This window comes from Mobula hypostoma, chromosome 2, assembly GCF_963921235.1.
Source record: "Mobula hypostoma chromosome 2, sMobHyp1.1, whole genome shotgun sequence".
Lineage (NCBI taxonomy): Eukaryota > Metazoa > Chordata > Chondrichthyes > Myliobatiformes > Myliobatidae > Mobula > Mobula hypostoma.
In genome coordinates, this window is record NC_086098.1 from 233,673,501 (window position 1) to 233,745,589 (window position 72,089).

Below are 72,089 nucleotides of genomic sequence, written 5' to 3' on the forward strand. Positions count from 1 at the left end.
GGAAGAAGCTGAAGAATAAATTTAGGAGAGCTAGAAGGAGGCATAAGAAGGCTTTGGAGAGTAGGATTAAGGATAACTTCAAAGCATTCTGCATGTATGTGAAGAACAGGAATATGACAAGAGTGAGGGTAGGACTGATCACGGATTTAAGAGGAAATGTGTGCCTGTGGCTGGAGGAGGTAGGGAGGTCCTTAATTTTACTTTGCTTTGGTATTCACTAGTGAGAGGGACCTTGATATTCGTGAAGACAGCATAAAATAGGCCGATGCTAGTACATGTCTATGTTAAGAAAGGGGATATGCTGAACGTTTGGAAAACATTGGGGTAGATAAGTCTTAAGGCTGGGTAGAATATACAACAGATTACTACAGGCAGTGAGGGAAGAGAATGCTGTGCCTTTTCAGTGATACTGGTATCATCACTGGCCATAGGTGTAGTATCGCAGGATTGTTGTTCCTCTGTTCATGAAAGTTCAAGTTCAGTTTTATTGTCATTCAACCGAGTAGATGTATATAGCAAATGAAACAACGTCCCTCTGGACCAAGATGCACAGCACAATACAGATAACAAACGCAAAACACACAAAATAATACTACCACAAATAAATTAAAAAGTAATAAAATATATTCCAGAAGTTTGACATTTAGCATAAGGTGCATTTACAACACCTTCTGATAAAGATGACGCTGGCAAGAAACATCGATGTTTTTCGGTCAGTAAACAAAACTTCTAATTATTCTAATAATTATACCTTTTCTGGACTATGATCACTGCAATCCTTAGGGCACTGTGGTTTTGAACCATCTGTACAACCTGCCATTTTTGCAGCATCCTGAAGCGTTCAGCGAACTGGACTCTAGGGAATGCAGGTACGGCCGTAGTGGTCATTGCTGGAGCAGACATGGGGCCGGATCAAAGTGGCAGGACCTGGGCTCAAGACCAAAAAGTGAACCAGTGTTTGGCCGTTTTAAGCGCTAGGTCAAATTAAAACGAGCAAAGCATCTAGGCAAAGGATGAAGCTCATGGCCCCTTCTAGCTCTATAAGGTCTACTTGCCTCAGTGCTGAAACGACTCGGTGGCTGTGGCCTACAGCCATCGGCACTCACTTCAGCACTGAAATGATTCCATGGTTGTGGCCTGCAACCATTGGTTTCTGGTTCGGCGGTGATGTTGAACGAGCTCTATGACTATAGACTCACTTGTTGGAACTCCGCAGTTCTTAAAAAGTAATCAGTAAAATGCTACTGGCACTTCATAAGTGATGAGAACTGGGTGGTGGCAGGCATTTCTGTAGTCTCATGGCCTGGGGAATAAAACTGTTTCCCATTCTAGCAGCCCTTGCCCTAATGGGATGGTACCTCCTGCTACCCCAGGCTGATGGTAGGGGGTCAAAGAGATGGTGGAATAGATGGGAGGGATCCATGACAATGCCAAGTACCCTGCATATGCTATGCTCCTGATAAATATCTCGGATGGGGGGAAGAGAGACTATAATGAGCCTCTCATTGTGGTCTTCACAATTCTTTGTTTGGACTTGCAGTCAGATGCCTTACAATTCCCATTCCTGATCAGGACAATCTCAATGGTGCTCCTATAAAAATTGGTGAGAATTCTGAGGGAGAACCTCCCTTACCTCAGTCTCCTCAGGAAGTGAAGATGCTGCAGTGCTTTCTTGACTAACGAGGTGGTCTTGAGGGCCCAGGTGAGATCGTATGTTACATGCACTCCCAGAAACATGGTGCCCCTAACTCTCTCTGCAGAGGAGTCATTTATGTGCAGTGAGGAGTGGTCATCCGGAACCTTCCTAAAATCAACAATCGTCACTTTAGTCTTGCCCACAGACTCAAGTTGTTGTGCTTGCACCATTCTGCAAGCCGCTCTACCCATCTCTGTACGCCGTCTTGTCATCGTTGTTGATGAGGCCAGCAATTGCTGCGTCATCAGCAAACTTGATGAGTCGGTTTGAGCTGGATCTAGCAGTACAGTCATGCGTCTGCAGCATGAACAGCAGTGAGCTGAGCATAAAGCCTTGGGGGGGGCACCGGAGCTCGATCTGTTGCTGGTAACACAATGTGACTGTGCTCTTTCTCTCAGGAAGTCTAAGGTCCAGTTACCGAGAGAGGAGTTGATACCCAACAAGGACACTTTACCCAGCAGCTTATGAGGGATGATCTTATTTAAGCCTGAGCAGAAATCGATAACAGCATGAGGCACCATTTTCCAGGCGGGACAGGATGGAGTGGAGTAGAGGTGATGGCGTAATCACTGGACCATTTGAGCAATAAAAGTTAAAGTTAAAGTCTGTCCCGATGGCCCATCAGGGTGGTGCTTATGCCGGTTTCTGTGGCGTGAAGCGACTGAGAGTACGAGACTCCGCCCCCCCCCGGATAGGACACCAGTCTATCGTGAGGTTAACCCCCAGCATTTGCCGGTACCGACTTTCAGCTGGGTGGACTGGAGCAGTGCGTGTTTAAGTGCCTTGCTCAAAGACACAACACGTTGCCCTGGCCGAGACTCGAACCACGACCTTCAGATCATGAGCCCCTCACCCTAACCACTTGGCCATGCGCCATACATTTGAGCAATAAGAGAACGAGAAAAGGCCCAATGCAGCAGGAAGATGGGATTCAATGTGATTCATAACCAGCCACTCAAAACACTTCATTATTGTTGAAGTCATTGGCTCTGGCTCGTAGTCATTAAGGCAGGTTATTTGGGCACTTGGGATGAAGGTGTCTGTTTTGAAGCCTGTGGGGGCAAATGTTTGTTGGAAACTCTGTTAAATGGGCTGCACAGGTTCTTAGCACCCAACCAGGTATGTTATCAGGCCCCACAGCTTTATACAGGTTGACTTCAGCTAGGCACTTCTTCACATCTGCTGTGGCCAGACAGAGTGCTTGCTTCTTGAGGGTAGTTGGGGGGCCTTCCTCACCAGCACATTTTTTGTGTATCAAAGGTGATCTAAGGGTTATGGGGAAAAGGCAGGTAGGTGGAGGTGAGTCAATGACCAGATCAGCCATGATCTTATTGAATGGCAGAGCAGGCTCGACGGGCCAGATGGCCGACTCCTGCTCCTATTTCATATGTTCTTAGCCATGTGTAAAACACATTCAGCTTATCAGTCACTGTCAATGGCACGCTGGGTAGATTTGTAGTCTGTTCAACCCAGCCACATGTGCCTCGTCTCATTAGTGTCACAGAAATAGCTGTAAATTCTCTGTGAGTAATCCCATTTTGCACTCCCGATGTGTCGAAAAGTGCAGCTCTTGCTGATCTAAGAGCCACCTTATTTCCTGAGCTGAAGGCAAGATCTCTCCTGTCAGCTGTGGCTTCTCATTTGCCCTCACAGAGTCGTGTTTAATAATGGTGAATTCTCAAAGCACCTCACTACGTAGCCAGTCACAGATCCCGCATATTCATCAATGTTAATGTGATGGTCATAGGCAGCTGCCTCCCTGAACATGTCTGTGGTTGTGTGGCATAGGTTTAGCTAATGAAGGAAAAGAGAGAATTTGGATAAACAGACTAATTTCAAGTTTGCAAGCTGTATCTGGTAGGTGCTGTAAGGGTCAGTGCTGTGAACTTGTTTATTTGTTGCCTATAAGTGTCTTAATGCAGGGACTAAATGCGCTGTAGACAAATTTGCTGGTGAAACAAAAACAAGACCAACAGTCACTTAAGAAAGAAAGTTCCCACATGTAAATGACAGGAACTTCTCAGCCTCAAAAGAAATTCTGCATGCTTAAAGGAGGCACAAGAGATGGCAGATGCTGGAATATGGAACAAAAAGGGTGGAAGAATTCAGTGAACCGAACAGCATCGATGGGGATAGAAGGTGCAGGTGGACACTTCCGGCTGAAAGTCAGTGTCAGGACTGAAGGAGACCTAGAACATTGTCATTTGATGCAGTACAAAGGAGGGTTGGTGTACAGGCAGGTGAGCAACAGCAGCAAACATATGAAGAGGGAATGATGGACGGATGGAATCAGATGAGGAGCATGTGTGGGAGAGAGAATGGTGGGAAACAGGAGGAAATGAGCTGTGAACTGAAAATAGACAGGTAAAAACAGAGTTGGAGGCAAGGATGAGCAGAAGTTTATTAGATGGGCACTTTAGGTTCTGCGAGAGGAGAGCATTGAGGGAGTGAGTTGCACAAAAGTGGACAATTCAACGTTCACACATCTTTGTTGTGAGCTACCTGAGCGAAGTGTTATGTGTTGTTCTCCAAATTTGCATTTCGCCTCCCTGTAGCAAGAGGTCAGTGTGGGAGTGGGTAAGGAAATAAAAATGCCATGAACCGGAAGCTTGAGATGACCGTGGACAGAGTACAGCTGCCCCTCAGCGTGGTCACCTTGTCAACAACGTAGAGGAGGTAAAAACACGTGCACTGAGTGCAATGGACCAGGCTGGATGGGGATTCAGCTGTACATTTGTCTGGGGTGGAAGGGCTGTTTGGATCACTGATTGTGCTGAGTGAGATTTGGCACACAAGTGTTGCACTCCCTACATTTGCGGGGGTAAGTTCCAGGGAATGGGGAGGGGTAGGTGGGGAAGGATGAGCAGACATGGAGGTCAGGATGAGAAGGAAGTGGGAGAGGGTGGAAAGTTAACTGATGGTAGGATCATGTTGGGGTTGGCAGAAATGGGAATGAAGGATATGTTGGATATGAGGGCTGATGGGGTGAAAGGTGAGGAGAAAGGGAACTCAATCCTTGTCTTGTCTGGGTTGTGGGGGAGAAATGAAGCAAATATCTGAGGAAAGGAGGAAATATGAGTAAGACCAGATGGGAAGATATGATTACTGAAGAAGCAGGACATTTCAAAATTTCAGAGCAGAAAGCCTCACCTTGAAAGCAGATATAGAGGAGAAAGAGAAATTGCAAGAAAGTAAGGATATCCTTCCAGAGAGCAGACGAGCAGGAGGAATAGTCCTGGTAGCTGTGTGACTGCATTGGTGCTGCTTTCTGCACTCATGCACAACTCGTCAAAGTTATCACCTTCCACTCTGCCCTCAAATTCACCTGGTAAATTGGTAATTGAATTATTATTCTCATATCTACCAAGACACAGTGGGAAATATTTTGTGTGCCTCCCATGCAGATCATGTCATCATATCAAACTAGCACAAGGGATCTGCAATAACAGAATGCAGAATGTAGTGTTACAGTTACCGAGAGCGTTCAGTGCAGGCAGGCAATAAGGTGCATGGCCAAGACAAGCTAGAAAGTGATTTTGAGAGTCGATCTGACTATACCAGATCTGTTCAATAGACACATTTCTAACAATTCTTATTCTGTTCTGGATCTCTCTGTTCCATCTCAGGAGACATCTTTTGTAATCCCACTGAATAACACAGAGTGTGTTGTTGGGCTAGTGTAAAGGGAAATAAATTGCAGAGATACAGGGAAATAAGGTGGGGTGGGGGGGGGGAATGGAGCAGATGAGATTATTCCCCTGGGAGCTAGCATGCACTAGATGTACTGAGTGGCTTCTTTTTCTGTTGTTACATGGCTTTTCAAAAAAGGAAGAGTACAAAAGAGAGAGTACAAAATTGAAGTGAGTCAACACTTGAAAGCCAAAAGAGCCACAAGGTTTAAAACAGCCTCTAGTTGAACAGTGAGGAATACAAAGCCCATGGCAGGATCAAAGGTAGCAAAAGTCAAAAGGAACCCAGGAAGTATTAAAAAGAACATCACCGCAAGTGAAGCAAAGTTTTCTTATTCAAGGCAATGCAAAACCCGTAAGAGTGAAGAGGAGAATCAAACCAGCATGATTAAAAGGAACTGGCTACCCTCTCGTGGATTCTGGGGAAGCTTGAGAAGGTGCATAAGGCCAAGAAGACGAGATTGATTTATTTAAAACCTCAGGGTCATTGGAGATGACAAACATTTAGCTCTTTGATTGCTGAAAGTTCCATTTCAGTGAATCACAAAGAGTTTCTCCTGTAATGCAAGAAATTCTGCAGATGCTGGAAATCCAGAGAAACATGCATTAAATGCTGAAGGAACGCAGCAGGTCAGACATCATCTATGTAGAGGAATAAACTCTTGATAGTTAGGGCTGTGACCCCATCCTGAAGTTTATTTCCCTCCACAGATGCAGCCTGACCTGCTGTTTCTAAAGATGTGCTTTATAGGATTTAATGTGTTCATTAAAAAATAGAGTCAGAGGGTCAAAGAAAACTACAGCAAAGAAGCAGGCCCTATAACCCACCTAGTCCATGTCAAGCTATTTAAACTGCCTAGAACTCCATTCTCCACCCATCCATGTAGATATGCAAACTTTTTTTAAATGTTGAAATTGAAATTGCACCCATCACTTGTGCTGGCAGCTCGTTCCACAACCTTACCACCTGCTGAGTGAAAAAGTTTCCCTTCATGTGCCCCTTAAACATTTCAGCTCTCACACACAAACCATAACCTCTTCTTGTAGTCTCACCCAACCTTAGTGGAAAAATCTTGCTTCAATCTACCCTGTATATATCTCTCATAATTTTGTATACTTCTATCAAATCCCCCTAGGGAATAAAGTTTTAACCTATTGAATCTTTCTTTATAACTCAGGTCCTCCAGTCCCGGTAACATCCTTGTAAATTTTCTCGGTACTCTTTCAAACTTTTACAAGATTCAAGGTTGTTTACTGTCCATAGACCAAAAGACTATCAGACATAGGACAGAATTAGGCTAGTTGGCCTATTGAAACTGCTCTGCCAATCCATCATGGCCGATTTACTATTCCTCTCAACCCCAATCTCCTTCCTTCTCCCCATAACCTTTAATGCTTTGACGAACCAAGAACTTATTAACATTTGCTTTCAATGACTTGTCCTCCACAGCTGGTTGTGGGAATGAATTTCACAGATTTACCGCCTTCTGGCTAAGGAAATTCCTTCTCATCTCTGTTCTAAATTAATGTCCATCTATTCTGAGGTTGTGTACTCTGGTGCTAGACTCATCTGCAATAGGATGTATTGTATGTATTCTCCGCATCCTCACTTTCTAGACCTTTCAATGAGATCTCCCCCCTCCAGATTCTTCTAAACTCCAGTGAGCCAACAGAGCCATCAAATGCTCCTTAAATACTAACACTTTCATTACCAGAATTATTCTTGTGAACCTCCTTTGTGCCAGCACATCCTTTCTTCGATAAGGGGCCCAAAACTAAACGCAATACTCCAGATGCAGTCTGATCAGTGCCTTATAAAGCCTCAGCTTCACATCAACACACACAAAATATGTGTTGAACTCAGCAGGCCAGGCAGCATCTATGGATAAGAATGCAGTCGACGTTTCGGGCCGAGACCCTTCACAGGACTCAGCATCTGCAGATGTTCTCATCTTTCTGTTCCAGCATCTGCAGATTTTTTCATTTCTCTGCATCATATCCTTGTTTTTATTTTCCAGTCCTTTTGAAATTAATGCAAACATTATATTTGCCTTCCTTCCCACTGACTCAACCTGCAAGTTAATCTGTAAGGAATCCTGCACAAAGAATCCCAAGTCCTTTTGCACCTAAGATTTTTGAATTTTCTTCCTGTTTAAAAATATAGACTGTACCTGTAAAGTGCATCACTGTGTACTTCCCAACATCATATTCCATCTGCCACTTTGCTTCTTCTTCAAATCTGTGCAAGTCCTCTTGCTGACTCCATGCTTCCTCAGTGCTACCTGCCCCTCCTGCTATTTTTGTATTGTCTGCAAACTTGGCCACAAAACCATCAATTCTGTCATCCAAATCATTTATGTGAAATGAAGCTGTCCCATTGCCACCCCATGGAATATCACTTGTCACCAGCAGCCAACCAAAATAGCCCCGTTTATTCCAACACTTTGCTTCTTGCCAATCACTCAATTTTCTATCCATGTTATTATCTTACCTGTAATACCGTTGGCTCATACCTTTTCAAGCAGCCTCATGTCTGACACTTTGTCAAAGGCCTTCTAGAAATCCAAGCAATCAACATCCACTGACTCTCCTTTGTCAACCCTGCCTGTTCTTTCCTCAAAGAATTCCAACTGATTTGTCTGGCAACATTTCCCCTGAAGAAAACCATCCTGACTTTGACCTACTTTATCGTGTATGTCTAAGAACCTGGAAATCTCATTCTTAATAACGGACTCTAGCATCTTCCCAACCACTGAAGTTAGGCTAAATGGCCTATCATTTATTTTCATCTACCTCTCCCTCTTCTTAAAGACTGGAGTGAAATTTGTAATTTTCCAGTCCTCCGGAACCATTTTAAAACCTCTTGATTGTTACTGATGCCTCTACAATCTTTTCTGCTACCTCTTTCAGACATCTAAGGTGTACTCTATCTGGTCTAGATGACTTAACCACCTTCAGACCTTTCAGCTTCCCAAGCATCTTCTACTTTGATATAGCAACTGCATGCACTTCTGACCCATGACACTCTTGAATTTCTGGCACACTACTAGTGTCTTCAACAGTGACACAAAATACTCATTAAGTTTGTCTGCTATTTCTTTGTCCCCCGTTACTGCCTATCCAGCATAATTTTTCCAGCAGTCCATATTCCACTCTCACCTCTCTTTTACTCTTTATATATCTGAAAATCGTTTGGTATCCTCTTTGATAATTTTTTCTTCTCCTTATGGTTTTTTAGTTGCCTTTTGTTGGACTTTTGAAGCTTTCCAATCCGCTAACTTCCCATTATTTTTTGCTGTATTATATGCCCTCTCTTTTGCTTTTATGCTTTGTATGGTTTCCCTTGTCAGCCATGTTTGTATCATACTCCCTTCAGTATACTTCTTCAAATTTGGGATGTGTCATGTATTTAATATTTTGAGTAATATTGTAAATATATTATTTGAATAAGTATTCTTTGTTTAGATAATTCATGATGTATCACATTGCATTCATTAAGTAAAATGTATGTGAATGGCATATGTCACTAGGTCACCAGTTCATATGTGAGTGCCTCATTAAAGAAAAGGAAAGGAAAGTTAAGTAGACTTGTACCCCACCTGCTGTGATTTCATTTCTAGAGTTGCAAAGCACAACCGTGGTGAAAAGGAAGTTTTAAAATAAACCCAAGATGACTACCTGCCTATTGAAGTGAAGCACATTTTGATTCAGAGGGGGAGAGAGAGCTGTTCAAGTTAAAACAAAGCTCAGAATGTTTTTCTTTAGAAGGGATGGGAGACATTCAAATTTTTAAAAAGGCAGAAAACGGACAAAATTAACAAGTAACAGGTTCATAAATAGGGATTACAGGACGACAATAAATCTTTAAAAAGCAGAAATGGCTAGCTACATTTTAAAGATAGATGTGTTCAATTGCTTGATAAATAACTGGATTGCATATACTGAATGAACTGACTAGTATTTTGAAGCAAATGAAATAGCTGATGAAAAGCAAGTACAAGTGAAAGTTTTGTTAGAAGTTTAACTCCTCCAACCAAACCAACTGAGATCATGAATGTTGTGCAGGAACATTTAGAACTAAAACCATTAGAAAAAGCTTTAGGTTTCATAATCAGAAACAAAAATGAAAGAAGTACATTTTAGCTTACATGGCTAAATTGGAGAAGTTGTCCGAGCATTGTCAGTTAGTGGTGGGCTTAACAATGCACACTGAAAGATCATTTAGTTTGTGGAATTTTACCAGAAAGCATTCAAAAATGGCTCTTAACTGAAACACAACTCACAGTTAAAAAAGCGGTTGAAATTGCTGTATCAGTAGAGCCAGCGGTGAGAGACACAATTGAGTTGCAGTCGGGAATGAAAGTAAGTGTGAACAAAATTGCAACATCTAAACAGAAACCTGCCTGGCCGAACAAATTGTGTTACCATTGTGGTGGGGGCTCACATACACCAGACCAATGCAGGTTTAAAGGTGAAACTTGCATAAAATGCAACAAAGTAGGACACATGCATACAGCATGTTGGGCAGTCCAAAATAAATGAACTGCAGAGGGAAGAGGAAAAGATAAAATGTCAAATTGCAATTTCAGTAAGAATACTAATTTACATGCTATTGATAAGCAATCTGTTAATGGTGAGAGTGACACAGGCCTTGAGATTTAAAATATGAACAGTAACAAGAGACAAGCAACATGTCATAAGCCAGAAGTGAATGGAAAATTAATTAAAATTGAATTGGACTCTGGCTCAGCTGTGACAGTCATTACACACAATGAGTTTTGATAGCATTTCAAAGACATTGAACTGATGCCTGCAGGTACCCAAATAAGAACTTACACTGGAGAAAAGATAACTCATTTGTAACAGTGTACAACATTGAGCTTGTATGTGGTAAAATCAGGAGAGCCAGCATTGTGGGACCATGAGTGGCTGAGACAACACAACTTGATTGGAGATCCATCCAGCATACGTATACCACATCCCTTGCAATAGAGTCAACTGAAAGCAATTTAAGAAAGTTACTGAATGATAGCACAGCAGTGTTCAAGGATGGCAATGGAAAACTCAGATATACCAGTGGTAAGTTGTAGTTGCACATTGTGTCTGGTGTTGACAGGAATCTTGTGTGAAAGAGCTTCTAAAGTAGAAAAGCTGTTATACTGGGGCAGTCCCACTTTATCAACCTCAGAACTCTGAGCCCAGTGGTAAAAACAAGCATCACAAACTGGGGTTCTCCTTGTTTGCAGTGGATGACCAGGACAACTTCCGTGCCTTGTCCTGCCCTTTGCTCTTCATAAAGTATTTCAGTACTGCCTTCCTAGCTGATGGACCTCTCTGCAGATTTCATCTGATACTCCGCTGGAACTGATTTTGCAAGCTCAGACAGGCATGTCCCTATCTCACCGGTGTATGAGGTAGCATATGCACCTGTACTCCGACAGAATGTAATGAACCAGGTAAAGTTCGACCAGTATCTCTATGGGAGAGAGATTACACACACATTACTGATCATCAACCACTGGTGTCCATTTTCACTCCTCAGAAGGGTGCTCCATTAACAGCAGTGTCATGAATGGAGAGAAAGGCTCGATTTCTTGTAGGAGAAAATTACAAGATCAAATTCAGAGGGACAACTAATCATGGAAAATCTGATGGATTGTCCTGTTTACCGCTGGAAAAGGAAATACCTGAAAAATTGACAAAAAAGGAAACTCCTCTTGATGAATTCTCCCTAATGCAAATTGATAATCTCCCTATTATGGCACAGATGATCCAAAGGGGAAACAGAAAATACCCCACACTGTCTCAGGTTCAGATGGCTGGAATGTGCAGCAGAAATTTCAGTTCCCACGCTTCACCAGTGCAGGGATGAACTTGCACTTTGATGGGGGTTGGTGGAGCTATGCACTGGTCATCTAGGCAGGGTCAAAATAGAAGCGCTGGCTCCAAGCTTTGTCCGGTGGCTTGGGATGGATCAGCAGATTGAGCGGCTCATTATGTTCGGGATGTCAACACGCCCAGAAGATGCCAATCCCTGAGAATGACCTGCATTGTCTGCCAGAGGATTGATGTGGATTTTTCCCGACCACTCATGGGCATAAATTTCTTGATAGTGGTGGATGCAGCTACAAGGTGGCCAGAAGTGTTCCCAGTTGCCTACACTACAGCCTCATACACTGCTGATGTATTGAGAAGCCTCTTTTCAAGGACTGCTGTTCCAAAACACTTAGGCAGTGACAATGCACCACAGTTTGTTGTGGAGCAGTTTCAGTCATTCTTGAAAATGAATTAATTAAGACACATTAAATCTCTACTGTGCCACCCAGTTACAAATGGCTTAATGGGAAGGTTTGTCCGTAGTCTAGAGAACATGCTGCTGCGAGCAATGTCAGCAGAACACACAAACAGAATCTCACTAATTTCCTCCTTGCAAATCGCAAATCATCACACTCCACAGCCAACAACTCACCAGTTATGCTGTTCCTGGGTCACCCTTTCCATTCACATTTGGATCTCCTCAAGCTAAATCTCAGAAGGAATATGCAGGATAAATAGCTGAGACAAATTGAAGGCCCCTCAAACAAGGAGGTTTGAGGATTCACTCCTGGGTGTAATGCAGAGGTTACTACCCAGGAGGTTCTTCTCTTCAGCATTTTTCCTCACTCTCTATAATCACTGTGCCAGATCTTTTCCCTCTCCCTACCTGTGTCATTGGTACCAATGTGCACCATGACCTCTGGCTGCTCACTCAGCCTCTTGAGAATCTTCTGCAGCCACTCTGAGACATCCTAGACACTAGAACCTGGGAGGCAACACACCATCCTAGCTTCTCTTTTGTGGCCAGAGTATCTCTTTAACTATCGAGTCTTCTATCACTACTGCTCTGCCTGACTTTACTCCCCCCCGCTGAGCCACAGTGCCACAGGCCTGTCTCCTGCTGCTGTGTCCCAATGGGTCATTCCTTCCCACCAGCAGTATTCAAAGGGGTATGCGTGTTGCTGAGGGGAACAGCCACAGAGGATCCTTTTTCTTCTCCTGTTGATCACTATCTGCTATTCGAAGCCTGCAATTTGGGTGTGACTATCTCAGTAAATGTTATTTTTATTTTATTTAACAATACAGTGCAGATTCAGCCTCTCTGGTCCTTTGTGCCACATTGCCATAGCAATCCCAGACCCTGATTAATCCTATCCCAATCATGGGCGAATTTACAGTGATGAATTAGCCTACCCTGTTTGTCTTTGGACTGTGGGAGGAAACCGGAGCATGCAGGGAAAACCCATGCATTCCACATGGAGGACGTGTAGAGACTCCTTACAAATGGCACTGGAATTGAACTCCAAACACCAGAATGCCCTGAGCTGTCGTAGCATTGCACTGACCACAATGTGGTACTCATCTATGAAGTTTTCAGCTCCCAGATGGTCCAGAGTGCATCCAGCTCCAGCTGTAGTTCCTTCACCTTGTCAGTCAGGTGGTGAAGTCACAGATGTAGTCATCAGGAAGACCTTTAGGTACCCTGAAATCCCACAGCTGACAGGAGTAGTATTCCACTGCCTGAACTACCATCCTGCCCACACCCATTATCCCTCTAACTTCTCAAACTTAAGTTCTAACCTGCACCTGTTCTCACTGTAGCCTGTTGAGCCAAAGCCTGACTACTCTAACACTGTCCAATCACACAATGACTGATCCATCAAAGGGAACTCCACTCAAGCCTGGCTTTTTTTTTATTGGATCGCTTTTTTAAACCTGGCATTTAAAGTCCACAAGGAACTGTCTCCAACTCACTCCACAACTTCCCACTCCACAGACATTTCCAGTACACAAGTGTAAAAGGAGAACAAAATAATTGTTACTCTGGATTCGATGAAAAAAAAACACAAGTCAAGAACATAATAATTAATAAAACATAATAAATATAAGTACATATGATAGATTATATACATACAGAACATAGACCAATACACACAGGAACAGGCCCATTGACCCATCATGTTGTTCCGGACTAATTAAACTTGTAATCAAATGCTTAACTAAACTAATTCTTCTTCCTACACAATATCCATTCTCCATTTATGTACCTATCTCAGAGCCTCTTAAACACCTCTACTGTATTTGATAATAAGTCCAGCTCCATCGCTATTGAGCAGCTCACTGATGGCATAGTCCTGCAGTACTTGACGTTCTTGGTATCCAGCAGTGACTTGTGATTATAAAAGAGACATATAGGATGAACAAATGCACTTTTGATTGGACCCAGAGTTTCTGCTGCGTCCAAGCACACTGCCATCTTACAAGGAGGACGCAGGGAGGAGGACCATTAAGAACCTTGAATCCATTCATCAGGAGCACACAGCTGGACAAACTTGAGCTGTTTTCTCGGGAATGGTGGGGGCTGAGAGGAGACCCAATAGAAGCTCATCAGATAGTCAGATGGACAGAGTAAACAGCTGGTATTTTTATCCCAGGGTGAAAAAATCTAAAACTTGAGGACATGCATTTAAAAGTGAAAGAAGATAAGTTAAAAAAAGATATGAGGGGTTGTTTTTTTTTAATACAGAAAGTGGTGGGTGCCTAGATTGCACTGCCCGTGGTGCATAGGTTGCTGTTCTGGTGGTGGCAGCTTCCCAAAGGCGACAGACATCTCGTGCAGCTGGTGGTCCCCCGGGGGCTCCGCACCACAGTGCTGCAGTCAGTGTGCCATCTGGTCATTTCGGAGTTCTAAAGACATTAGGCATGCTGCACAAATGCTTCTATTGGCCTGGGTGCAGGCAGGATGAGGAGCTGTTGATGCATTGCTGCCATGCTTCCATGACCTAGAAGGGGCTGGGCCGCCAGTCTAGGCTGCCAATGCAGTGGTAGCTGATGGGAGCCCCAGTGGAGTGCATAGGGTCGAACATCCTGTGCCCCTCCCCATGCACTGAAGCTGGGGACTGTTACGTCCTCATGGCTATGGATTACTTCATGAACTGGCCAGACGTGCACACAGTCCCGACCAGAGTGCCACCACCACCACTGAGAGATCCGTGGACGACTTCTTCTGCAGTTTCAGCTCCCCTGAGGAAATCCACAGTGGCAGGGGCACAACTTTGAGTGAAGGTGTTTGGTGAGGTCTGCAGGCAGCTGGGAATCACCAAAATGTGGACCACCCCCTTTCACCCACAAAGTGATGGGCTGGTGGAGCACGCTAACCACACCCTGGCTCCACAGCTTGTCATTCTTGTTAGTCAGCATCAGCTTGACTGGAATTCTTTGAAGTAATAACAAACAGGATAGACAAAGGAGAATTGGTGGACGTCGTGTACTTGGATTTTCAGACGTCCTTTGGCAAGGTGCCACACGTGAGGCTTCTCAACAAGGTAAGAGCCCAGGATATTACAGGAAAGATACTAGCATAGATTGGGCATTGGCTGATTGGCAGGAGGCCAAGAGAGGGAATAAAGGGAGACTTTTAGGATTGGCTAATGGTTACTAGTTGTGTTCCACAGGGGTCTGTGTTAAGACAGTTTTTTTATGTTGTTTCTCAATGACTTGTATGATGAAATTGATGGCTTTGTGGCCAAGTTTGTGGATGATATGAAGATAGATGAGGAGGAGTAGGTAGGCAGGTAGTATTGAGGAATCAGAGAGCCTGCAGAGAGACTTAGACAGATTAATAGAATGGGCAAAGAGGTCGCAGATGGAATACAGTGTCAGGAAGTGTATGGTCTTGCACTTTGGTAGAAGGAATTAAAGTATAGACTTTTCTTAAATAGAGAGAAAATTTAAAAATCTGAGGTGCAAAGAGAACTGGGAGTCATGAGGGATTCCCTGAAGCTTAATTTGTAGGTTGAATCAGTGGTATGGAAGACAAATGTTAGCATTCATGTCAAGAGGACCAGAATATAAAAGTAATATGTAATGCCAAGGCTGTATAGGGCACTAGTGAGGCCTCACTTGGAATGTTTTCAGCAGCTTTGGGTCACTTATTTAAGAAAGAATTAAGAATGGACATTAAAGAGGTTTCATAAGAGGTTCTTGAGCAGCAATCGAAGGCTCTGGGCCTTTCTCGCTGGAACTTAGAAGAATGAGGGGGATCTCATTGAACTTACCGAATGTTGAATGGCCTAGACAGAGTGGATGTGAAGAGGATGTTTCCTTTCACAGGGGAGTCTAAAACCAAAGGGCACAGTCTCAAAATAGAAAGAAATCCATTTAGAATTGAACAGAATTGAATTGAATTGACTTTATTCCTTACATCCTTCATATACATGAGAGGTAAAAATCTTTACTGACACCTCTGTCTAAATGTGCAATGTGCAATTTATAGTAATTTATAATAAATAGGATGTACAACAGGACAGACAATATAACACAGAAACACAGTTGTGTCATCAGGAGTTAAGCAGCCTGATGGCCTGGTGGAAGAAGCTGTCCCGGAACCTGTTGGTCCTGGCTTTTATGCTGTGGTATTATTTCCCAAATGGTAGCAGCTGTAGTAGTTTGTGGTTGGGGTGTCTCGGGTCCATAACGATCCTTTGGGCCCTTTTTACACACTTGTCTTTGTAAATGTTTTGAATAGTAGGAAGCTCACAGCTACAGATGCGCTGGGCTGTCCGCACCACTCTCTGCAGAGTCCTGCGATTGAGGGAAGTACAGTTCCCATACCAGGCAGTGATGCAGCCAGTCAGGATGCTCTCAATTGTGCCCCTGTAGAAAGTTCTTAGGATTTGGGGGCCCAGACCGTCTAAGGTGAAAGAGGCGTTGTTGTGCCTTTTTCACCACACAGCCAGGGTGTAGAGACCACGCGAGATCCTTGGTGATGTTTATGCTGAGGCCCTCTCAACCCCAGATCTATTGATGTCAATAGGGGCTAACCTGTCTCTATTCCTCCTATAGTTCACAGCCACCTCCTTTGTTTTTGCAGCATTGAGGGAGAGGTTGTTTTCTTGACACCACTGTCAGGGTGGTGACTTCTTCTCTGTAGGCTGCCTCATTATTATTTGAGATTAGGCCAATCAGTGTAGTTTTATCAACAAATTTAATTAGCAGATTGAAGCTGTGGGTGGTGACATAGTCATGGGTATACAGAGAGCAAAGGAGGGGGACTTAGTACACAGCCCTGAGGGGTACCTGTGTTGAGGGTCAGAGGGGCAGAGGTGAGAGAGCCCACTCTTATCACCTGCCGGAGATCTGACAGGAAGTCCAGGATCCAGCTGCACAAGGCAGGGTGAAGGCCAAAGTCTCTAAGCTATTTGTCGAGCCTGGAGGGAATTATGGTGTTGAATGCTGAACTGTAGTCCAAGAACAGCATTCTCACATATGCATCCCTCTTCTCCGGATGTGTATGTAGAGCAGTGGCTATTGTGTTGTCTGTCGATCGGTTGTGTCGGTAGGTGAACTATAGGAGGTCCAGTGTGGCTGGCAGCATGCTGCAAATGTAGGCCTTGACCAGTCTCTCAAAGCATTTGCTTATTATTGAGGTGGGTGCGACAGGACACCAGTCATTCAAACATGTTTCCTTGGTCTTTTTAGGTACAGGAAAAATGATACAGAACAAAGATAACGTGGAATATGTTTAGCCAGAAAGGTGATGAATCTGTGGAATTCATTGCCACAGGCAGCTGTCAAGGCCAAGTCACTGGGTTCATTCAAGATGGAGGTTGATATGTTCTTGATTATTCAAGGCATTGAAGTTTATGAAGAGAAGCCAGGAGAATGGGCTTGAGATGGAAATAGGTCAACTATGATGAAATGGCAGAGAGAGACTTGATTGGCCGAATGGCATGCTCCTATGTCTTATGGTTTTATGGTATGATGGACACAGTGCAGTTGTCTGTTGCTACAAAAGTTCTGCAGTGGCTGTAATCTCACTTCTCTCCACTTAGCCTTGGATCACTTGAACTATAGCGATGCCTATATCCGTCTGCTGTTTACTGATTACCCTCAGTTCTAACCAACAAGCTCAAAACCTGGGATTCTGTATCTCCCTTTGCAATTGGATCCCTGACTTCCTCATCAGGAAACCACAATCAGTGCAGATTGGAAATAATATCTCCTCCTCAGTGACAATCAACACTGGTGCACCTCAAGGATGTGTGCTTAATCCAGTACTGTACTCTGTCTACACACATGACTGTGTGGCTTAGCACTGCTCAAATGCCATCTTTAAGTTTCCTGATGATACAACTACTGTTGGCTGAATTTCATATGGTGATGAGGGAGCATACGAGAGTGAGAGAGTTCAGCTGGTTAAGTGGAGTTGAAACAATAACTTTGCACTTAATGTCTGTAACCAAGGAATTGATTATGGGGTTCAGAAATTAGCAGTCAAGGGAACATGCACCTGTCCTCATCGAGAGATCGGTGGAAAAGTGTGAGCAGTTTCAAGTCCCTGCATGTCAACATCTCTGAAAAAAATCTATGCCGGACCTAACAAACTGCTGCAGTTACAAAGATAGCACAGCAGTGCCTATATTTCATTTGGAGTTTGAAGAGACTTGGTATATCACTAAAGATACTTGCAAATTTCTAAAGATGTACTGTGGAGAGTATTCTAACTGGTTGCTTCACCATCTGGTATGGAGGATCTGAAAAAGCTGCATAAAGTTACAAACTTAGCCAGCTCCATCATGAGCAATAGTCTCCCCAGTATTGAGGAAGTGTACCACAGGTACAATGAAAGTCCATTTTAGTACAAAGTGATCAAAGTGGTCATTTAGTGATGCTATACTCTAGTAATTTGGGTTGTGTTGGTTGATTCAAGAAGCAACTGATTGTATAGAAGTAGCTGTTCTTGAACTTGGTGGTGTGGGTCATCAAGGTGAGTATTATAATGATGTTCTGTTCTGTTAGAATTAGCCTTCCTTATACTATCCTCATTAATCGTGGTTTGGCTGAAGGTTTTGTCCCTCCCCATGCTAATGCAGTCACTGAGAAGAAGGAACTTGTCTGCATTTGATTGGTGTAGGAGTCCTCTTTTGACTTCTGCAAGGCTGCCTGTGTTGAGTGTGTGGAGCACAGTGTATCAATTCTGTGTTAGAATGTGAAAAAGGATCATATGGTTTTCACTATTTCTGCAGGAAGAGACACTGGACCAGCTCGTACATGATGACCAAGCACACTCCGCCTTCTCCTTCCACGCTGCCATTCCAGAAGAAGGAACAACCAGTGCGTTGTTGGTATCATAGAATCATGGAATCATTCAGCACAGAAATGAGCCCTCTCATTCCACTCCTCCAGGCCTACTGGGGTGCTTATCTACGCTAGTCCCATTTGACTGCATTAGGCCGTAATCCTTCTAAGCATTTTCTCTAAACCAATCCAAATATCTTCTAAATTTTTAAGTTTTATCTGCCTCCATCACTTTCTCTGGCAACGTTCCAAAATTCCACCACCCTCTCTCCAAAAAAGTGTGAACCTCAGATATCCTTTAAATTTCTCCCCTCTCACCTTAATCCTGTGCCCTCCTGTTATAAACTCCCTTTCCCTGGAAAAAAAGGAATCTACTTACTCTTTATATTTTTGGGATGTTGAGAACATCATAGTGCGAGGGTCACCTAAAGTGCAGGATATAGGTAGCTGGGTGACACCAGTAAAGGTGAAGGAGGGTAGACAGACACTTCAGGGTTCCCCTGTGCTATTATGCTTGATAACTGATACCACTATGCTTGAACTACTGTTCAAAAGAAAACAACAGCAGCAACCAGGTCTAAGGCATCACTTGCAGATCTGAGGCTCAGCAAGAAAGGCTGATTGCAGATGGCAATATAGTGATGGGAGTTTCCATAGTTGGCAGAGAGGGGCGGAGACGTAGAATATTCTGTAGCCACAGAAGGGTCCCTAGAATTGTGTGTTGTTATGTTGGTGCCAGGGTCAAGACGTCTTTCAGTGATTGTAGAACGTTTCTCAGGTGGGGCATGGTGACGTCACTGTGCACGTTGGCATAAATGATGTAAATCGAGAAAGGGATGAGGTCCTGTAGAGTGAATGTAGAGAGTTTGGAAAGGGACGAAAAAGCAAGATCTCGAGTACCTCTATAGATCACTTCCTGAGCCATGATCTAGTGAGGATAGAATAAGGACAGAAGAATATGCAGTGGGTGCGTGGCAGATGAGTTGGAGTACTGGGCCAGTGATTCAGAGTCCTGAATTATAGGGATAGAGGGACAGAGCGACAGGTTGCACGTGAAAGGGAGAGGGACCAATTTTATAGGAGCTAATTTGCAAGTGCTACTTGGAAAGTTTTAAACTATATTGGTAGGGGTATGAGATCCTAAGTAGCAGTGAGGCAGATACAAAGCTTGGAGTTGATGCAGAAGTATCAATTAGCGAAGAAGGCATGCTGCATGTTTGCCTACTAAAGTCGAGGCATTGAGTTCAGGAGTCAGAAAGTTACCTGTTGCAGTTGTATTAAACTATGGTCAGGCTGCCCTCTGGATATTGCATTCAACTCTGGTCTCTGCATTGTGGGAAGAAGATAGGAGAGTGACAAAGAAGCTCATCAGAAACCCTGTCTCTGTCCTGCGTTCTCACCCCCTTCCTGCTCCCGACTACACTCTGGTCACCAGCCTCTGAGCCTGGTCCCATTCGCAGATTCTGGTCCGACCGGCAAACTGAATCATAATCCGGTAACTGGACAGCAAAATGGAGTGAGCTAATTCCACAATAAATCTATCTGAAGGTAAATCTTGCGAGAGGATGTTCCAAATGAATCATTTCATATGTGCATCTTCAATTCACAAGCATTTTTGCACCATTCTTATTTCATTTCTAAGAACTTTACAAACCTACTTGACAGAGACAGGCCACTTAGCCCACCTTGCCCAAGACGTACATCAGACACTCAATTATACTGATCCCACTTGCTATCATTTGACAGAAGGATGTTGCTGCAGGAAAGCTTCTTGAGAAGTAGCAGGTGATGATCAAAGGTCTGTCTGCAAGTAGTTTGGCAGTGTGAAATGCTTGGTGCAGCCACTGATTATTCAGCACTGTGATCCTCTACTGTCAGCACGCTCTACATAAAGGATGCGGACTTCATCTCCTTGCCTTGAAGAGAGAGAGAAACTTTCTTTCCTTTCTGGCATTTCCCCGATGAAGGGCAAGTGATGAGAAGTCTGCATAACTCGCATTATATTAGAGCAGAGAATAAGAACCTCAGTGAAAATCTAAGCTACGGTGACATTGCCAACTGCTGAATATAATGGTAATCCCACCTGCAATCTGGCAGGAATTGGAAAAGATCATACTTCAGGAAGGAGAAGTTGAGAGAACACACACCAGTCCTCATTGAGGGAACCACTGGTGGAAAGGGTGAGCAGTGTCAAGTTCCTCGGCATCGACGTCTCAGAGGATCTACCCTGGAACCAACATATTCATGCAATCATGGCAAAGGCATGTCTGCAGCTATACTTCATTAGGAGTTGGAGGGGAAAATGGTATGTCACCCAAGTTTGGAGCTGATTTCTATAGATGCACAGTGAAGAGCATTCTGACTGGTTTCGTCAACATCTGGTATGGAGCACCAATGCACAGAACCACAAGAGTCTGCTGAGGGTGTAGAGTTAGCTGGCTTCATCAAGGGCACAAGACTACCCACCATTGAGGACACCTCCCAAATGCGGTGCCGTAACAAGGTGGCATCCATCATTAATGACCCTCACCATCTGGAACATGCCCTCTTCTCATTACAACCATCAGGGAGGAGACAAAGGATCCGGAAGATACGCACTCAATACCTTAGGAACAGCTTATTCTTTTCAGTCACCCGATTTTGAATGGTTGATGAACCCATGAGCATTATTGTGCTATTCCTCTTTTGTACTATTATTTATCTGTTTGTTTGTTCATCTATTTGTGGAATGTAGTAATTTGTTATGCATGCACTGTACTGCTGTCACTAAACAAAACTATTCACAAGTAATGTCAGTGACAATAAATCTGATTTCGACTCTGATTCATGTTATCTTTCACTGATAACTGCCACTGACTTTTAGTACATCTTCATCACGCCATCACATCCAGTTCTGTTGTTGCACCAATTTTCCGAGCACGTTTCAGACTTGCTTCTGAACTCTCTTGCAGACTGTTGACTTCAGTTGAGATAGCTGGCAATATTTCAACTGCGTAACTGTCAGCTCCAATGAACACCATTCCTATATTGTGTTAACAGTGAAGCTTCACATCCTAAACTGTGTTTCCCCTCTCCCGAATCAGTGGCATGGTTCATTCAAAGTGGGAGTATATTCTACTGAAAGATCTTCAGGTCAACAGATTCCATTCAGTACATGTTTATGTTTGAACTACCACTACTCATTATGAGAGGTCATTATGGTTTCTGAATTATTATCATCATCAATACTTAAAATTACCTTGTGATATTTAAAGAAAACAGAGGGTTGGTCAACCTTATTCTGTCTGGAGACCATGACTTGTGGTATTCTGCATTGATCCATACTGAGATCTCTGCTGTTTGTGACATATATCATTGACCCTGCAGGAACTGTGACTGGGTAGTTAAGTTTGCAGACTGTGTAGTGTAGAAGATTGTGGAGAGTCTAGTAGATTGCAAAAGCATACAGTGGATACAGATCAGTTGCATTTTGGTGGCAAAGTGGCAGATGGAGTTTAAACTTGGCAAGTATGAGGTGTTGTACCCGAGGAGATCAAATGCACAGGGAAAATACAGAGTTAATGGCAGGGCAAGTAACAGCAGTGATGCATAAAGAGAGCTTGGGGTCCAAATCCATAATTCCCTGAAAGTGGCAGCACAAGTTGGTAGGGTGATAAAGAAGGATGTGCTTACCTTTAATACTCATGGCACGAGTCAGGATGTTATGTTGCCACTTCATAAAACTTGGCAGTATTGCATTCAAAATTAATACCAGAGGACATACATTTAGGATGAGAAAGGTAAAGTTTAAAGGCAAGTTTCTAATACAGAGAGTTTGGGTGCATGGAATGCACTGCCAGGGACGGTTGTAAAGGCAGATACAATAGAGACATTTAAGAAGCTCATAAATAGGCACAAGACTGTGCTGAGATTGGAGGGATATGGACCATACATACAGGTAAAATGGATTAGTATCATGGGCTTAATCAGGTCCGGACGATATTGTGGGCCAAAGGTCTGTCCTATGTTCTATCTTCCATGTTCTATTTTCTATATTCTATGCTCTACTTCAATGTGAATACTGTTAGTAAGGTTGTAAAGATTGTCAATCTGTTGAAACCCCTTTGACAGGAAGAGTGGTCAAATTAATCCAATTTCAAAATATTTCCTTTCATTAAGACACATTATAGCCAAAGTCAACAAACTAGCTAGAATGTTCTGGCCTCCTGAGAAAGTTTTATTTTAATTAAGTCTTATATCTTGTATATTAAGTTGCAATTGCAGCACACCCAGGAGTCTTGGTGCTAGGTAGGGTAAAAAAAATCACTGGCTAGAGAAAAGGCATTTAGTGTTGCTATAAATGTAAAAAAAAGGCTAGTTTAAAGCTTGAAACAAAATCAATAAAGTCTGCTCTACTTCTGAATGTTTCCTCAAAATACACCGGTAGAGCCTACCTTTCCTTTTCCTCAAAATGCACAGGTAGAGCCTGCCTTTCCATCCCACCTCAGCACTACCAGCTTAGCAACAATGAAAAGTTCCATGGACCGTGGTTGTTGTGATAACGCTTAGCGAAATACTGTTACAGCTCGAGTCGTCGATGCCCAGAGTTCAGTTCCAGTGTCTCTGTACAGAAGTCTCCATGTTCCTGTCCCTGTGCAGGTGGGATTCAGCCGGATGCTCCAGTTTCCTCCCACATACTGAAGACGTACCAGTTAGTAAGTTAATTGGTCATTGTAAATTGTCCTGTGATTAGGCGAGGGTTAAATCATTGGGCTGCTGAGCAGTGAGGCTCGAAGGGCCGGAGGGGTCCATTCCACACTGTATCTTTAAATTTTTACAAAGATACATTAAGAGCTTTTCATTTTATGATAAGAAAATCTAATTTACTAAAATCTCATTTACAGGAATTACAAGGCTCATCTCCCTTTGACCAAGTATCCCCTCTGTGACCACAAAATTAATTCCTTCATGAATCTGGAGAGCTAACCTGTTGCCTTCAATCTCAGACAACACTGGCTAAGTTAGTTAGTTCACGGAAGCTTGCAGACCAAATTAATAATATCTCTTAGCACATTAAGTGGCTGACCTATCAACGGTTGGGAGATTTGTTCACTCAGAGAGTCAGCCTTCACGGTTTTAATTGTGTGTGTTTGGAATCTTTGTTGCCAGAAGCTTTTAGAGCGATTGTGTGAAGTCACCCAGGTAGATAAAAACAATTTAAATGTCAGAGAGCCAGTCAGGCTTGTTAGGAATAGTCAAGGGACAGTAAGAAGAATAATGGAAAGATGGGGTGAACTAGAATCCATTTTCTGCCTTCACTTTCTCTGATGGACGACATATTCATCTGCAACTCGTTGGTAAGTCTTTTTAGCTTATCGGAATTGCACCTGTGCATTGGAATTCCTTTGTGTTTTAGAAATTGTTTATAATTTGGAAATCTTTTATAAGATAGAAAGCCCCTGTGAGCGTTAAATGTGTCTTAAGAATTTTATCTAAATTCAAATGTGTATCACTAAAAATAAATGAACTGTGTTTAAACTGGTTTGTTAGCTGGAATTATTTCCTCCTTGGTGGGTTGTGGGGGGAACCTACCACTCAAGTAGTGGATATTGTCAGCTGAACACAGCATGGAGGATAAACAGGGAAATGATCTAGCCTTTGAAGAGTGGGTGGCTATAGTATAGCCACCCTTTACTCAGGGTACCCATAGCTATCCATATCAGATAAGACTTATGATCTTCACTCGTGCTTGGTACTTTGTGGACAACAAACCCAATACCATCACATTAGTACATATCTCAGTCCCGTCTCTGATACTGGAGAAGCACTCTCAAGATGTTCAGCTAGATATCCCTTATTCTCCTGAGCACCTTCCACAAAAAAGCAATATCTCCCAAAGCCACCAGATAGATTTCAAATTATTGTTGTTATAAAATGATTTCCTGAATCAGGTGGCGATCACACCAGGTCCACTTAGGCTTAACAGAACGATCAGCACATCTCCACGCAGGCAGCACCGTAGAGGTCAGTTATGATCTGTAACTAACATTGTCTGAGCACAGAATAGTCAACTATGCAGCAGAATATGTGAGATCGCCTGGCACATTCCTCCTGTCACCATCCTTCCATCGCTCCATTACTTGGGCTGGAATAGGGATATGGAAGAGAGAGTTCTAAAGTCCAGATCTGCCAAGGAAAGCCAAGAGGTTGAAGGCCCAGTGCTTTCAAGTCTGAGAGTTCAGGGCCAAGAATTAGGGTTGCAGGCCCAGAGTCGTCCTATCCTGAGGCTGGAGGCCTATCTGGTGTATGAGTACCTGGGTGGGTGTGAGGGTGGGAACAGTACTTCTGTTCCTTTTGTTGTTTTGTTTTATTGTTGTTGTTGATGCTTGTGTTGTTCTGTTGAATGCTGTGGGCAAGCTATTTTGGCACTGGAATGTTTGGTAACACTTGCAGGCTGCTTCCAGCACATCTTTGGGTTGTGTTGGTCTGCAATGTTTTTCACTGAATATTTCAATCTATGTGTGATAAATTATTCAATCTGAATCCAACTCTGAGATCAGCTCCAAAAGGGAAAGGTCCTGCATGTTAAAATGCAGTCCTACCACAGCAAACATGGTCTGCCCCCATTTGGACACCTTCAACCAACCCACACTTAAACACCACACACACACACACACACACACATATCTGCAATGGAGTCTCTGCATCCATGTGGAAGATTACTTCCCATCACAAGGAAAATATTCTGGAACTATTTAAAAGCATTTAGTTATTTAGTTGGGGTATTGAACACCAAGCAAAATTCACCATTTCTAAGTAGCATTCCTGCCATTGAAAATGCCTCATTTCTCAGGAGCTGCCTCAAACTGGTGTTGATGCAAGTCCTCTAACAGTCGACACCAAGTTTTCTTCCCCAAAGACTAGAAGATTGTTTTCTGCGCTGTAGCATTCTATGGCTCTAAAAGTACAGTAAGCACTCATATAGAAGCTACTTTCTATTACTGCAGAAAACCACTTCCACCAATGAACAACAACAAACATAATTCCGCAAGTTATCTGACAATGCTCGCAACTTGGGATGGGACATTTCTATCAATGGAAGATGTCATTTTGAAACTGTGAAGGGTACAGATAAGCTTGAGAGGAAGGAACACATCTTTCTCCATAGCAGAGGTGTCTAAGCTTAGAGGGCAGAGGTTAGGATAAACAGTAAGGGGCTTCGATCGGACCTGAGGAGGTTTTTACCTCAACTGGAATGCGATTGGATCCCAGATTACACTGCCTGAGTGAATGATGGGAACAGACTCTCACAATGTAAGATGTATTTATTCATTTATTCAAGCACTGATTCCATAATCTATGGGCTCACTTTCAAGGATTCTGCAATATTCTCGGTATTACTTATTTTACTTCCACTGCTTGTCTTCTTTTGCACGTTGGTTATTTGCCAGTCTTTGAGTGTAGTTTTTCATTGAGTCTATTTTGTTTCTCTGTTCTACAGCGAATGCTTGCAAGAAAAATGAATCTCACGGTAATATATGGTGACATATATGGACGTCGATAATAAATTTACTTAGAACTTTGAAATTTGAATTTGAACTTGAAGGGAGGGAGGAGAAGATGGCGGCGCAACGCAGCTTGCAGAGGCCACTCTGGTGATGATGATATCGATTATCTGTCAAGTAGGGTGCTGTGCACAATCCTGATTCAATGGAGACAGATGTGAGAGCACGGAAGAACATCTGGTGAAGCTTCTGAAATGTCTGCTTTGCTGCCACTGCTACTGTGTGATCCAGTATCTCCAGAGGGGAAGGCCCAGAGTCCTCGGCTTTGCTTTTTGCTGGGGCAGGGTCAAAGTGCTCGGCACAGGATGGCGCTCGGTGCTCGGTGTCGGAGGGCTGGTCGGAGGCTCGAAAATTTCAGATGGACTCACAGTCAACTGCAGTCGTATGCTTCCAATGCATCGGCAAGTTTGCGGCGCTTGGAAGTTCATGGCAGGGAGAGTTTCTCCCTTCTACCGTCTGCATGAGATGATGGGGCTATCGGGACTTGAGACTTTTTTTTTACCGTGCCCATGGTCTGCTGTTTATTCAATTACAGCATTGATTTGCACTGTTGTAACTATATGTTATAATTATGTGGTTTTGTCAGTTTTAGTCTTGGTTTGTCTTGTGTTTCTTGTGATATTTCTCTGGAGGAACATTGTATCATTTTTTAATGGATGCATTTCTAAATGACCATAAACAAGGACTGAGTGTCCTCAAAATCAAAACTCCTAAGGTATAGAAGACCAAAGGGTGGTAAATGGAATTAGCATAGGTGTGTACGTGAAGGACATGGTGGCCTGAAAGGCCAGTGTTTCTGCTGAATGACTCCATGACACCCAGCACTACAGATTGTGAAACCGGAACCACAAAATCTTCAGGAAACCTACTTCATGATGCAAAATAGAACAAAATTCTTCAGCTTTGTGCCTCCCATTAGAGCCTGATTACACACTGCCTTTGGCCGTCCTTTACAGAGGAATATGTGTGGATGGTTGCTGCTGCTTTCATGGCACAGGGAGCAGAGAGCCATGAGCAACCCTGGCTCTAATTGCGTCACTTATGCCTGCATTGTCTCAGCAAGTGTGGCAGGCATGAGAGCGCAGTGCCAGTGGCGGGAACTTGAATGGTGCCAATCAGAGATTCCTGCAGAAAAGTGTAATGGACTTTCTGGCAGGCAAGGTGAAGGACAGGTCTCTCTGCTGACACGACCTCAAGGACAACATGGACATGGAATCTAGCATGGAGGTGTCTATGGTTTTCCACGTGGCAAGAACCAAATTCAAGCTCTGAACAAAGCTCTGAAGATAGGTGAAACAGAACTCTCTGGAGGGGAGGAGAAGATGGCGGCACGATGCAGCGCGCGCGGCCGCTCCGAAATTATATCGTATTTGTTAAATAGGGTCCGTGCGCAATCCTGATTTGATGCAGACAGACATGATGAGCACAGAGGAACATCTGGAGAAACTTCTGAAATGCCCGCTTCGCTGCCGCTGCTACTGTGCAATCGAGAATCCCAGAGGGGAAGGCCCCAAATCCTCGGCTTTGCCTATTGCCTGTTGCCAGCACCAGGGTCGAAGCACTCGGCAGAGATGGTGCTCGGTGTCGGAGGGCTGATCAGAGCTCGAAGTTTTCGGACGAACTCAGAGTCGGACTGTGGTCGGATGCTTCCAGATGCTTCATCGGCAAGTTTGCGGCGCTGGAGGTTCATGGCAGGGAGAGTTTCTCCCTTCAACCGTCTGTGTGAGATGATAGGACTTTCGATAGACTTTGAGACTTTTTTTTACTGTGCCCATGGTCTGTTCTTTATCAAATTACAGTATTGCTTTGCACTGTTGTAACTATATGTTATAATTATGTGGTTTTTTGTCAGTTCTTTTTCGTCTTGGTTTGTCTTGTGTTTCTGTGATATCATTCTGGAGGAACAAATTGTATTATTTCTTAATGCATGCATTACTAAATAACAATAAAACAGGTGAAACAGAACCCTCTGGAGGGGCGGAGAAGATGACGGCGCAATGCAGTGCGCACGGCAGCTCCGAAATTATATCGTATTTGTTAAATAGGGGGCCATGGACAATTCTGATTTGATGGAGACCGACGTGAAAGCACGGAGGAACATCTAGAGAAATTTCTGAAATGCCCGGTTCGCTGCCACTGCTACTGTGCGATCGAGAATCTCCAGAGGAAAGGCCCCAAAATCCCCAGCTTTGCCTGCTGCTGGCGACTGAGACTGAGGTCAAAGCGTTCGGATAGAGATGGTGCTCGGTACTCGGTGTCGGAGGGCTGATCAGAGCTCGAAGTTTTTGGACAACTCAGAGTCAGACTGTGGTGGGGCACGGCAGGGAGAGTTTTCTTCCTTTTCCCGTCTGTGTGAGATGTGGGACTTTCGAGAGACTTTGAACTTTTTCACTCTGCCGTGGCCTGTTCTTCATCAAGTTATGGTATTGTTGCACTGTTGTAACTATATGTTATAATTATGTGGTTTTTGTTAGTTTTTCAGTCTTGGTCTGTCCTGTGTTTCTGTGATATCACACCGGAGGAATATTGTATCATTTCTTAATGCATGCATTACTAAATGACAATAAAAGAGGACTGTGTGTCCTCATAATCTAATCTAATCTAATCTATTGTTGCTGTACATAGAGTCATAGAGAAGTGCAACACAGTAACAGGTCATTCAGCTATCTAGTCCATGTCAACCTGCACCAGGACCATAGCTGTCCATATCCCTATTATCGACGTGCTTGCCCAAACTTCTCTTAAATGTTGAAATTGAGCTCGCATGCACCACTTGTGCTGGCAGCTCATTCCACACTCTCATGACTCTTTGAGTAAAGAAGTTTCCTCTCATGTTCTCCTTAAGCTTTACACCTTTCACCCTTAACCTATGATCTCTAGTTGTAGCCCCACTCAACCTCAGTGGAAAAAGCCTGCTTGCATTTAATCTATCCATATCCCTCATAATTTTGTATTCCTACTTCTGGCCAGGTTATCCCATCCAGAACAATGGCAATGCTGTTGAACAGTGAAGTATACTTCCACTACCCATACTGCAGTATAATGCATGATTTTCTGTGAAACCCATGATAACAACTCTGGTGACAGTGCCTCTATTTCCTTCTTCTTCTTCATGTGCCTTGCGCGTTACATGCTTGGGCGATCATGGCTCTGCACATCGAACGATCCCTTGCAGCGTCAATGATATCTCGCACACTTAGATCTGTTAGTTTTTTCACAGTCTCCATGTGTTTTCTTCTTTGCCTTCCTCTACAACGTTTCCCAGGCATACGACCTTGAAATGTAAGGCATTCTATTTCTCCCTTTCTGATAAGATGGCCCAGGAATTTAAGTTTCCTCTCATTTAATATTCTCATTAAAGATCTTTTTGTATGGGCATGTTGGAGTACTGTCTCATTAGTTATCCTATCTCTATATGATATTTTCAGCATTCTTCTAAGAAACCACATTTCTGTTCCTTCTAAGTTTCTTTGGAGTTCTGGTGTTATAGTCCATGTTTCGGAAGCATACTGCAACATTGACCAGATGTAATTTTTTAGTAGTCTGAGCCTTGTTGTCTGTTGGTAAAAATCTGTTTCATTTCTTGGAAGTTAGTTTTGGCAATGGCAATTCTTCTTTTTATTTCTATTTTACTTCTAGTATCTTGTAATATAAAGCTACCAAGGTAACTAAAGCTGGTCTTTTGTTCAATCTCTTGGTTACCGATATACAATTGGCAGTTGGGAGTATCCTGCTGTTTTGATATTACCATACATTTCGTTTTTTTACAGTTGATGGTTACACCAAAATCTGCACTTGTTTGAAGTACTTTGTCTATGAGGATTTGTAGATCTTCTGTAGCACTTGCTATTAGGGTGGTATCATCTGCATATCTTATATTGTTGCTGTTAACACCTTCAATTTTTATCCCATCTAGGTCTTCTATTTCTCTGAGAATCATTTCGCTATAAAATATTAAATAATTCCGGTGAGGCAATGCATCCCTGCCTAACTCCTCTTTGAATTTTAGTCCAACTGCTTATATTATCATCAATTTTTACCGCTGCCGTTTGATTCCAATATAAATTTTGAAGCAACTGTTGGTCCCTTCCGTCTATGTTTAGTTTAGCAAGAATTTGAAATAATTTTTCAGGTTGCACTTTGTCCAGTGCTTTAGTGAAATCAATAAAACATAAAAAGACATCATTTTGATATTCAATTGCCCTTTCTGAAAGCATTCGTAGTATGAAAATTGTGTTCCTAGTTCCTCTATCTTCAATAAACCTCAATAAACCCATGTTTCAGTTTATTTCCTTCGGAGGCTAAAAAAAAATACAGCCTGTTCTGTATAATGCTCACCAATTTTTATCGATTCACTGTAGAAGTAACCTACCTGGATGTATCACAGGTTGGTATGGAAAATGCTCTGTCCAAAGCCAGGGAAATGTGATTCTGGGCAGAGCAATTCACAGGGAATTGTGGAAACAGCTTGGCATATTATGAAAACTAGCCTCCCCTCTATGGACTGTTTACATTTCTCACTGCTTCAGTAAAACAGCAAACGTAATCGAAGATCCCAGCCACATTCTCTCTTCTCCCCCTCCCTTCGGCTGAAGATACAAAAGCTTGAATGCTCATGGACAGATTCTGCCCTGCTGTTATAAGACTATTGAAAGGACATTTTGTACGAGAAGATGGACCCTTGAGCTCACAATCAACCTGGTCATTATTGTCTGCCTGTGTTGCACTTTCTTTGAAACCGTACCACTTTATTTTGTTTTGCTTTTCTCTGAATTATCTCAATGTACTGTTGATGAAATGAACTGCATGGAAGACATGCAAAACAAAGTTTTTCACTGTAACTTGTGTGACGAGAATACACATAGATAAGATGTTAGCTGTCCTGTGTGATCAGCAGTTGGTCTGCCACTTGTCTTCAGGAGAGAGAGAGAGATAAGGAAAACAGTGGAGCAGCATTTGGAGATGTGTAATGAAGGGGAAGGAGAGCTGTCGGGAGCGGCTCCCCCTTTGAACCCTGAACTGTTTGAAGTGATGGACAGGCGATACCCCAGCAGGGGGATAAAAAGGGACAGGTTCGCTAAGGCAGGACACACGACACCACGAGGTAACGAGACCCTGGAAGCGGTGCCCCCCCGCAAGTCGGCGGGAGTCATTTGGAAGGCTGGTTGCAGAACCAAGCCATAGAAGCACAGGGTGGAAAGGTACGATCAGCGGGAACCCGGTGTGTGTCCACCTTTGCTTGGGTGCCAGGTTCACTGCAGAGGATCGACCGCATCTGGAGGAGGGGTCACAGTCGGTGACCTCAGATGACATCACAAAGGACTCGCCCGAAAGCTGCTTGTGAGCAATATCGCAGGTCTGTGTGTGGAAGCCGTTTTGAATGATCATTCGTTCTTGTTCTCTCTCTCCTTCCCCCCACATTGTCCATCGCCATGGCAACGATTACTGCAAACTGAACTAAATTGGGCTGAACTTTGCGTCACTTTGAAATTGGTCATTTACCCCTAGCCAACGATAGAGCTTGATTGATCCTGTTATCTTAATTCTGTGCACATGTGTGTTTATCATTGCTGAACTGTTGCATTTATTATCCTTTCGATTACTGTGTTGCTTGTTTCTTTAATAAAACTTTCTTAGTTCTAGTAATCCAGACTCCAACTGAGTGATCCATTTCTGCTGGTTTGGCAACCCAGTTACGGGGTATGTAACACTTGGAACATGTGACAATAATAAATCTATTTACCAATTTACTCTTTGTACATTCCAATTGAGTAATTTTGCTTGTGCTTCAAAGCAAATACTTTGCATGGCATTGGTATGCATTAAAACTCAGCATGAAATGTTCATCCTGGGTATTGCAGTATGTTCTGGGCTCCCATGTTGTGCCGTTTAACATTATGTCTTTATTTTGCAATACAATTTGTACAAAACCGGGAGGTTTTCATTCTGCATTTTACAGGAGCAGATTTTTTAATTTCTTTGCATAGCCTGACACTCTGAAGAGGAAAACTGGATATTTGCCAGTGTTTCAATTGTCCAGCCAACTTCCACTCAAGTCTGATTCCAACAAGTTGCAATGCCCAGTGGTACAACGGGAAGATCTGTTTACTTTGTGTTACCAATGTCGATTTATAACACTGAAAGGATGAATGTTTCACTTGGATCAGAAAATGTTTTCAACATGTACCTCAGCAGTGCTGAAGGCATCAAGGGGGTTGTGCTAATTAAGCTGTGCCCTGTGTTGGCACAGAGCACTGCTCACAACTGGAGCCACAAACAAACTGCTGGAGAATCTCGGCATGTTGAGGAGCAGTTGTGGGAGAAAGAATTTGTCAACATTTCAGACCCACTGAGTTCCTCCAGCATTTTTTATGTTGCTTCAAATTCCAGCATCCACAATCTCTTGAGTCTACTTTGGACACGACTTCTTGAGAATATTGGAATCTGAAACTAAGCTGGGCAGTGTTATCATTCTGTGCTGCCAAGCCTAAACATAATGCAGAATCTTGCTTACAGGAAGTTACCCGTGGCATTATTTGTTAACGAACCTATGTTCTGTTCTCAGTCTTTTGGTGAGCTGGGCTGATCAGTTATTCAATTATTACATTAGCTTCATTGTACATCAACAACACCAACAACAGATGCTCAGCATGTAAAGCAGCATCATAATTCAGAGCATCAGCAGTCGCTCGCCACACCTCCACAGACACTACCTGACTCATTCAGTTCATCAGACCATTACGTAGCCAGTTCGGATACTTTCAAAAGTACATCGGCAGAAATTTGTTAGAATGTTTAGTGCTGCTCTGGTATGGCTGGTGCAAGAGTATAAGAATCAGCAGAGGGTCGGGAGCTCTGCCCAATACATCATGGGCACATCCCTCCCCACCACTGGCTGTATCAACATGAGTCACTGACACAAGAAGCAAAATCTATTATCAAACATGCCCACCATCACCAAGCCATGTTCTCACAATTATCAGTTTGAAGATACAGAAGCCTGAAGTCCAACACCACCAGATTCAAGCACAGCTAACTCCCTTCAGCCATCCAGTCCTAGAACCAACCAGCACAATCCAAATCATTACCTCATTATAGCAATGCTGTGACCATTTTGATCACCTTGTACTCAAATAAACTTGTTCTAATTGCTTTGTTTCTTGTAAAGTTGTGTGTAATGTTCTTCCTGTGAATGTTGCTTATATGATGCTATGTATCAGTGATGATGTTGCAAGTAAGTTTTTGTTTTGTTTTGTTTTGCTTGTGCACATGACAATGAACTTGGAGTTGACTTTCAGCTTTGACATGCTGAACATTAACTGACCACTATAAATTACACCCGTTGAAGATGGGTGGCAGTTGAATTGGTGGGAAGGCGAGTTAGTGGAGATCAGAGGAGAAATTAAATAAGTATAAATGGCTGCTTGATCAATATAGACATTGGGTCAAAGGGCCTTCTTCTGTATTGTGTGGCTCTATAATGTGGAGAGTGGGTCGAAGTGCCTGTTTCTGCACTTCATGGCTCAATAATGTGGGCATTAGGTCAAAGGAACACACATAAAATGCTGGAGGAACTCAGCAGGCCAGGCAGCATCTATGGAAAAAAGCATAGACAACGTTTCAGGCCAAAACCCTTCGGCAAAACTGGAGAAAAAAACGATAGGCAGTAGGTGAAACTTGGACAGGGAGGGATGAAGCAAAGAACTAGGAAGTTGATTGGTGAAAGAGACAGAAGGCCATGGAAGAGAGAAAAAAGGGGGAGAGGAACATCAGACCTTTAAGTTTTTCTAGTCTGTAACTGGACACATGCACACCAAGTCTTTCGTTTGCCAATTTCCTTTTAAGTTTTTCTAGTCTGTAACTGGACAAACGCGCACCAAATATACCGTTTCCTCTTCACTTGTTTTCTGTGTGTCCTGCGCATGCCCAGTAGAAGGAGATTCGCCCAAATATCCGTTCTAATATGGATGGGAGGTATTTTCAAAAATGCCTAGTGTGGACGCCTATCATTTTTACGTGAAAGCACCGTTTTCAAAATTATTCGGTCTAGTGTGGACATACCCTAAGTGTAGTCTTGTCACGACAGTGGAGGAAGCCATGGATGGACATATCGGAATGGAATTAGAATGGGTGGTCACAGGGAAATCCCACTTGTTCTGGCTTGTTCCTGCTTGTTGGGTCAAAGGGGCTGCTTCTGTGATCTATAGCTCTATAATGATGCAATCGAACAACTGTTTTGGGTGGTAATTCACAAGGTTACTTTATGGGACATACAAAAATATTTGCAGAGATATTTTGTCCTGTCAAAGAAGAATATTCATGCAGGACATCACCTTTAAGTGACTATTTAAACTCTCATATTATTTTATTTAGAGATAGAGCATAGAATAGGCCCTGCAAACCCCACTACCCAGCAAACCCAATTTAACCCGAGCCTAATCACAGGACAATTTACAATGGCCAATTAAACTACTAACCGGTATGTTTTTGGACAGTGGGAGGAAGACGAAGGACCTGTAGAAAACACATGCATTCCACGGGGAGGATGTACACCCTCCTTACAGATGATGTTGGAATAGCATCACACTAACCGTTGTGCTACAGTGTCTTATGTTGAGAATATGAGGATGAAGTTTGTCCAGAACACTGCACTCACACATTGAAACATAGAATCATAGAAATCTACGGCACGTTCCAGGCTCTTCGACCCACAATGTTGTGCCGACCATGTAACCTACTCTAGAAACTGTCTAGAATTACCCTACCATACAGCCCTATAGTATTTTTGTGGTGACGTGACTTAAGGAATCCCGGGATATTCACAAAACATTACCTGCCTTAGTTAGGATGCAAGAATCTGAAGGTGATGATAATCTGAAGAAATCATGCATCTTGCCCTCCTTTGTAGTGGAGATTATGAGTTGGCAAAGTGCTTCTTGTTTACTGACAGGTGTGTTCAGAACAGTGTGTACTGCAGTCACAGTGCACTGGTGGCGGGACAGAATTCAAACAGCTATCAATGGTGTACCAAATGTGTTAATCAAGAGCAAGCTCAAAAGATTTGCTGTACACTTCCAGGTAAGAGGACACTACTCTTATTACCTTCTCTCTTTGTTCCTATGGACAGGTCTGAGCTGCCTGCAGTTTGATTGGCCTGGTTGAATCAAACTTCAAAACATTTCTGTTGTTAAAATATTAAAAGTAAAGGATTCAACAATGATGAATATTGGACAAGAGTGCAACCATGACTGTTGTTGGAAATATCAGAACCCATAATTTATAACTGGATACCACTGATGGCATCTTCATTGCTTAGTCCTTTTCAAGACATCATTGAAACGTTCATAATTCCTCCTGTTAGGAGAATGCCTAAGGTGTCATTGCCCTCTGAAACTACTCAACTGCTTCAGAAATCAGTACACTATTGTATAATTCTCTTCATTGACATGGGATCATTCATTTCAAATCAAATCAAAATCAATTCAAGTTTAATTGTCATTCAAATTATACATGGATACAGCCTAATAAGACAGCATTTCCATGGCCAGTTCATTGCAACGATTTCTTTCCTCACACTGCATTCCAAGGAAAAGAGATAACGATGAAACTTACCAAACACTTGATTTAATTTAGGCCCAATTATTAAAATAAGGTAATGACATGGTAGAAAATCTCAACAGGTCAAGAAGCACCTGTGAGAAAGGCAAGTTCACGCTCCTTGTCAAAAATCTTATATTAGTGCAGAAGTTGGAGATAAGATAAATGGAATATCTCTGAAAAGACGTACTGCTGGTTGCCAATGTGATTCTGCTGTTTACAAAGCTGTCTGGGTGATATATAAACGATAATTGTTAGAGAACGTGAAAGCGGGAGATGTAAAGCTGTGAAACACAGGTCAGAGCTTTTATCAGTTTCAGAAGGAGATTTCCGGAAGAGTCCAAAAGATCACATTGTTTCTAGGGAGAGAGGAAAGCTGTGTAATACAGATGGATAACTTTGAGGAAAGATAGACAATTCTGAGTCAAACTAGAAAAGCATCATATTTCTGTCCAGTATTGAGATCCAAAGTCTATAATATGCCTAGGTAAAAGATGAAATGCTGGTCCTCAAGTTCACAGTTGATTTCTGACAGAGTTCAGGGTGCAATGAGATGGAAAGCTAATGACAGGCAAGTTGAAGCCCAGGGTATTGTGCTGGCCTATCCAGTGTAGAGAATTCCACACTGTGAGCATTGAAAGTAGTAGATTAGTTTGGGTGAAATGCAAGTTCATGCCTGCTTCACCTTGATGATGGAAAGGGAGGAAATGAAAGATGCCTTCCGCACACAATCTGCATCTGAAAACTAACTTGTTTCCTTACTTTCCCAGATCTGATGGTGGGTTTCCAATCCAAAGCATTAACTGCTTCTGTTCCCACCAAACTTCCAGCATTTCTGGTTTTATTTCAGATTCCCAGCATTGGTGTGATCTCTTGATTCACAATTGTGGAAAGATGATTTTTTGCATCTTTACAATTGTGATTGATGTGAGCTGACTTTTTGACTTTCACTGTAGTCCCTCTTTGCCATTCAGACCCAATACTCATTCACGTACGATTGCTCATTAATTTTGATGCAACTGTCATTATGTTGGAAACTTCACAGTGCAGGACCAAGTCATAATTGGTTCAGTGGTAGGAAGCAGAGGGTAATGGTAAAGTGTTGGTTCTCAGACTGACGGTCCATGACGCAGAGACCTTTTTTTCCCTTGTAATTTATATGAACAATTTGGACATAAATGTACAAGACGTGGTAAGTCTGCAGATGATACCAAAATAGCTGGTATTGTAAACAGTGTAGAAGGTTTACAAAAACTTGCAGAGGATCTTGATCAGCTAGGTATGTGGGGTGAGCACTTTGAAAATGGCTTTCAGCTGAGGTGAATATGAGGTATTGCATCTTAGGGGATAAACCAGTCCAGGGCTTATACAGTAGGGCCTTGGGAACAGAAGCCCCTCAGAGTGCAAGTTCATTGTTCGCTGAAAATGTCTCAGGTGGATAGGGTAGTAAAGAAGGCATTTGGACAAACTAGCCTTCATTGGTCAAGACATTGAGTAAAGGAGTTGCAAAGTTATGCTGTAGTTATATAAGATACTTGGAGTATCGTGGTCAGTTTTGGTCACCCTGTTTTAGGAAAGATGCTATTAAACTAAAAAAGTGCAGAGAAGATTTACCATGATGTTGCCTGGACTGCGGATCAGACTTAAAAGGAGAGGTTGATAAATCAAAATTTTATTCCCTGGAGCAGGAGATTGAGGGTGTGACCTGATCATGAACAGAGACAGGGTGAAAGCCTGGGACTTGAGGACCTGAATTATAGAGAAGTTTGAAGAAGTTAAGATTTTATTCCTCGGAGTGCAGGAGAATAAGGAGAGATCTTACAGAGGAATACAAAATTTTGAGGTGTATAGATAGATCGGTTTGGTGACAATAGAGCTAGAACTCATAGCTTAATGGAGAAAGGTGGAATATTTAATGAGAAGCTGAGGGGCAACTTATTCATTCAGAGGATAGGGGAAGGGAGGGGGAGGGAATTACTGGAAATTGGAGAATTCCATGTTCATACCAAGGGGCTGGAGACTACCTACTGTTACACCTGTCCCTACACCTCCTCTCTTGCCACCATTCAGGTCCCAAATAGTCCTTCCAGGTGAGGCAACACTTCACTTGTGAGTCTGTTGGGGTCATCTATTGCATCCGGTGCCCCCGGTGCGGCCTCCTCTATATCGGTGATATCCAACGCACATTGGGGTCCGCTTAGTCGAGCACCTTCGCTCCGTCCGCCACAACAGACAGGATCTCCCAGTTGCCACCCACTTCAACTCTGCTTCACATTCCCATTCAGATATGTCCATACATGGCCTCCTCTACTGCCGTGATGAGGCTAAACTCAGGTTGGAGGAGCAACACCTCATATACCATCTAGGTAGTCTCCAGCCCCTTGGTATGAACATAGAATTCTCCAACTTCCGGTAATTCCCTCCCACTCCCTTCCCCTATCCCTATTTCACTCTGCCCCCTCCCCCAGCTGCCTATCACCTCCCTCATGGTTCCGCCTCCTTCTACTACCCATTATGTTTTCCCCTATTCCTTCTTCACCTTTCCTGCCTATCACCTCCCTGCTCCCCCTCCCCCACCCCTTCATCTTTCCCCTTACTGGTTTTTCACTTGGCACCTACCAGCCTTCTCCATCCCACCTTCTTTATAGGGCCTCTGCCCCTTCCCTCTTCAGTACTGACGGAGGGTTCCGGCCCGAAACATTGACTAATTGTTTCCTCGGATGCTGCCTGACCTGCTGAGTTCCTCCAGCGTGTTGTGAGTGTTGCTTATCCTCCTTGACAGTAAATCCACCATTTTCTCCAAATGCCTCACGTTTTTTTTCCTAAAATCTTCCAGCAGCGATGAAGATTCTATAAGTCACTCAGCAAAAAAGATAGTATTTGTTACTCTGTGTAACAGAAGCTGCCAAAATATTGAAAAGAATTAACTATTTTATTTTTTTCCATAAGGCAAAAACAAAATGTCATTTTATGATGGAGAACTGATGACCTTTATAGAGTCTGAAATGAAACGTAAGTGACCTTCATCCTGATTGAAGATAATCAGTCAGCTTGTGCACTGATTGGCTTAAGGCATTTTCTGTCAATATACTTCATAACATACTTGATTGTAGTTAATGTTTTTTTTTGTTGAAAACAGTGTTGCTCAGGTTGCTGCAAATGCACAGAGGAGGCTTTTGCTTTCCCATTCTCTGAAGACATCCTGCTATCTGGTCAGATCATCCTCTTCTGTGAGCTTTGATGCAGTTTCCCCTGTTTGAATTTTATAAGAATCGGAATCAGATTTATTACCATTGAAACGTGTCGTGAAATTTGGTGTTTTGCAGTAGTACATTGCAAGACAAAAAATTAATTTACATTGCAAAATTTAAAAATAGTGGAAAAGAAAGGTAACAAGGGGTGTTGATGTGTTCATATATTATTCAGAAATCTGATGGTGAAGGGGAAGAAACTGTTCTTAAAACATTAAATGTGGTTCTTCAGGCTCCTGTACCTCCTCCCCAATGTAGTAACACAAAGAGGATGGTGAGGGTCGTTAATGATGGACGCTATCCTCATGAGGCATCACCTTTCGGAGATGTCCTCGATGGCAGGGAGGGGTGTGCCCAGGAGGAGACTGGTTGTGTGAGGAAAACTGGGTCAAAGGTTATGAGATGTATGTCACCACCAGTTGGTAGTGTAACATTCATTGAGTGTAAACAGGCAAAAGCGAATATCCCCAAAAGGTCAGACTTGCCAACCTGCTGGTGGTTGGGAGTCCTTGTGCAAAGTTCACAGGGGAGTGAAAAATACCATTGCAAGTTGAGAGACAGGCATGTCTCTGTGGAAGGTCTGTGGCAATTTGATTTGCCATTTGAGAGCTGAAGCCATCTATCACAGCCCACACAGCAGATCAGCAGACACATACACCAGGATTATATCTTTGCCAGACAGAAGTGAAAGTTTCTCTAGCCTGTGTGACTGACCCTGTTATCAGGAAGGATTTCACACTTCTTCCTATGTAAATTGTTGGATGAGGCTCCAAGTTGTTTTTTTAATTTTCCTTATACTTTTAGCTTTCTTTACAGTTGCATACTTTTCTGCATGATTTCCTGTTCAACTGTAAATTTTTAGTAACACAATTTATTTGGTTCTTTGTTTGCGAAGCTGAAATGTGACTTAGTGCTTTGAGAAAATGGTGATAGCCAGAATCAACTCCTGCCTAAGCAAGAACCTGGACCCTCTGCAATTTACCTATTGCCACAGCTGATACAATCTCACTGGCTCTCCCCTCGGCCTTGGATCACCTGGACAATAGCAATACCTACATCAGCCTGCTGCTTGTCGACTACCGTGTTCAAAGTCATCACACCCTCAGTACTAATCAACAAGCTCCAAACCTGGGCCTTTGTAACCTCCTCTGCAATTGGATCTTTGACTTCCTCATCAGGAGACTAGAGTCAGTGCAGATCGGAAACGACTTCTCATACCCACGGACGTTTGAGACTGGTTCACCTCAAGGATGTATGCTTAGCCCACTGCTCCACTCTCTCTAAACCTACAGCAGCTCAAGTGTCATCTATAAATTTTCCAGTGGCACAACTGTTGTTGGCAGAATGTAAAATAGTGAGGTGGAGGCATATAGGAGTGAGATAGATCAGCTGGTTGAGTGGTGTCACAACAACAACCTTCCACTCAATGTCAGTAAGACCAAGGAATTGATTATGGACTTCAGGAAGGGGAATCTGAGGGAACACACCAGACCTCAATGAGAGATCAGGAGTGGAAAGGGTGAGCAAGTTTCCGGGTTTTAACATCTCCGAAGATCTATCCTGGGCCCAGCAAAGAAACTATGCCAGTGGCTATATTTCATCAGGAGTTTGAGAAGGCTCTGTACCTCAGCAAAGGCTTTTGCAATTTTCTACAGATATTTCGTGGAGAGCATCCTAACTGTTTGCATCACCATTTGGTATGGAAAAGTGGCGCCAAAACAATGGGAAACAGCTGCAGAAAGTTGCCTACTCAGCCAGTTCAGTCATGGGCATTAGCCCTCCCAGAATCAAGGACACCTTCAAAAGATGTTGTCTCAAAAACAGTGGCATCCACCATTAACGACTGCCGTCACCCTTACATGCCTTTTTTAAGGCTCGAGTGATTTCATAAAATTGTAATAATTTTGTTGAGTGTCTTGCTTGCTGGCTTTTCAGGAGTTACAAAGTTGTGTAAAAGTCTGTACCTTTTAATGCCCAAGAGACTTCCTTTCCCTGCATTGTCATTCGCATGACAATACAGTTCAACCTTCTCGATATACAATTCCCAGTCTTCATTAGCACTATCAAATTCCTCAACTTTCCCGACTAAGGCCGTTGCCGCATTATTTTTACTTTAGCTTTGCTATTTCTGCGTCTCTTACTGTGAATCACGCATTCTTACTCACGCATCCCTTTGTTCACATCTGTGACTCCATGACTGCCTTCTCCGTACTAATTCTTTCCTCTCATTGTCTCTCTCTCTTCTTCTGAAGTTGACGCAGTTGGTGATTTTCGCTGACATTCAGCTTCGAAATTGTCAGCAATTTGTGTCTGAAGCAATACAGATCAATTAAATAAAGGTATGCACACGAGAGGTGAAGTTAACTCCTGTATTCACGTTGCAGAGAGAGAGAGCAGGTCAATTCACATGCATAGACAGCAAATCAATGCGCAGACAACAGATCAATGCGCGTAGGTAAGTTTTCAGTCCATCAGTAGTGCTAACGGGAGTCATTGCTCCAAAATAAATATATCCATACATTACAGCTTTGTTTTTACTATTTAAAAATATACAATTGTTTTCCCTTGCATCTCCTAATTTTCAAGTTGCACTGATCTAAATGCTAAACTTCTTCCTTTTGATGTCCTTTATTCATTGAATAACTATAAGCCAGTGAAGACACAAGGGTTTTAATTTTTCCTCACTGTAAGTTGGAAAGAAAGCAATTTCTACAAGTACCACTCAGCAGAGATACTTGTGGAAATGTGTCAAACAATGTCTCAGGCATGTGGTTTAACTCCACTTCTAGGATTAGCTTGCCATAATCATTCTCATGCAACATTCTATGTGATCACAAAATGTCCACAAATTGCTGTTATACTTTTCTCTTTGGCTAACAACATTTTCAGTCTGCCGTGCTATTTTATAGGCTCTGTGATTTCAGCAGCTCATTCACAATATCTAATGCATTGGGAAATATGCCAGTGTTCTGCAAATGTGACTGCTTCCAGTACTGGAATATGTTCAACAAAAGGCAAAAGAAGATGGAGAGACAGAAGTTCAGTGACGCTAACTACATCAATCAGGTGCAAAATGAAGACACAAGGGAGTGACTAGGGCACTCTGCACATTACAAACAACAGCTGATCTCTCTGCCATCCGCTCTGGAGGGCTTGAGATCTGTAGAAAGACTGGATAGGATGGGACTTTCCTCCTGGAACACAAGAGGCTGAGAGGTGACCTTGTAAAAGTATATAAAATTACGAGCAGCACATGTTGAATAGCCACAGTCATTCCCCCAGGTAGGAGAGTCTAAAACGAAAGGGCATACGTTTAATGTAAGAGGCAGAAGTTTTAAAAGGGGGCTTTTTTTCTCTTACAAAAAGCAGCCGGCATATGAAAAAAATTGCCAGAGGAAGTGGTAGAACAGTTACCATTACAAGATCTAAAAGACATTTGGCCAGATACATGGATAAAAATGGTTTAGAGAGATATAGGTGAAATGTGAACACGTGGGACTAGCATCGGTAGGTAACTTGTTCAGAATGGACAAATTAGGTAGAAGCATCTGCTTTTTATGCTTATAGCTCTGCAGCTTCTGACTCTATGTTAGTGAGCATAGGTGGAGGGGTTGATGTTCAGTAAGTTTTTTCTGTGGAGGAAGTTTTTTTGGGGGAGTCAACGTTTTTGTTCTGTTTTTGTGCGGGGTAGAAGGTTTTGAGGGTTGATGATCTGTTAGTATTTTGTGTGAGGGAGGAGTTGTTTATTTGAGGTTGATGTTCTTGTCCTGTATTTGTGCAGGTGAGGGGGGGCTCTTGGGTGTGATGATCAGGATGCCATTCTTTTTAGTGTGTGTGGGAGGGAGCAGTTTGATGTTCCTCTCTGAAAGACTTTCATCTTCTTTCCTTGTTTTGTGGCTGTCTGGAGAGGACAGATTTCAGAGTTGTATATGGATGCATTTTTTTGATAATAAACGAACCTTTGAATGTTTTGAACCTTTTTGTGTGCAGAATCAAAGAAAAAAATCTGTCCGTTCCCTGTGCAGTCTTTTTAGGTATAAAGCAATGATTTTTTAAAAGTTGTTTTCAGTATGTAGGCTTGATAAAACCAATATTTAGTATCCACTGTTAAGTATCTTTTGCAGACGGCAGGTAAAAGTTGACTACAGGTACTTTTCTGTGCCTGTAGTTATATATAAGCCCAAACTGGATAAAGATCAATAATTAATTTCCTGAAGTACACAAGTGCCTGAAAAGGGGGCTCATGACAATAGTGGCTTCATGGCCACCATTACTAATCATAGAGTCATAGATCAATGCAGCACAGATGGGTTGGTGATGAATATCATGAGAACATACTTCTAGAGTACCAACAAAATGGCTTTTTAGAGTGTCTTGTGGTCAGGCCCACAAGGAGAAGTCAGTTCTGGACTGAGTTTGATGCAATTGATCAGGGAGCTTAAGGTAAAGGAACCTTTAGGAAATGGTGATAACAATATGATAGCTTTCACTCTGAAGTTTGAGAGAGAGAAGCTGAAATCAGATGTTTTGCCATTACTACTGAATAATTAAACTACAGAGGCATGAGAGAGAGGAGCTAGCCAAAGTTGAATGGAAGAGGACATTAGCAGAGATGACACTAGAACAACAATGGCTCGATTACTAGGAATCATTTGGAAGATGCTGGATCAGTTCATCAGAAAGAAGAAGAAGCATTCTAAAGGGAGGATGAGACAATTGTGGCTGATGGGAAGCCGAAGACTGTATAAAAGCAAAAGAGAGGGCATACAATGTACCAAAAATTAGAGGAAAGCTAGTGGATTAGGAAACTTTTAAAAACCAATAGAAGGCAATTGAAAATCAAAATATAGAGAGAAAAAAATGAAATATGGTAAGCTAGCCAATAATAAAACATGGGATACCAAAGGTTTTTCAGCTTTATATAAAGTAATTGAGAGGTGAGAGTGGATTGGACTGCTGGAAGGGTAGAAATGGGGGACAAAGAAATGGTAAATGAACTGAATAAGTATTTTGTATTAATCTTCATTGTGAAAGACACCATCAGCATCCCAAAAAATTTGCATGTCTGAGGCAGAAATGAATGTAGTGGTTATTATTAAGGAGAATATACTTAGGAAGCTGAAGATAGTAAGTCATCTGGACCAGATGGACTGTGTCACAGGGAGTTTGCTGAAGAGACTATGAAAGCATTAGTAAACAACAGGAATTCTGCAGATGCTGGAAATTCAAGCAACACACATCAAAGTTGCTAGTGAATGCAGCAGGCCAGGCAGCATCTCTAGGAAGAGGTATAGTCGATGTTTCAGGCCGAGACCCTTCGTCAGGACTAACTGAAGGAAGAGTTAGTAAGAGATTTGAAAGTGGGATGGGGAGGGGGAGATCCAAAATGATAGGAGAAGACAGGAGGGGGAGGGATGGAGCCAAGAGCTGGACAGGTGATTGGCAAAGGGGATATGAGAGGATCATGGGACAGGAGGTCCGGGGAGAAAGACAAGGTGGGGGGGAACCCAGAGGATGGGCAAGGAGTATAGTCAGAGGGACAGAGGGAGAAGAAGGAGAGTGAGAGAAAGAATATGTGTATAAAAATAAATAACGGATGGGGTACGAGGGGGAGTTGAGGCATTAACGGAAGTTAGAGAAGTCAATGTTCATGCCATCAGGTTGGAGGCTACCCAGAAGGAATATAAGGTGTTGTTCCTCCAACCTGAGTGTGGCTTCATCTTTACAGTAGAGGAGGCCGTGGATAGACATGTCAGAATGGGAATGGGATGTGGAATTAAAATGTGTGGCCACTGGGAGATCCTGCTTTCTCCGGCGGACAGAGCGTAGGTGTTCAGCAAAGCGGTCTCCCAGTCTGCGTCGGGCCTCGCCAATATAGAGAAGGCCACATCGGGAGCACCGGATGCAGTATATTACCCCAGCCGACTCACAGGTGAAGTGTTGCCTCACCTGGAAGGACTGTTTGGGGCCCTGAATGGTGGTAAGGGAGGAAGTATAAGGGCACGTGTAGCACTTGTTCCACTTACAAGGATAAAAGTGCCAGGAGGGAGATCAGTGGGGAGGGATGGGGGGGGACGAATGGACAAGGGAGTTGTGTAGGGAGCGATCCCTGTGGCAAGCGGAGATAGTCGGGGAGGGAAAGATATGCTTAGTGGTGGGATCCCGTTGGAGGTGGCGGAAGTTACGGAGAATAATATGTTGGACCCGGAGGCTGGTGGGGTGGTAGGTGAGGACCAGGGAAACCCTATTCCTAGTGGGGTGGCGGGAGGATGGAGTGAGAGCAGATGTACGTGAAATGGGGGAGATGTGTTTAAGAGCAGAGTTGATAGTGGAGGAAGGGAAGCCCCTTTCTTTAAAAAAGGAAGACATCGCCCTCGTCATGGAATGAAAAGCCCCATCCTGAGAGCAGATGCGGCTGAGACGGAGGAATTGCGAGAAGGGGATGGCATTTTTGCAAGAGACAGGGTGAGAAGAGGAATAATCCAGATAGCTGTGAGAGTCAGTAGGCTTATAGTAGACATCAGTAGATAAGCTGTCTCCAGAGACAGAGACAGAAAGATCTAGAAAGGGGAGGGAGATGTTAGAAATGGACCAGGTAAACTTGTGGGCAGGGTGAAAGTTGGAGGCAAAGTTAATAAAGTCAACGAGCTCAGCATGCGTGCAGGAAGCAGCGTCACTGCAGTCGTCGATGTAGCGAAGAAAAAGTGGGGGACAAATACCAGAATAGGCACGGAACATAGATTGTTCCACAAAGCCAACAAAAAGTCAGGCATAGCTAGGACCCATACGGGTGCCCATAGCTACACCTTTAGTTTGGAGGAAGTGGGAGGAGCCAAAGGAGAAATTATTAAGAGTAAGGACTAATTCCACAAGACGGAGCAGAGTGGTGGTAGAGGGGAACTGATTAGGTCCAGAATCCAAAAAGAAGCGGAGAACTTTGTGACCTTCCTTATGGGGGATGGAAGTATATCGGGACTGGACATCCATGGTGAAAATAAAGCGGTGGGGGCCAGGGAACTTAAAATCATCGAAAAGTTTAAGAGCGTGAGAAGTGTCACGAACATAGGTAGGAAGGGATTGAACAAGGGGGGATAAAACCGTGTCGAGGTATGCAGAAACGAGTTCGGTGGGGCAGGAGCAAGCTGAGACAATAGGTCGGCCAGGACAGGCAGGTTTGTGGATCTTAAGTAGGAGGTAGAAACGGGAAGTGCGAGGTGTGGGAACTATAAGGTTGGTAGCAGTGAATGGGAGATCCCCTGAGCGGATAAAGTCAGTGATGGTGTGAGAGACAATGGCCTGGTGCTCCTTCGTGGGGTCACAATCGAGGAGTAAATAAGAGGAGGTATCCGCGAGTTGTCGCTGTGCCTCGGCAAGGTAGAGGTCAGTACGCCAGACTACAACAGCACCCCCCTTATCGGCGGGTTTAATAGTAAGGTTAGGATTAGTGCAGAGGGAGTGGAGAGCAGAGCGTTCGGAAGGAGTGAGATTGGAATGGGAACGAGATGCAGTGAAGTCGAGACGGTTGATATCCCGTCGGCAGTTAGCAATAAAGAGATCCAGAGCAGGCAGAAGACCAGTGCGGGGTGAGCAATAAAGAGATCCAGAGCTTGCTGGCCCTGAAACTAGCAGTCATGAACTTCAGATTGCCTCTGCCATTGATCTTGCCGACTCTATCAAATTTATCAATTCAGTCATACAAATCATTGATATATAACATGAAAAGTAGCTGTCTCAAGTCCAGCCGCTGTGGAACACCACTAGTTATTGGCATCCAACTAGAGTGAGTCCCCCTAATGCTTACTCTTTGCCTCCTGTTATTCAGCTAACCCATGCTAGTATCTTTCCTGTAATACCATGGATCTTGTTATAGTCTCATTATAGTCTCGTTAAGCAGCCTCATGTGGGGCACTTTGTCAAATGCCTCTGAAAATCCAAGTAAACAACATCCACTGGCTGTACTTTGTCAATCCTACCTGTTATTTTCTCAAACAATTTCAAAAGATTTGTCAGACAAGATTTCCTCTGAAGAAAACCATGCTAACTTTGGCCTACTTTATCATCTGCTTCCAAGTACCCTAAATCTCATCCTTAATAATGGATTCCAACATCCTCCCAACCACTGGAGTCAGGCTAACTGGCCTATAATTTATTTTCGTCTTCCTCCCTCCTTTCGTTATGAGTGGAGTGACATTTGCAATTGCCTAATCTGTGATATATGTCTTTTTGGTTATACTGGGTTGATAAGAGTGATTGGCCAATTTGGGTAGACCTGGAACTGAAAGTTGTAAAACAGTTTTATTTAACCTCATTATTGGGAGCTCCTTTACCTATGCAATTAGGTAAAGTTGTTAATTTAAACCTATATCCTGTGATTAAGTATTCTTTACAAATTTGGCTCCAGTTCCGCAATTTTATTAATCTTAAAAAATTTAAACTTTGTAGTTTAATTTACAGAAATTACTTTTTTAAGCCTTCTTTGAGTGATCCAATTTTTTTACTTTGAAAAAATAAAGGTATTAATTCTTTTTTCGGTTTATTTAAAGAAGATAGATTGATGTCTTTTGAACAATTAATTGATAAATATTCTCTTTCATACTCACACTTTCTGTAATACCTTCAAGTTAGATATTTTTGACAAAAATATTTAAGTAATTTCCCTTACATATTGGAGGCTGACCTGTTAGATACTATTATGAGTATGAATCCTTTGATTAAGGGATCTATTGGAAGAATTTATAATTTATTATTATAATGGGATAAGCATCCTTTATCTAAGCTTAGACAGGATTGGGAAAAGGAACTTAATATGACTTTTATGATGGAGGATTGGATGCGGATATTGAAGTTGGTTAACTCTTCTTCAATTTGTGCTAGCCATTCATTGATTCAATTTAAAATTGTACATCGTTATCATTTGACAAAGAAGAGATTTTCTAAAATATTTTCTAATGTTGATAGTCATTGTGATAGATGTAAAACTGAGATAGCTACACTGACACATATGTTTTGGTCTTGCTCTATATTGGAACAGTGCTGGAAGTCGGTTTTCTCAACAATTTCTAAAGCACTTAAAATTAATTTACAACCTAATAAGTTAACTGTGTGTTGGAATAGTTCCTCAAAATATTCATGGTATTTCTGTGTCTGACCAACATGTTATTGCATTTGTTACATTGATAGCTAGGAGGGCCATTTTGTTGAAGTGGAAGGATACATCAGCTCCCACTTTGTCACAATGGTTCTCTCAAGTGATGCTATGTCTTAGTTTGGAGAAATTAGAAGTCGAACCTTTGAACCTTTATTTGATTTTGAGAAAAGATGGGGCTCATCTGCTCGGTATTATCATTTGAGTTAATTGATATAATTTTTCCACGATCTAATTGTAATTCTTTTAGTATATTTTCTTTTCTTGCTGGCAGTTTGATGTTTATTTTTAGAAGCTTTTTGTATAACGCATGGCTCCAAGGTTGTACACCTAATGGGTTCTCTTTTTTTTTTCTCACTTTTCTGCTTAGTAGGTTTTTTTTGTTATCACAAAATTTGTTTTCAATCTTTAAAATAATGGTTTTTTGAGGCATTGTAAGTGTTGTTACTTCGATGTACTCATGTTATTTTTCCTGTATATACAATAAAAAGATTTGAAAAAAAAAGAAAGAAAGACATTTGCAATTGCCCAGTCCTCTGGAACCATTACAGAATCTAGTGATTCTTGAAAGACCAATCCTTACTAATGCTTCCACAATCTCTTCAGCTACCTTTTTCCGAATACTGGGGTGTAGTTTAACTGGTTCTGGTGACTTATCTATCTTTAGACCTTTCAACTTCCTAAGTAACTTCCCCTTGGCAAAGCAACTACACTCACTTCTATCTCCTGACACTCATGACTTTCTGGCATACTGCTCCTATCTTTCACAGTGAAGACTGGCACAAAATACTTATTAAGTTTGTCTGCCATTTCTTTGTTTCCCCATTACAACCTGTCCAGCATTATTTTCCAGCAGTCCAATATCCACTCTCGCTTCTCTTTTACTTTCTGTATAACCTTTGTTTATATCCAGCAACCTCAATGTATTTGAGTTTTAGTCTTGTACTTGTGCTAACCAGAGGAAAACATTAGCCAGTGCAATTTTACTCTTCTGTTCTATGTGGTGATTTGTAAGAATGTGAAATACCTCCCACATAATTTGCAGCAATCTATTTTCAGTGAAGGATGGTCAATGCTTCATTCCTGTAACCTTTTGGAGAGTGATAATGTGATATATTAAATCACATAATACACAAACACTTTGTATGCTTTCAAGAAGATGAAGTGTTTATTTGCAAGCCATTCATGACAATGGGAGAATAGGTGAAATATTTTAAACAGCCACCATCACACAAGTGCATTGAGTTACTACCAAATGGCCCCAAAGAATAATATAATGTCATAGAGTCAGAGAGAAGTACAACACAAACAGGCCCTTTGTCTCATCTAGTCCATGTCAAAACCAATTAAACTGCCTATTCCCAATGTCTTGCACCTGGACCATAGCCTTCCATATCCCTACTATCCATGTACCTATCCAAACTTCTCTTAAACATTGAAATTGAGCTCACTTATACCAAGTGTTGGCAGTTCATTCCACACTCTCACAGTCTCTGGTGAAGAAGTTTCCCCTCACATTCTCTTTAAACTTTTTGCCTTTCGCCCTTGACCCATGACCTCTGGTTGTAGTTAAACCCACCCTCAGTGGAAAAAGCCTGCTTGCATCTACCCTGTCTATGCCCCTCATAATTTTGTATACCTCTATCAAATCACCTCTCAATCTTCTACATTCTAACCTATTCAATCTTTCCTTGTAACTCAGATCCTCCAGTCCTGGAATCATCATTGTAAATTTTCTCTATACTCTATCAACCTTGTTTACATCTTTCCTGTAAGTAAGTGACTAAAACCACACAAAATACTCCAAATCAGGCCTCACTAATGTCTTATACAACTTCAACATGACATCCCATTTCCATTGATTTATGAAGGTCAATATGCCGAAAAAAATACTTATGGCCATATCTACCTGTGACGCCACTTTCAGCGAATTATGAACCTGTATTGCCAGACCCCTTTGTTCCACCACACTTCCAATGCCCTTCCATTCATTGTGTAAGATCTACCCTGATTGGTCCAACGGAAGAACAAAACCTCACACTTGTCTGCATTAAATTCTATCTGACATTTTCCAACCTATTTTTACAACTGATGCAAATCCCTCTGCAAGTCATGGTAGCCTTCCTTACTGTCCACTACATAGTCATAGTCATAGTCATACTTTATTGATCCCAGGGGAAATTGGTTTTTGTTGCAGTTGCACCATAAATAATAAATAGTAATAGAACCATAAATAGTTAAATAGTAATATGTAAATTATGCCAGTAAATTATGAAATAAGTCCAGGACCAGCCTATCGGCTCAGGGTGTCTAACCCTCTAAGGGAGGAGTTGTAAAGTTTGATGGCCACAGGCAGGAATGACTTCCTATGACGCTCTGTGCTGCATCTCGAAGGAATGAGACTCTGGCTGAATGTACTCCTGTGCCCACCCAGTACATTATGTAGTGGATGGGAGACATTGACCAAGATGGCATGCAACTTAGATAGACAACTTAGACTACACCACCAAAGTTGGTGTCATCCACAAAATTGCTGATCCGGTGAAACACATTTGCATCCAGATAATTGAAATAGATTGCAAACAACAAAGGGCCCAGTGCCAATCCCTGCAGCACACCACTAGTCATGGTCGCTGAGGGAGGTTTGGGAGTACTGAGGATATAATGGTGTTGAATGTCGAGTTGTAACAAACAGCAGTCTGATACAGATATTTTGATTGTTCAGGTGATCAAAGGCTGAGTGGAGAGCCAGTGAAATTGCATCTGCTGTAGACTTATTGTGGTGATAGGCAAACTGCAGAGGGCCCAGGTCCTTGCTTAGGCAAGGTTTGATTCTGACCATGACCAACCTCTCAAAGCAGGTCATCGCAATAGAGTCCAACTGAGCAATGGTTGTTGAAGCAGCTCACCTGGGTCTTCTTCGGCACTGGTATGATTGTCACAATTTTGAAGCAGTTGGAACCTCCAACTGCAGGATTGAGAGTTTGAAGATGTCCTTGAACACTGCCACCAGCTGGTTGGCACAGGTTTTCAATGCCCTACCAGTAGCACCATCAGGGCATGACACCTTGCAAGAGTTCACACTTTCAAAAGATGTTCTGACATTGACCTCCAAGACAGAGATCGTAAGGTGACCAGATGCTGCAGGGCTTTGCACAGGGGGTGTTTTATTCTCCCTTACGTAGTGTGCATAAAAGGCACTGTGTTCATCTGAGAGTGAAACCTCACAGCCATTCACCATGTTGAGGTTCAGCATGTAGGAAGTAACGTCCAGCAAACCAATTCCATCTCAAACTTCAATCAGAATGATCTTTTTGCTCTTAAAATAGGCAACCATAGGTCGTACATGGAAATCTTGTATAGTTCTAGATCACCAGTCTCGAAGTTCACATATCTAGCCCTCAGCAGACTACAAATCTCCTGCTTCATTCACAGCTTTAAGTTTTGGTATGTCTGGAGTGTTCTCAAAGACTCATCCACACAGTTCTTGGTGTAGTCGATGATTCATTCTGTTTACTAGTTAGAAGCTTAACTGACTCAAAACAATTCTTTGATCAATTATAAGTGTCAACTGTGATGTTGGAAAGCTGAGCCTGGTAAAAAGGACGACTGGTCCCTGCACAGTGGATATCTGCTACAACCCTCTCTTGCAAAGCAAATATTTCTTGCCCAGCTTCTCCTTACTGAAATCACTTTTGAGATCAAATTCCTACCAAGATTTCTCTTGGGAACAGACTATCACTCCACCAACTGTTTCAGTAGGTTACTGATGCTAGGAGTTCTCCTTGATTGGATGCTCAAAGAACTCATTGAGTGTCTCCCAATGTAGGTGTTTCTGTGCGATGCTGTCTTTACAGCAATTACATTTTAAATCTCAGCAGCAGGTATAACTGATGCCTTAAAGGTTTGTTACCGTTATAATTTTTTCATCAACACAAAACAACGCATTAATGTCCATGTTATAAATCTGTATTAGTCCATCTTTAAGATTTTCTTCCTCACAAACAGCTCTTGCCATTTCTTTGATGCAAGTTTGGAATGCTGTCTCTGTTGCCATTAGCTCATGAGGTCAATTGGCAATGTCTCTCAGTAAGTTGCAGTCAGTTCATTTCCTTCACAGTGGTGTTCACATTGCTTTTAATGCAATACACGATACTATTCAGCTTTCTGAAAATGAAGCTTGTAAGCAAATTTCTAACTGTGGACAGATGTCTTCAAACGCATCTCCCCCATTTCACATACATCTGCTCTCACTCCATCCTCCTGCCACCCCACTAGGAATAGGGTTCCCCTGGTCCTCACCTACCACCCCACCAGCCTCTGTCCAACATATTATTCTCCGTAACTTCTGCCACCTCCAATGGGATCCCACCACTAAGCACATCTTTCCCTCCCCCGCTCTCTCTGCATTCCGCAGGGATCGCTCCCTACACAACTCCCTTGTCCATTCGTTCCCCCCATCCCTCCCCACTGATCTCCCTCCTGGCACTTATCCGTGTAAGCGGAACAAGTGCTACACATGCTCTTACACTTCCTCCCTTACCACCATTCAGGGCCCCAAACAGTCCTTCCAGGTGAGGCAACACTTCACCTGTGAGTCGGCTGGGGTGATATACTGCGTCCGGAGCTCCCGATGTGGCCTTCTATATATTGGCGAGACCCGACGCAGACTGGGAGAGTGCTTTGCTGAACACCTACGCTCTGTCCGCCAGAGAAAGCAGGATCTCCCAGTGGCCACACATTTTAATTCCACATCCCATTCCCATTCTGACATGTCTATCCACGGCCTCCTCTACTGTAAAGATGAAGCCACACTCAGGTTGGAGGAACAACACCTTATATTCCGTCTGGGTAGCCTCCAACCTGATGGCATATGAACATCAACTTCTCTAACTTCTGCTAATGCCCCACCTCCCCCTCATAGCCCATCCGTTATTTATTTTTATACACACATTCTTTCTGTCACTCTCCTTTTTACCCTCTGTCCCTCTGACTATACCCCTTGCCCATCCTTTGGGTTCCCCCCACCCCTTGTCTTTCTCCCCAGACCTCCTGTCCCATGATTCTCTCATATCCCCTTTGCCAATCACCTGTCCAGCTCTTGGCTCCATCCCTCCCCCTCCTGTCTTCTCCTATCATTTTGGATCTCCCCCTCCCCCTCCCACTTTCAAATCTCTTACCAACTCTTCCTTCAGTTAGTCCTGACGAAGGGTCTTGGCCTGAAACGTCGACTGTATTTCTTCCTAGAGATGCTGCCTGGCCTGCTGTGTTCACCAGCAACTTTGATGTGTGTTGCTTGAATTTCCAGAATCTGCAGAATTCCTGTTGTTTACAGCTGTCTTCCTTCTATGTTTTGTAACTCCAGATACTAATCGAAAGAGCAGGGATATAGGTCTACTTTGCTTTGCTTTCCTTCTCCTTTTAGTAAATCGTACACATATGATGTGGTGCTGTAATGCTGTATGCCATTCCCATACTTCCTACCCATAATGAATTATGTAAACAAACAGAGAATGTTTAATCATAAAATATATTTACAGTATTTCTCAAATATCACCGAAATATTAAAAACACTATACTCCTTCCTACTATATAGACATCCACAGGCTAGTAAAGTTTAAATAATCCCATTCATACCTAAAGATTTAATCACTGTGTAGGATTTCTTACTCTTCTGGGATAATGTCTTCCCTGACAAGTTTGTTCACAGCTTTGGAAGGCGAGACTTGTGCTGTGAAACAATCTCAAGTTCTGGAGACTCCTTTATGGTGGTCATAAGAGTTGACTCTGGGACTGCAGAAAGTGGTTCTGATGGCTCTGAACACCTTTCTTTTCTAGCAAATGACTCTGCTGTCCTCAACTGATCAATGTGCCATCTCCAGATTACATCAGATTCAATCCCAACAGTGTAGAAGAGTGGTCCAGTTCTGTCCTTAATCTTTCCCAGTTCCCACTTTTGACCATTTTTGTAGTCCCTCACCAGGACTGCTTGTCTAGGAGTGAAACATCGAACCTCCTTGTTTGAGGAGCTTTGAACTTGTCTCAACTGTTTGTCCTGCATACTCCTTCTGAGAATAGGTTCGAGGAGATCTAACTGTGAGCTCAAGGAATGACCCAGGAAGAGCATATCTGGTGAGTTATGGGTTGTGGAGTACGCTGCATTATGATATGAAAAGAGGAAATTGGTGAACTTCTGATTCATTACAGGGTGCTGTGCTGACATTGCATGCAATGCATTCTTTAGAATCTGGACAAACATTTCCACCAAGCCATTTGTAGCTGTATGTTATAATGCAGATGTAATGTGTCTGATTCCATTCATTTTCTGGAATGACAGAAATTTTTCTGCAACAAACCGTGTTCCATTGTCACTGACTCAGATTTCCGTATCACCAGCCCTTGAGGAAGGCTTCTAAACACATCAGCAGTGTGTGAAGCTGTAGTGGAGGCCATTGGCAACACATCTGGCCACTTCATCATTGCATTCACTACTACCATGAAATTTGTGCCCATAAATGGTCCAGTAAAATCCACGTGAACCCTCTGACAGGGTAATGCAAGCAGCTCCCAGGGACAGAGAAGTGCAGCTCTTGCCATCTTCTGGACATGTTGGCATTTTGACTTCCCTGATAAGTTTCCTCTTGAATTTTGATCTTGTAATTGTGTCCTCCAAGACCAAGGTTACATGTCTGAATGACTGGCATTCTGTCACACTCAGTTCAATAATAAGCAAATGCTTTGAGAGGCTGATCAAGGACTACATCTGCACCATGCTGCCATCCACACTGGACTCTCTACAACTCGCCTACTGACATAACCAATTGACAGATGACGCAAAGCCACAGCTCCTTACACATCTGGAGAAGAAGGATGCTTATGTGAGAATGCAGTTCAGCATTCAACACCATAATTCCCTCCAGGCTCAGCAAGCAGCTCAGAGACCTCGGCCTTCACCCTGGCTTGTGTAGCTGGATCCCAGACTTCCTGTAAGATCACTGGCAGGAGCTCCCTCACCCTGCCCCTCTGACCCTCAACATAGGTGCCCCGCAGGAATGTGTCCTAAGTCCCCTCTTTTACTCTCTGTTTACCCATGACTGTGTCGCCACCCACAGCTCCAATCCGCTAATTAAATTTGATGATGATACTACACTGATGGCCTCATCTCAAGTAATAATGAAGCAGCCTAAAGAGAAGACGTCATCACCCTGACACAGTGGTGTCATGAAAACAACCTCTCCCTCAATGTCGCAAAAACAAAGGAGCTGATTGTGGACTACAGGTGGGATGGAGATAGGCTAACCCCTATTGACATCAATGGATCTGGGGTTGAGAGGGTGAAAAGCTTTAAGTTCCTCAGCACACACTTCACCGAGGATCTCACGTGGTATGTACATATCAGCTGTATGGTGAAAAAGGCACAACAGCACCTCTTTCACCTCAGACGTTAGTATGGGTCCCCATATCCTAAGAGCTTTCTACAGGGGCACAGTTGAGAACATCCTAAATGGCTGCATCACTGCCTGTTGTGAGAACTGTACTTCCTTTAATCGCAGGACTCTGCAGAGAGTGATGTGGACAGCCCAGCACATCTGTAAATGTGAGCATCCCACTATTCAGGACATTTACAAAGACAGGTGTGTAAAAAGGGCCTGAAGGATTATTGGGGACCCGAGTCACCGCAACCACAAACTGCTCCAGCTGCTACCATCCGGGAAACGGTACCGCAGCATAAAAGCCAGGGTAAACAGACTGCTGGATAGCTTCTTTCACCAGGCCATCAGACTGATTAATTCACACTGATACAATTGTATTTCTATGTTATATTGACTGTCCTGTTGTACATACTATTTACTATAAATTGCACATTGCATATTTAGACAGAGACATAACATAAAGATTTTTACTCCTCATGTATATGAAGGATGTAAGTAATAAAGTCAATTCAATTTGAAATGGTGTTACTATACTGAATAGTGTTGTTCCAGTTGGTTCAAGAACCAAATGTTTGAGCTGATGCTGCAGGAAATGGTGACTGCTTCCATCCTTTTCTTCCTGATTCTTCTAGAGTTTACACTTTCTTCCTGTCACTATATGTGTTTCTTTTTTGTTACTCCAGTTTCCTGACACATCCCATTATTCATAGGTTAATTGGGCATTGTAAATTACTCCTAGTTTATAGGTCCATGGGAGCATCTGGAAATGGCTGGTGGGAATGTGAGGATAATTAAACAAGATTGAGGCAAGACTGGTGTAAATGGAGGGCTGTTCAGTACAGACTGGATGGGCTGAAGGAACTTTGTCTCCATGACTATCTTAATGGCTCAGGAAATAGCCCATGGGTACCTTATTTTATGGGCTCCTTATTTTAGAAAGGATATACTGACATTGGAGCAGGTTCAGAGAAGATTCACGAGAATGGTCCCAGGAATGAAAGGTTTTCCGTATGAGGAACGCCTGGCAGCTCTTGTATTCCCTGGAGTTCAGGAGAATGAGGGGGGATCTCATAGAAACATTCTGAATGTTAAAAGACCTGAACAGATTCGCTATGGCAAAGTTATTTCCCATGGTAAGGGATTCTAAGACAAGAAGACAGGACTTCAGGACTGAAAGACGTCCTTTTAGAACCAAGACGGGGAGAAATTGCTTTAGTCAGAGGGTGGTAAATCTGTTGAGGCCAAGTCATTGGGTGTATTTAAGGCAGAGATAGATAGGTTCTTGATTAGCTAGGGCATCAAAGGGTGAAAGCAGGGGAGAGGGCATGACTGGAAGAATTGGATCAGCCCATGACTGAATGGCAGAGCAGACTCGAAGGGCCAAATAGCCTACTCCTACTCCAATATCTTATGGTCTTATGGTCTTACAATGAAGGATTGTGTTTAATCACATGTCCAGAATTAAAGGGTTTGTAATGAGGGAACTATGCATCATGTAGAACATGACTTGATGGGTTTGCTGCTCTAGACTAAAGAATGTGGTGAGAAACACACATGAAGGGCTGCCAAAAGGGTAAGGAGTCTGGTTTGGTTGTGCTATCAACTTTGTGCCTTACTAATGTTTAATGTGATTGTTCATGTGAAAATAATTTAATTTATTCTAGAAAGATGGTCAGTGCTCTAGCAAAGAACTAATGCACTGAAGATAGATAGGTACTTTATTGATCCCAAAGGAAATTACAGTGTCACTATAGCATTACAAGTGCACAAATATACAAATATTAAAAAAGAAGTAAGAAAGAATAAAAAGTAAGTTACCTCAAGCAGTCTAACAGCAGGGGGTCATCACTTCACCGTCTACAGGTTGACTCATTATAGAGCCTAATGGCCAAAGGTAAGAATGACTTCATATAGTGCTCTTTACAGCAGCACAGTTAAGAGTGGAATAGGGGGAAAAGAAACACTAAGTTATTTATAAATGTAAACAATCTTTCTTGTATTTTCAGGCCAACAGCAGCAGGATGCAGATAATTGTGACAAATGATGAAGGAAGCAATGTTTCAAGAGATTATAGTATGCAGCTGAGGAGCAGCTTTGAGTGTTGTGGTTATCACAGATTCTCAGAGATAGCCAGTTGTAGACTTGGCCAAAGGGAGTTATCTCGATGGTTGGTGACAGTCTTTGTGCTGTTCAAATAAAGAGACAATACATCACTCAAAGCAAGACACTATCATTTAATCATTGCTAATCATCTCAATTTATCAGTGCTCTCTAGTAGTCTTCATTTCCAAAAGACTAATTACCCTCTTATTTCTTTGAAAAACATTGACAAATGGGTTTGTCAGTTTAAAACATGAGAAAAAGAGGGTAAGAAATGAACAATTGATGAAAGTAAACTGCAAGAATTTTGCTCTCCTGAAGCAGGAGAGCAAAATTGTTTTTGTGCTTCTGTGCCTGTTTCCAATGTTCAAACATCTCTCCCACCATCCTATTTAGGTGAATTTGAATATGTATTTTCTTCTTGTGAGATCAGAAAAATAGAAATACCATAAGCAGTGCAGTTTTCTCCCATCTCCAGGAAACCAACTTTCTTTCATCGACCCCTCCATTGTCACCCGTGATTAAATGAGTTGGGGCAGAGACTCCAGCTCCCTCACAATGATGAACTTGTGGGGTTTCAACTCATAGGCTATGGAAACATTCTCAAACTGGACGAGCGCTTTGCATTATTTGTAAAATTAATCGATAATTAGTAGCTGGTTATTGGTTTATTATTCTCAATAATAATAAATAGAGTGAAAGGCTTAGCTTTGCATGCCAGCCACACAGATCCTTTCATGACGACAGTACATCGAGGAAGTACAGGTGAGGGACAATATGAGAATGCAGACTATGGTGTTACAGTCACGGAGAAAGTGCAGCGCAGGTAGGTAATAAAGCACAAGCCCATGATGGGTGTTGTGTGAAATCAGGTTTGCAAATTCAGTGCATGGGGACAGAGACTATCACTAGTATCTGGTTTAGCACTTGCACTTTGTTTCTCAGGCTATCTATCACTTTTGCCAGTAGTCAGAGAGCACCCGTCTGGCTACCCTTCCTCTAGAGCAGGGATTTCCAACCTTTTTTATGCCATAGAACCCGACCATTAACCAAGGGTCCATGGACCCCAGGTTGGGAACTCCTGCTCTACAGGGAACGCTACAGACATGATGAGATGTCCCATTTTCATCCCACAAGAGTCCAAATTGTCTGACCAAACTATAGGCATCCTGTAATCGGCCATTAGGGTGGAGAAACTGCCAAATCACACACCATCGTTGGTCCACCCCCGAACATGGCACTCCTCAAATTGGGGGGGAGTGTCTCTCTCTCTCTTATTTTTCCTTCTATAGATATTCATCTTCTGTTCAATCACAGAACCCTGCTCACAGTGCCCACTGTGTGAAATCAGGTTTGTGGGTTTAGCGAGTGGGGACAGAAGATACTCACTATCAGGAAGTAGGTTAACTACTTATTTACAGGACAAGATAGACACTAAACATTCTGTAAACCTTTTAAGTTACACTCAGTTACAAATACACATCTAAACTGAGTGCTCAAAGTGGCAAGACAAAACAGACACTAAACATACACACAGTGTACCATCAGCTAAATGGTAGGTAGTAGGAGAGTCTGCAATGCTCTTTATGCCAGCCAAATCCTGTCTCCGACAAGAGGCTGGCTTTTGATCAGTGCGTAAGTTTGACACTTACTGCAACAGTCCATCCCTCGAAAGACTCAACAACATGACACTCAGCCCACAGGCTTACGGCTCACTATACTATACACAAAACGTAACCCAGAATTATTGACCCACCAGTTACTACCCAGTGTACTACAGTCGTCTACCAGACTCCCAAGTCTCTAAAAGATCAACAATTTCCTCCCAGGGTAGAGTGATTATGGAGCTGGCCCACTACTTTGCTGATCTTATTAAATGACCACCGGATGTGAATAGCCAGGTGAGTAATGTTCCCAGACTCGTTGGGGATGTAGGTGCAGCATTCCTGACCAATCGCAGCACAGGTGCCACCCTTCCCCATGAGCAACCACCTGAATAGCCATCATCTCAGCGGACACTCTGTTCAGTGTATTCTCTGTATGCTTGAGTGCTATGGCCATCTTGTTGGCCAGTGCCTATGTCACAAAAGCTATGCGTGTCAGTCTCTGGGACAGTCTGGACATACCACACAGGGGAAAGATTATCATTCAGAATCTCTATGACTCTGTGACGCACCTCCTACTGCACCGACCCTCATGAGCAGGGTGCTTGTCCAGGATATTAAAAGATTGTGTATGGTAGCACGAACCCTTGATAATAGCAATTGTACTGTGGGAAGCCACGGTCAGACCTGGTGACTGCATATCCTTTATGTGAATTTCAGTGTCCAGGGATTGCCCGGCTTCCCAGTGCCACGGCGTTGACACGGTCATCCCAGGATACAGCTCCCCGCTCACACCCGCTGCGCCGCTCTGACTGGTTGGATCTGTGCCCATCGTACCATCTGCAGCAACACTCCTTCCCCTTCCCTGTTGGCAGACGGATTACTCTCAGAGCTGGGACTTTGGGATCAGACAAATAATAAGAAGAGAAGTACCAGCCCTTGAATAATTTACTCCACCGGAGGTTACTGAGACTCAAGTTCTTGAAGGCCATTCCCATTCTATGGGGTGAGGTTGGAAGGGATCGACTACTTCCTCCAAAGCAGAACGTCAAAGTCAGAGAAGCTGGAGGAGTTCCCCCAACAGCCCTGTTCTTCTTTGTTAAAGGGGATCAGTATCAGAGGCACCACTTCTGCAGCGTAGGATGGTGCCCTCATTTAGACCCAACAGTCCGAAGCATTGGTGTGCTTCGCAAAATGATGCGCCATCTGCAGAAATGTGTTGTAGTGTGTCACACTAACCATCTTCATCGCCACTGCCATCAGCATCCGCCACTTTGCCATTCCGTAATGAAGGGAGACATAAACTCACTCTCTCCTCACTAGTCACTGGGCATTTAGAAAAGCTGATCCCCAGTCCCCCAGTAGCACCACCCATCATGTATTCCCCAGTCCATGCTCCACAATCTCCCCATGTCCTGGTGGTCCCTGTGGGTACTGCACCCAAATCTTCCCAGGTACCTCTTCCAACTTCACCTCCTCAACCTTTGGAGGATCCAGACACTACCAGATTCTGGGACATTGGGGATCCTTCCGGGCCCACGGACCAGGAGTTCACGTTGTTACCACCTGCTGTGGTGTACTCCGCCATCCCAGAAAGGTGCGTGTGGGGTCAATAGCTGGATCCATTGTTCCAACGGCCTATTGATCAGTACTTTGCATAGCAGGGGATGTGGAACACCCACAGAATGCAGGACTCCGCAGCCCACCCTGGGACGTTTGGCACCGGTGAAATGTGAGCCATTGTCCAAGTGGGGTGGGTGGGAGACCCATTACCCAACACCTGCTGTTGCTGAAGGTCCATCAGTATCATTTATAGAGCTTGCAGCAAGGGACATAAGGAACCCGAGTAGAATGCGAGGAATCCTCCAGAGGGTAGGAGGATCCCTCGTTGGCAGAGGGCTTGGAGAATGACTCTTCTCCATTAAAAGCTTATGTGCCTCTCTTGCCCTGGCAGTGTTACCTCCACGTGCCATAGACTGTGGGAGTGGAAACCCCATCCACCTGCTCCCTCATAACCCCGGCTCTGAGCATTGACTGAAACATGTCTTGGCAAGACACTCTGGACACCTCCAGTCCCAGACCTCCTGTCTAATGTGCACCTGACTGTGGGGACCTTCCCCCACATGCTCTATTCCTTCCAATAATCTGATGGCAGTGTCTCCTGTACTCCCTATCGCTGGTCCCAATAAAAGCAACCCACTCTCTTTCAGCGGGGAGTTCCTGCTTTAACTAAATACCCCACCATGGTCAAGGTTAACAGGACCTTCCGATGGGTCACTATCACGATCGTACACTCTCGTGACAGTGGCCCTCTGGTGAAGGGCTGAAGTCCCTTCCTCCCCCGTGCTCTACTCCTCTTGGATATGCAAATCCCACTCAAAGTGTGAGAGATATCGGAACCGAGCTGTCACTATCACTCTGCCCTACAATGATTCATCAGTCCAAATGAAGCAGGAGGCACTGTCAGGATATTGTTAATCTTGTGGTGGGACGACAGCTCCCCCAGAACACCTATCTCCCTGATGGATAAACTCACTCCAGCACTCCCCGCATCCCAGATCCTCCGCAATCGCATAGGCAGAGGCTCCCATGGCTTCTGCTGATACCCGTCTCCCAGCTCCGCCAGTTCCTTAGTGCAGAACTCTCTGATTGTAATTGCGTTGATGAGACCCACCGTGTTATCCTCCCAGGTCCCTCTCCCTCTGCCTGTTGCTTTTCCTCACCCTGTTCCATGGAGGCTGAAGGGGCTATGGTGCCAATGGCCCCCTTCCACTCTGGGTCCGCCTGGCCTGAGCTGTGGTGGCTGCTCACAGAAGAGGTCCCGAGGATACCTTTTATTTCGCATCCTCACCATCTAGCCAAATGCTCCCATCCCACATCCATGCGTCACTGACGTCTCCCTGCAACAGCAGAGCTTTGACCTTAATGGGGTCCAGTTGCCGGTTAGCCCTGCAGGCAGCCTCAAAATTCTGCACATTCACCTTCTGACAGGCCATCTCTGTGCTCCTATCATCTATGTCTTTAGCCCGAGTCTGCCCTGACCGGACATCTCCCCGATGGTAATACATGGTTGGTTTAGCACTTTCACTTCATTTCTCAAGCTGTCTACCTCTTTCTCCTTCTGTGGGGTTGTTTAATATTGTTGCTTTACTATGGCTGTTAGCAGCCAGAAAGCATCCTCCGGTTTCCCTTCCCCTTGGAGACGCCCACCTCATTAAATACGGACACAATACGGTGTCCATTTTCATCCCACGGGAATCCAACTTGTCCGATCAGCCTACAGGCATCCCATGTTCTGCTAATAGATTGACGAGACTCCTAAATCCTGCACTGTTGTCAGTCCACCCAGAACTCAGCATTCTTCACACATGGGGGTTCTCTCTTTTATTTTTCCTTTCAAAGATACTTATCTTGTGTTCAATCACCGAATCTTGCTCACAACATCAATAGTTTTTCGATGTGTAGAGACAGAAGTCACTCACCACTGAGAAGTAAGTTAACTATTTACTAATGGGACAAGACAGACTATAAACTATTCAGTAAACCCTTGAAGTTACACTCAGTTACAAATACTCACCCAAAGTGTCAAGACAAAACAGACACTAAACATACAAACAGTGTGCCTGGGCTCTCTTAGCTCTGGCACATCTCCGCTGTTTATCATTTCCATAGCACAGCATCATTAAATTGTGATCACGCACTCCTAATGGTTCCTTTACCTTAAGCTCCCTAATCAAATCTATTTTATTATATAACACCCAGCTTAGAATTGCCTTTCCACTAGTGGGCTCAATCACAGGCTGCTCTAAGAGACCATGTCAAAGGCAATCTACAAATTCCATCTCTTAGGATACAGTACCAATCTGATTTTCCCAACCTACCTGCATATTGAATTCCCCCATGACTATCGTAGCATTACCCTGTCTCCCATCTGTAAATTGTACCCCACATCCTGTCTATTCTTTGGAGGCCTGTATATAACTCCCATCAGGGTCTTTATACGCTTTTAATTTCTTAACTGCACACACAAAGAATCTACATGTTCTGATTCTTTGGCACCTCCTTCTAAATACCTGATTTCATTTTTTACCAATACAGCTGCCCCACCCCCTCTGCCTACCTACCTGTCCTTTTCATACAACATATATTATTAGATGTTAAGTTCCCAACTCTGATGTTCTTTCAGCCACGACTCAGTGATGCCCACCTTATACCTGCCAATCTCTACACTACAAGGTCATCTACATTATTCTGTATACTGCATGCATTCAAATATAACACATTCTGTCCTGTATTCAGAACCCTTTTGGATTTTGCTCTTATGTTACAATTCAACACATCCTACTGACTGCAATTTTTCCTTATCTTCTGCCTATCCTTACTCACAGTCTCATTACATACTGCATCTCCTTGTATACCAGTGGCCACATTCTCAGACCTATAACTCCAATTTCAATCTCCCTGCCAAATTAGATTAAACCCACTCCAATAGCTCTAACAAATCTGCCCACAAGGATACTGGCTCCACCTCAGCTTCAAGGGCAACTGATCCTTTATAATCAGGTTATACCTTCCCCAGAACAGATCCCAATGATCCAGAAATCTGAAACTCTGCACCTCAGCCATCCACTCTTCTGCTAAATCATCCTATTCTTACCCTCACTGGCGCAATTCCAGGCAGCAACCCTGGAGGTCCTGATTTTCAGCTTTCTACCTAACTCCCAAATTCTCTCTTCAGAACCTTCTCCTATTTTCCTACTTATGTCATTGCCTGCTCACTCTTCCCACCTTAGAAGGCTTTGGACCCAATCCAAGACGTCCATGATCCTGGTACCTGGTAGGGAAAATATCATCCTATATCTCTGTCACATCCACAGAATCTCCCCTAATTATGGAATCTCCTATCACTGTGGCACACCTCTTCTCCCCACTCCCTTTCTGAGCCACAGAGTCAGACTCAGTGCCAGAGATCTGACTGTAGCCTTCCTCTGCCAGGACATTTCCCCTCCCCCAGCGGTATGCAAAGCAATATACCTGTTGTTAAGTGCCTTAAAGATATTGTGCATTGGCTGCTTATCCCCTTTCCCCCACCTAATGCTCACCCAGTAATCATTATCCTGCACCCTGGGGCTACTTACTTCCCTGTATGTCCTGTCTATCACCTCAGCTTCCTGAATGCTCTGGAGTTCAACAAGTTCCAGCTCCAATTCCTTAGCATGGTCTGAAAGAAACCGCAACTAGATGCACTTCTTGCAGGTGTCCTTGTCAGGGTCACTGGAGATTATCCTGCCTTCCCACAACCCACAAGAGGAGCATTCCACTATCCTGCCTGGCACCCTTCCTACTTTAACTGTGCAAAAAGAAAGAAAGAAAAATTAAAATAAATAAATATACTATCAACATTCACCTCTTCTAGTCAGAGCCCCTGTGAGCCCAAGTCTGAGCTCCCCACTCAAACACTGGTCCACTCATATGCTGGCCGCTCTGCTTAAACCTAACTTCTTTTTATTGGCTCTTGAAAAGTACCTAATATTTCATGATCCAATGTCTCTTCGGGAACTGTACTGTGCAGGCTCCCTGCTTCCTCAACACTACCTGCCCCTCTACTTATCCTTGTCCACAAAGCCATCAGTTCCATCATCCAGATCATTGAAAATTCAATTAGTAGTCATTGGTCCAAGAGTTTCTGAGAAAAAAACTCCAGACACCCAGAATATGCCCATTGGTTGTAATGTTGATGGATGGTTCCACTGAGTATGAAAAGAAACGGTCCCAACATCAACCACTGTGGAACACCTTTAGTCACTGGGAGCAGACAAGAAAAGGCTCCCTTTATTCTCCCTCTTTGCCTCCTGAGATATAAAGAGGAAGGCAATCTTCTAATCCTCATTCTAGCTATCCCATTGAGAGTGAGACTACCACCACAAGGTGGATCCAAAATATACATCACCTCTCATTGTCACCCAAGAAAGGTCTTGGTTCTTGTTGGCAAGTTCAGGCAATGAGACATTATGCCACATTGCTTTGGTTAGGAATTATTCTGGAATTAAGATATTATAGACTGCAGATGTTAAATAAAATAAGAACCATTTCAGGAAATCTTTTCCCAATTTAACTTCATAGAGTGATAGAAAACTACAGCATAGATACAAGCCCTTCAGCCCATCTACTGCATGATGAACCATGAGAAGAGAAGATCATGAGAGGCAGGGTTTATGAGCATTTGGGGGGACATTATCTGATTAGAGATAGTCAGCATGGCTTTGTCAAGGGCAAGTCATGCCTTACAAACCTGTTTTTGAATTCTTTAATGATGCAACAAAACACATAGATGAAGGTAGAGCAGTGGATGTAGTGTATGTGGATTTCAGTAAGGCATTTGATAAGGTTCCCCATGTGAGGCTCGTTCAGAAAGTAATAAGACATGAGATCCAAGGAGACCTTGCTTTATGGATCCAGAACTGGCTTGCCCACAGAAGGCAAAGAGTGTTTGTAGATGGTTCGTATTCTGCATGGAATCGGGGACCAATGGAGTTCTGCAGGGATCTGTTCTGGGACCCTTCCTCTTTTTGATTTTTATAAATGACCTGGATGAGGAAGTAGAAGAGTGGGTTAGTAAATTTGCTGATGACACAAAAATTGGACCTGTTTTGAATGGTCTGGAGGGTTGTCAACGTGACAGCGATAGGATGCAGAACCAGGCTGAGAAGTGGCAAATAGAGTTCAACCCAGGTAAGTGCAAAGTCGCTTATTTTAGGAGGTCAGATTTGAAGACATAGAAAACATAGAAACATAGAAAACCTACAGGACAACACAGGCCCTTTGGCCCACAAAGTTGTGCTGAACATGTTCCTAACTTAGAAATTACTAGACTTCCCCATAGTCCTCTATTTTTCTAAGCTCCATGTACCTATAAAAAAGTCTCTTAAAAGACCCTATTGTATCCGCCTGCACCACCGTTGCCAGCAGCCTATTCCATGCACTCACCACTCCCTGAGTTAAAAATTTACCCCTGACATCACCTTTGTACCTACTCCGCAGCACCTTAAACCTGTGTCCTCTTGCGGTAACTATTTCAGCCCTGGGAAAAAGCCTCTGACTATCCACACGATCAATGCCTCTCATCATCTTATACACCTCTATCAGGTCACTTCTCATCCTCCGTCACTCCAAGGAGAAAAGGCCGAGTTCACTCAACCTGTTCTCATAAGGCGTGCTCCCCAATCCAGGCAACATCCTTGTAAATCTCCTCTGCACCATTTCTATGGCTTCCACATCCTTCCTATAGTGAGGCGACCAGAAATGAGCACAGTACCCCAAGTGGGGTCTGACCAGGGTCCTATATAGCTGCAACATTACCTCTCGGCTCCTAAATTCAATTCCATGATTAATGAAGACAAATGCACCGTATGCTTTCTTGACCACTGAGTCAACCTGCACAGCTACTTTGAGCGTCCTATGGACTCGGACTCCAAGATCCCTCTGATCCTCAAAGATCCCTCTGATACTCAGAATATGATATTAATGATAAGACTCTTGGCTGTGTGGAGGATCAGCGTGCTGCACATGATAAGAAAGCATATGGTGTGTTGGCCTTCATCAACCATGGGATTCCGTTCAAGAGCTGTGAGGTAATGTTACAGCTATATAAGACCTTACTTAGACCCCACTTGGAGTACTGTGTTCATTTCTGGTCACCTCATTGCAGGAAGGATGTGGATACTATAGAGAGAGTGCAGAAGAGATTTACAAGGATGTTGCCTGGATTGGAGGGTGTATCTTATGAGAGTAGGTTGAGTAAACTTTAACTTTTCCCATTGGAGTGACAGAGGATGAGAGGTGACCTGATAGAGGTGTATAAGATGATGAGAGGCATTGATCATACGGAAAGCCAGAGGCTTTCTCCCAGGGCTAAAATGGCTAAAATGATGGAGCATAGTTTTAAGGTGCTTGGAAGCAGGTACAGAGGAGATGTCAGGGGTAAGTTGTTTGCACAGAGAGTGGTGAGTGTGTGGAATGCACTGCCAGTGAAGATGGTAGAGGCAGATACAATAGGATCTTTTAAGAGACTCTTAGATAGGTGCATGGAGTTTAGAAAACTAGGGGGCTATGTGGTAGGTCATTCTAGGCAGCTTCTAGAGTACGTTACATGGTCGGCATGTTTTTGGCTAAAGGGCCTGTAATGTGCTGTAGTTTTCTATGTTGCTATGGAGAAGCTCATGAATTTACACAACCAAATTTCTGGATTCCCTAATCCTCCATGAATAGTTAGTGAAGAGAAAAGGCATTACCTAGAAAAAGAGTCTACACTAGCCAGGTGTTCCCTGTGTTCCTATTCTGTACTCTCCACATTTCTGACATGGGGGTCCTCCACATCCATGATATTGGTCTCTGGAGAGTTGTCGCTGCCTTGCATTTGAAGCCTTTCATTGTTATACTCCTTCCTCACCAGTTCAAATGTTGCACTTCAATCTCATTCATTGAAGGTCACCTGACCAACCTGGGTCACCGTCTTATTGCCTTTGGTCCAGGGCCACCACCGGTATTGTTTTAGGGCCTATGCCCCCAGTCTCATGCCTTTTGATCTTTTCAATTCTGACTCTTCAAACCAGTCAAACCAGGCGACCCAGACACTGAACCCAATGAGATTACAAATTGCTTCTCCTGCAATCCTGCCACCTTACATAATAAATAGCTACTTGTCTGAGGCTACGTCCACATTAGACCGGATAAACCCGTAACCGAAGCCTTTTCTCTTCATTTTGACCCTCCGTCCACACTGAAACGGCGTTTTCCTCCCTCGAAAACGAAGCTTTTCAAAACGCTCTCCAGAGGGAATAAATCTGAAAACATTTAATGGCCGGTGTAGTGCGTACAGGGTAACCGGCTCTTTTTAAAAACGCCATCATAACTGGAAGGACAAACCAAAGTAGAACATACAGTGGAAGGACAAACCAAGGTAGAACATATAGGGTTAATGGTAAGGCACTGAGGAGTGCAGTCGAACAGAGGGATCTGGGAATACAGATACAAAATTCCCTAAAAGTGTCGTCACAGGTAGATAGGGTCATAAAGAGAGCTTTTGGTACATTGGCCTTTATTAATCAAAGTATTGAGTATAAGAGCTGGAATGTTATGATGAGGTTGTATAAGGCCGAATCTGGAGTATTGTGTTCAGTTTTGGTCACCAAATTACAGGAAGGATATAAATAAGGTTGAAAGAGTGCAGAGAAGGTTTACAAGGATGTTGCCGGGACTTGAGAAACTCAGTTACAGAGAAAGGTTGAATAGGTTAGGACTTTATTCCCTGGAGCGTAGAAGAATGAGGGGAGATTTGATAGAGGTATATAAAATTATGATGGGTATAAACAGAGTGAATGCAAGCAGGCTTTTTCCACTGAGGCAAGGGGAGAAAAAAACCAGAGGACATGGGTTAAGGGTGAGGGGGAAAAAGTTTAAAGGGAACATTAGCGGGGGCTTCTTCACACAGAGAGTGGTGGGACTATGGAATGAGCTGCCGGATGGGGTGGTAAATGCGGGTTCTTTTTTAACATTTAAGAATAAATTGGTCAGATACATGGATGGGAGGTGTATGGAGGGATATGGTCCATGTGCAGGTCAGTGGGACTAGGCAGAAAATGGTTCAGCACAGCCAAGCCTGTTTCTGTGCTGTGGTTTCTATGGTTCTATGGTATAACGTGCTGGAACAGATGGTGGTGGCAGTGCGGCATTTCATTATTTTCTTGAACGCAGCCTCCAACACCGCAACAACAATGGCGAACGGCTTCATGCGTGTGTTGTTTACTTTATCATCTACGTTAATTTCAACTCTGCCCCCCCCCCCTCCCCACACAACCAAACAATTTCAGGACATACGGCAATGAGACTGAAGCCAGAAGAGTTAGAAATGTACTCACCAAATACTTTGACCCATAACTTACTGAATACTGAATAAATAAGTGTACTCACTTTGCCCTGTTTTCTTTCCTTGCTTATATGAAGGTGGTTTACCTATTTATGCAAGTACTTCTCTGACAATAGATGTGTAACAGCCTAATGTAGCACTGTATGGAAATACAAGATAACACTGATGCAGACATGTTTTATGCATTTAACAAGGTGCTTTATTAATATATTGCTTGTGCAAACATTCAACAGATGCAGTTGTCACTACTTCCAAAATGTAATTTTTAAGTAGTAGTTTATGTTTGGCATAGACGTGAAAATGTTAAGGCCAAAAAAGGAAAATTGTAAGTTTCACTTTTACTCAGGTAAAAATAAAATCACTTTTGCCCAGTAACTCGTTTTATTGCGCATGTTAAATACAGCAAAATAATACAGAAAGACATGGCAAAAGTAAAGGCAAACAAATGAGGTAACAGCAAATTTCACTTTTGCCCAGTAACAAACCTTATTGCATTTAGTTGTAGCTGTCGTCCCTTTCATCAGTGAAGAGACTATGGCTGTAGGAAATGTCTCCAGGGTGACCACTCTGTGGGAGTGGGGAAGATGTTGGTGGGGCCACCCAGGGGTCTGTGTGTCCGTATGTGTAGCTATTGTAGTGGCTGTGAGGCTGGTATTATGGCAGTGAAAAGTACTGGGGGGGGGGGCGCCATCATATTCCTCATTATTGCAAATCCCTCTGCAACAGAGTTGGTCAGTTTTTCAATGTTCATCGTCAGCCGGGTCATACTGTCCGTGAACTCCCTGTCGGTTGCCTCCATACACTCCAGTATTTGTTTTTTCAGTTTTAAGTCCTCCTGCGTGAGAGCCAATATTGTCCATCATTTAGCAATTTCCTTTTAAGTTTTTCTGGTCAGTAACCGGACAAACACACACCAAGTCTTTCACGGCGAGATTCCACACCAAGCATGTCGCAGCCATCACCTGTTGCTTAGTTCAAACTGTCGGAGTCGGGAGTACTCGTTGAAGTGGGTGCATTCTGTAGATGTGTCCTGTGCATGCCCAGTAGGAGGAGATTCACCCAAATACCCGTTTTAATGTGGATGAAGGCATTTTTAAAAACGTCTGGTGTAGACGCCTATTGTTTTTACGCAAAACTGGCGTTTTCAAGATTATCCCGTCTAGTGTGGATATATCCTGAGAATGGTCTCAGGTTCTGCAGGTCATCAGCAGAAAACTACTTACTTCCATATTCCATTGCTCTAATAAAATTATCCCAGAGCAAGAAATCCCTTCAAACAATTCACAAAATGGTGGTTGCAAGGACAGTCTCACAAAATGGCTGCCTCCATCCCTGTTCAGTGATTGTTGTTCTTTCTGACCAACGTCACTCTCTTCTTGATCCAAAGGATAATAATTTTAGGATTATTATCCTCCTCTCATTTGGTTGCCTGTTTGTAGAACTGCCATGGACTCTAATATCTGTGCAACATTTACAGTATATAAATGTAAAAGTAACATTTACTTATCGAATTCAGCACTTTTATATACAGACAATCGTCTCTTCTTTCTCATAAAAACGTCATCCTCATTTTTTTTTGCCTTTTTTCAACCTTCCACCTTCAAAATTGATATGTATAAGTAGTATAATTATCATACTATAATTAGTATGACAATAGTGTGCATTCATATTATTACCCACAGATGTATTCGAATGTTTGATCTCAAATTCCAAAACTTATTCAACACACACAAAATCCTAGTGCAACTCAATGATACAGTGTTCTGAAGATACTTCTTCAACAATGTGCTAATGCAGGAAATAGCCAATTCATGCGTTCCCCTGTGTCATTCTAACGTTTTCAATGATCACCAATTAACAAGAATGGTCATTAATTATTTTCCTCTGTGATGTTTCAATGGGACAAAATCAGAATGTCCCGCTTCCAATGATTGGTTTCAAAAGCCTCCCAGTATAAAATGATTGGGAGGGTGACAAGGAATAACTCCCTCTCTTGAACAAGGGAACAACGTTTGCAACCCTCCAATCCTCTAGTACTTCTCCAATTCTTGTTGATGAAGGAAAGATCATCACCAGAGGCTCAGCAATCTCCTCCCTCTCTTCCCACAGTAGCCTGGGGTATATCTCATCCAGTCCCGGTGACCGATCTAACTTAATACCTTTCAAAAGCTCCAGCTCATCCTCTTTCTTAATGTCTATACACTCAAGCGTTTCAGTCCACTGTAAGTCATCCCCACAATTGCCAAGGTCTTTTTCACATGAATACGAAAGCAAAGTATTCATTAAGTGCCTTCGCTACCTCCTCTGACTCCATCCACTCTCGCTTCTGATTCGGCCTATTCTCACATGGCTCATCCTCTAGTGCTTCACATTCTTGCAAATGCTTTGGGGTTTTCCTTAATCCTGCTCACCAATTCCTTCTCATGGCCCCTTCTAGCTCCCCTAATTTCATTCTTGAACTCTTTCCTGACACCCTTGTAATTTTCTAGAGCTCTAACAGAACCTAGTTTCTTGAACCTTTCATAAGCTTTTCTTTTCTTCTTAACTAGATTTTCTACATCCTTTGTACACCATGGTTCTTTTCCCATCCCCCCCATCCTTTCCCTGCCTCAATCGAGTATACCTATGCAGAACGCCATGCAAATGTCCCCTGAACATTTGCCACATTTCTGCCATACATTTTCCTGAGAACATCTGTTCCCAATTTATGTTCCAAAGTTCCTGCCTAATAGCATCATATGTCCCTGTATTCCAATTAAATTGTTTCCTAAATTGTTTGCTCCTATCCCTCTCCAGTGCTATGGTACAGCAGGAGGAGTTGTGATCACTATCTCCAAAATGCTCTCCCACTAAGAGATCTGACACCTGAGCAGATTAATTTCCCAATACCAGATCAAGTACAGCTTCTCCTCTATTGGCTTATCTAAATATTGTGCCCGGAAACCTTTCTGAACATACCTAACAAACTCCACCCCATCTAAACCTCGTG